General features: G+C 43.3%; 1 protein-coding gene across 1 annotated transcript; it reads left to right on the top strand.

Annotated features, from left to right (window-relative positions):
* Positions 1 to 19556: 19556 nt before the first annotated feature.
* Positions 19557 to 63197, top strand: LOC124556453 (flocculation protein FLO11-like). The gene is made up of 2 exons (XM_047130404.1): positions 19557 to 19673; positions 61506 to 63197. Exons 1-2 carry the CDS (start codon positions 19653 to 19655, stop codon positions 62892 to 62894), a joined length of 1410 nt encoding a protein of 469 aa, XP_046986360.1. The 5' UTR covers positions 19557 to 19652; the 3' UTR covers positions 62895 to 63197.
* The last annotated feature ends 8892 nt before the right edge of the window (positions 63198 to 72089 follow it).

Raw genomic sequence — 72089 nt, 5'->3', positions numbered from 1 at the left:
CTTCCAGTACATACTGCAACCTACATCCTTCTGAATCTGTTTAGTGTATTCATCTCTTGGTCTCCCTCTACGATTTTTACCCTCCACACTGCCCTCCAGTACTAAATTGGTGAGCCCTTGATGTCTCAGAACATGTCCTACCAACCGATCCCTTCTTCTAGTCAAGTTGTGCCACAAACTACTCTTCTCCCCAATTCTATTCAATACCTCCTCATTAGTTATGTGATCTACCCATCTAATCTTCAGCATTCTTCTGTGGCACCACATTTCGAAAGCTTCTATTCTCTTCGTGTCCAAACTATTTGTCGTCCACGTTTCACTTCCATACATAGCTACACTCCATACAAATACTTTCAGAAACGACTTCCTGGCACTTAAATCTATACTCGATGTTAACAAATTTATCTTCTTCAGAAACGCTTTCCTTGCCATTGCCAGTCTACATTTTATATCCTCATCAGTTATTTTGCTCCCCGAATAGCAAAACTCATTTACTATTTTAGGTGTCTCATTTCCTAATCTAATTCCCTCAGCATCACCCGACTTAATTCGACTACATTCCATTATCCTCGTTTTGCTTTTGTTGATGTTCATCTTGTATCCTCCTCTCAAGACACTGTCCATTCCATTGTTTCGACTCCACTATTAGTGGACATTAATATAGGATGTGTCCACGTTTCGCCTTTATGACTATTTCAGCTCTTCTGGGGAGACATCCAATGAGATGTCTGAAGGTCCGTGGAAGAAAGGCAGCCCATTCTTCCTGAAGAGCCGAAATCAGAAAAGGTAGTGATGTTCGAAGCTGCACAGACCATTGTGCCATAGACGCTGCTTTCTGACAGGGTGCATTGTCATGCCGGCACAAACAATCAGCGTCTCCGAACTGTTCCTCTACTGTACATAGTACACAATCCTGTACAGTGTGTTCATATCCTTCAACATTGAGCTTTTTATGAAGCAAAATATAGGGACCTCACCTTAACCACGAAGAACATCCCCATACTGTGACACAACCTTCTACGTACCTCGCTGTATGCACTGCACATGATGGTACCGTTCTCCAAGACACTCGCCAAAGTCAAACCCTTCAATCAGACTGACACAGCGTATGGCGTGATTCATCACACCAAACCATTCGTTTCCAGTCGTCCTGTGTCTAGTGGCGTCGCTCTTACACCACCTCAAGCGTCGCTTAGCATTGGCTATAGAAATGTCTGGCTTATGCGAAGTTGCTCAACCATTGTACCCCATATTTTCAGCTCCCTACGCACAGTCATTGTGATAGCTGGGCGAGTGGTAACACCTTGGAGCTTGTGAGTGGTTTCATGTGTTTTTTTAAAACCACCCTCCGCAGCTCGTCGGTCCCTGAACGTCAGTACATGAGGTTTGCTTGGTCTGGGTTTAGATATGACTACTCCTCTGCGTTTCCACTTCACGATCACATTACCAACAGTCGACTATGGCAGGTTTAGAAGTGTTTAAATGTCCCTAATTGATTTCTTACACAGGTGACATCCAATGGCTAATTTATGTTTGAAATTGCTGAGCTTTCCTTACAGACCCAGTCTGCCGTTACTGTTTCTCTGCTGACAACCTAATACCCCCTGCCTTCTTTTAAATACTGGCAGGTTCGTCTCTCGTGGCATCTAATGGCCAACTCTGCATTTTATACGGATGTCCAGATACTTTTGACCAGATGATGTATGATGAACAATATGACTATAACTTGTTACTGAGATGGACTGTTTTAACTTCCCGAAAATAGTTATTGCAATACAGATCAGTCAGCGTCGTCGGTGATGGTAAGAAGGAGTCGATTTGCGAAACAACAACGGAAGAAAATTGTTGCACAGGTTGAGGCGAAATGGTGAACGCTTCATGGACGGAGATTTATTACTGCCTGGGAACATTACAAGCAGTAGATTTGTTACAGAGATCCTTGGATTATTACTCCAGGGTTTTATAACCAAAGCTTGCAGATACCTCGTAAAAATATTAAGCATTTGAACTACTTCTCGCCGTTTACCGGTCAGAAAATACATGTTGAAAAACGAGATGACCAAATGAAATTATTGGCCAGGAGACCTCATCTGGGGCACTTTGGCCACTTGGTGCCAGTTTTTCTACTTGACGCCACTACGGGTACTGGCGGATCGACGAAGATGAAATGATGAAGACAGCACCAACACCAATACTCGGTCCTCGAGCGAAGAAAATCACATATCAGAGTTGGAATCGAACCCGTTACGCCGGGATCTAGAGACAGCAGCGCTAGCCACTAACCTTTCTCGCCATTAGTTGCCTTCTCGGCCTGGCCTCTGTGCCTTTCGTCTTGCTTGTTAAAACATAATAATTCTCCTAGATAATGGACGAAATTAACTAACGTAACTATTTCGTCTAATGTGCAACTGCTTCTATTCTTTTATTATTTAATTTAAATTTCTTATTAATTGTGAATGACATGGTAAGCAAAAATTTTCATTTCCTGGAAATGAAAAAGGAAAGTAATAATACAGTAATGTTGTATATTCTTGCATCCTTAAAATGTAAAATAATTTTCTCTTCTAAGTCTCTCTTTCTTCCAAATTTAAATGTACGCTTCTTTATAAATTCTTAACATTTTGATATTTTGTCTAAATCGAGTCGCCTGTCATCTATAGAAACTGAGTTCCTTGCCCCTCTTTGAGGAAAGTTAGAGAAATAAAAAAAATAAACTTCTTCGCTGCTCCATATTTTCTTGCTAGACCACGAGCCGCGGACGAAACACATGTTCATTCTGATAGAATGGTGTAAAGTAGTGTCCACTGTGGCTACAATTTTTACCCACTTTTCGGGTAACAAATGGATTACGCGATAAAAAAATTATGTTCTTGTGTCGTGATCCATTCATGAATCCACTTTTCGAGATCGTTAAAACATGTGACGTGTTGTTCAGAAAGGCCACAGTGCATGGACCGAAACAATTGGGAATCGGAAGGGGTGATGACCTGTGAATATGGCGGGTGGAGTAAGACATCTCATCGAAGTCCTTACAGGGTCTCCTTCACTCGATTTGCAACATATGGTTTCGCACTGACATGAAACAGAATGAGTTTGTCGTGCCTCTGCACATTTGGGGCGTTTATCTTTAAGTGCGCGACTCAAATTGAGTAATTGTGGTTCGTAGCGTTCAGCATTCACCGTCTGACCCGGTTGCAGCAGCTCATGGTACGCCACACCGACCAGGACGCATTTCACTCACTTCAATCTCATTGTCTTTGAATCATCGAAACCACTCTCGGCGCGTTGTTTCCGACGGAGGATGTTCTCCATACGTTTCCACAAGCAAACGATGAATTCCCGCAGCAGATTCCTTGAGATGAAAGCATACGAGTAACCTTTCCCGAAAATTCTGTTTTGTAGATATAAAATCCGACACGTTCAAGGCACTAAATAGGTATTTTCTTTTCACTCCACTAGAAAGTGACACGCAGATTTGAAAGCCTAATGTTTCTACTGTTAAGCAATCTCGTGTCGGTGTCCGATATTGTGCACTAGTACAACTAGTGCCCCACTTCGTCAACAGCGAAAATTAATTCAAGCTGCCAATAGTACGGCGGCTTAGAGATATTCTCAAGATTTATACCCTATTTTCGGCTTAATTTTAGATCTGAATCCACAAGGAGAATGAGATCCGTATCGTTATTATTATTATTATTATTTCTTTCTTGTCTCAGACGTTATGTCTGGTTAAAAATGGAAGGTGACGCGGACCTTGATCAAGCGTGACTTCCTTTTAACTGTACGATATATGTTACATTGCATTTAGGAACTTTCGGGTAATTGAACAAGTGTCAATAATTACAGATTTCTGTAGTTGTATATATAAGTTTGGATGTAGTTGCATTGCATTGATGTACTGGTGGATATTGTGTGGTATGACTCCTGTAGTTGATATTATAATTGGTATAATGTCAACTTTATCCTGATGCCACATGTCCTTGACTTCCTCAGCCAGTTGGATGTATTTTTCAATTTTTTCTCCTGTTTTCTTTTGTATATTTGTTGTATTGGGTATGGATATTTCGATTAGTTGTGTTAATTTCTTCTGTTTATTAGTGAGTATGATGTCAGGTTTGTTATGTGGTGTTGTTTTATCTGTTATAATGGTTTTGTTCCAGTATAATTTGTATTCATCGTTATCCAGTACATTTTGTGGTGCATACTTGTATGTGGGAACATGTTGTTTTATAAGTTTATGTTGTAAGGCAAGCTGTTGATGTATTATTTTTGCTACATTGTCATGTCTTCTGGGGTATTCTGTATTTGCTAGTATTGTACATCCGCTTGTGATCTGATCTACTGTTTCTATTTGTTGTTTGCAAAGTCTGCATTTATCTGTTGTGGTATTAGGATCTTTAATAATATGCTTGCTGTAATATCTGGTGTTTATTGTTTGATCCTGTATTGCAATCATGAATCCTTCCGTCTCACTGTATATATTTCCTTTTCTTAGCCATGTGTTGGATGCGTCTTGATCGATGTGTGGCTGTGTTAGATGATACGGGTGCTTGCCATGTAGTGTTTTCTTTTTCCAATTTACTTTCTTCGTATCTGTTGATGTTATGTGATCTAAAGGGTTGCAGAAGTGGTTATGAAATTGCAGTGGTGTAGCCGATGTATTTATATGAGTGATTGCTTTGTGTATTTTGCTAGTTTCTGCTCGTTCTATGAAGAATTTTCTTAAATTGTCTACCTGTCCATAATGTAGGTTTTTTATGTCGATAAATCCCCTTCCTCCTCCCTTTCTGCTTAATGTGAATCTTTCAGTTGCTGAATGTGTGTGATGTATTCTATATTTGTGGTATTGTGATCGTGTAAGTGTATTGAGTGCTTCTAGGTCTGTGTTACTCCATTTCACTACTCCAAATGAGTAGGCCAGTATTGGTATAGCATAAGTATTTATAGCTTTTGTCTTGTTTCTTGCTGTCAATTCTGTTTTCAGTATTTTTGTTAGTCTTTGTCTATATTTTTCTTTTAGTTCTTCTTTAATATTTGTATTATCTATTCCTATTTTTTGTCTGTATCCTAGATATTTATAGGCATATGTTTTTTCCATCGCTTCTATGTAGTCGCTGTGGTTATCCAATATGTAATCTTCTTGTTTAGTGTGTTTTCCCTTGACTATGCTATTTTTCTTACAGTTGGCTGTTCCAAAAGCCATATTTATATCATTGCTAAATACATCTGTTATCTTTAGTAATTGGTTGAGTTGTTTATTTGCTGCTGCCAGTAGTTTTAGATCATCCATGTATAGCAGATGTGTGATTTTATGTTGGTATGTTCCAGTAATATTGTATCCATAATTTGTATTATTTAGCATGTTGGATAGTGGGTTCAGAGCAAGGCAGAACCAGAAAGGACTTAATGAGTCTCCTTGGTATATTCCACGCTTAATCTGTATTGGCTGTTATGTGATATTATTTGAATTTGTTTGGATATTAAGTGTGGTTTTCCAATTTTTCATTACTATGTTTAGGAACTGTATCAATTTAGGATCTACTTTGTATATTTCCAATATTTGTAGTAACCATGAGTGGGGTACACTATCAAAAGCTTTTTGGTAATCAATGTATGCATAGTGTAGAGACCTTTGTTTAGTTTTAGCTTGATATGTCACCTCTGCATCTATTATCAGTTGCTCTTTACATCCTTATGCTCCTTTGCAACAGCCTTTTTGTTCTTCATTTATAATTTTGTTCTGTGTTGTATGTGTCATTAATTTCTGTGTAATGACTGAAGTTAATATTTTGTATATTGTTGGTAGGCATGTTGTGGGGCGATATTTAGCTGGGTTTGCTGTGTCTGCTTGATCTTTAGGTTTCAGGTAAGTTATTCCATGGGTAAGTGTATCAGGGAATGTGTATGGGTCTGCAATGTAACTGTTAAATAATTTAGTTAGATGTGAATGTGTTGAGGTGAATTTCTTTAGCCAGAAATTTGCTATTTTATCTTTTCCAGGGGCTTTCCAATTGTGAGTAGAATTAATTGCTTGGGTGACTTTATGTTGCAAAATTATCACTTCAGGTATTTGTGGTATCGTCTTGTATGTATCAGTTTCTTCTTGTATCCACCGTGCATGCCTGTTATGTTGTACCGGGTTTGACCATATGTTGCTCCAGCAGTGTTCCATATCTGTTATGTTTGGTGGATTGTCTATTTTAATGTGTGTGTTATCTATTGTCTGGTAAAATTTCTTTTGGTTTGTGTTAAATGTTTGGTTTTGTTTCCTTCTATTTTCACTTTTTTTGTATCTTCTAAGTCGTTTGGCCAATGCTTGTAATTCCTGCTTCTTTTCATCTAATTGCTCTATCACTTCATGTTGTGAGATTTTACCTAACCTTTTTCGTTTTTTTTCTGACATTTCATTTCTTATAAATTGTGTTAGCTGTCCGATGTCTTTTCTCAGTTTTTCTATTCTGATCTGTAGCCTGTGTTGCCATGCTGGTTTTGTGGGTTTCTTCTGTGTGTTGGTTGGTTCTGATCTCTGCCTACTGTATATATTTAGTGTAGTGAGTGCTCCTATATAAACCAGTAGTTGTAACTCTTCCATAGTTGTGTTTTCATTTTTTTTTTGTGTATGATTGTGTTGATAGTTTTTATTGTTGTTTCGACTTGTGGGTTATTTGGCGGTCTATGCAAGAATGGTCTAATGTGTGTATTTGTGTCTTTGTATTCTATATACGTCAGTTGAAATTTTTCTTCTATATCTAACATGTGTGTCACTTCGTGTTCTATTTGCGCTTTTTCTGGTGGCTGTCTTAAGATTTCGTTTTCCTCTGATTGTTTAATTGATGCGTGTTGTTCTTTGTTTGTTTGCTCCTAGATGTTTGAGTCCATTACTGTATTTTCTTCTTCTTCTGATTGCACATTATTTTGTTCCAGTATTTGTTGTACTTGTTGTTTGATGTTTTCTAATTCTGACTGGGGTATCCTGTTATTTTTGATTATTACACGGATCTGATCAGCTAGTCGTTGTTCTGTTAAAAATTTTAATTCTGTGTATCTGGTAATAAATGTTGTGTATACTTGTGATCTGTATCCAGTTGTATTGGTTCCTAGGTTTGTTGCTTGGTAATAACAGAACATCAGGTGTCGATTAACTTCATCTGACCATCTCATCCTCTGTCTTTGTTTTCCTTCTAGGGTGGTTGCAGGAAGCATATCCTGCAAAACACCTCTATTTGGATTTGAATCATTTTCCAGTTGGCTAGCAGTGTCGTTACCATTGTGGGCGGGCATAAGGTTCAAGCGTCGTCCCCGACCATGAAGGCGCTTGTCCGAGGCTTCTTTAGTTCTGTCCTGAACCAACTAATCACACTAAAAGGGGGGTTAGCCCTATTAGTGGTTTGTTCTTTTCGTCGCCTTTTACGACTGGCAGAACATACCGGAGGCCTATTCTTTTCCCGGGCCTCCACGGGAATAATAATAATAATTATTATTATTACTATTATTATTGTATCTTATTACAGGAAACAGTCGTAAGACATCTCTCCGAAGATTGTGGAAACGTGGAAACGATAGTAGGGCGTTCCTCTGACACCTGTGGAATACCAGCTAATTTCGTTTATAAGAGTGCTGCTACACAGTAACGGAGGATACAGCACGAAATCCATGACATAAGGTCACTAAAAAGACAAAAAACTTTTCTTCTTTTATTGCCTGTGAACAGTAAGGGAGCTTTGTACCTCCTCTAAGCGTCCGAAAGTGCGATAGAGTTTACAAAAATAACAGTTCCACCCTTAGCTTAGTTATTAATAGTAATAAAGTGCGTGACATAATGGTCTCTGAATACATGACACATGGGCATCACGAGTACTGCCATCTGTTTATAAACAATTGTGGTTGTAGCTGTCACCGCCGCTTTTACGGTAATTCAGTTAATTCATACCTTTCCATAGTACAAATTGCTTACAGTATCAGAATCAGAGTTATTTTGTGTAGGCGGTGCTGGACAGCTTTCGCAAATGTTAGGAACTGCATAGTAAATACACAGCTGTACTTATCATTTTATTTAGACAATCAATTTTGCTCAAACTCAGACCATCTTCGTGTCATAAGTCCTGTTCACCTGTGTATACCACAACTGCAATGGCTAATACTTCTGGAATATTCTGTTACGTATAAGATGTGTTATAAGGAGCGTGTCCTCTGTCTTGCAATGTGAACATTAATATACCAGTTACTGTGCACATTAATATACCATCTAACGTACACATTAACATTTATACTACAAGATAGAGAACGTGTTTTTTATATAACACATGTTATATTTAAATACAACATTTCAGAATTATTAGTCATTGCAATTATAGTATAAGTAGCTGAATCGGTTTTATGACCCGAAGACGACCTAAATCTCACAGAAATCGACAATCTAGACAAAATAATAGGGACAGCTATGAATTATACGATGTAATTCCTAACATAGAATCACAGCTATATTTTATGATTCTCGTTCAAACCCTCCCATAGCGTTCCTCTTCTCTCCTTACAGTCTATTACACACTTGTAATATCATTGCTATACACTGACCATTTAAAAGTAAAATGCAACTGCAAAAACGTAAAAAATAATAATGTAATCTAGCTCACACGTTTTACTAGTTCCTGAATAACTTTTACAGACACACATACTGATGGCAACAAGAAATTTAGATAAATTTCAGAGGAAAGTACATATTACGATGTGACATCCGAAGGATCGCCTTGAAGCTCCTTGATTATCAATAGAATTGCAGTGGCTGTTTGCTGTTAATAAGTGTGTGGATCAACTCGATTGAAAGCTGTGTCTGTTAATTTCGGCAAATAGTTTGTCACCTTTTCAGGGTTTGTGGTGCGGGAGGGGTTTGGGTATAAGCTATATGTACATCAATAGACAGGTTTCCGCGACTTCTCTACAGTATTAATGACTGAATAGTTTTGTTGGTCATCCACTCTTTATATGTTTTCCTGTGTTTCATTAAAAAATCTCTATGTGGACTGACGTTACCTTCTTATACAAGGAACCGTCAAATGAAAATGAGACAGATAGAAAAAAGTAAGTAAACTGTTCAGTGCAAAGGTGAGACAAGACGGTCGGTGCCTTCATGGCAAAATATATTTCGGTTGCCTATAAAACCATGATTATATCCAAACGTGCACCTCTTCGTCCGAAGTAAATCGACGGCCATGGATATCTTTCTTCAGGGCTCCAAAGCTATGCAAATCGCATGTGGAAGGATCGGGGCTATATGGAGGATCGTAAGAGATTCCCAGCGTAATCGAAACCATCTTGGCAACATGTGAGCCCGCCATGAAGGCCCTGATCGTCTTTTCTCACGGTGGAATAAATGTATCAACAGTTATGGTGATTACTTATGAAACAATAAAGAATTTACTTACTTTTCTTCCATCTGTCTCGTTTTTATTTGACTGTCCCTTAAAGAATGACTCCCCATCTCCTTTGTTGCGTGAATCGTTTAATATTCCGATCCAAGATGTCGTCCTATATTTCTGAAGAGTTACGCTCCCATGTCGGAGCAACATTGGTTCGCATGTCCTTCAAGAAAGAGTCACACAACGTAATTCAGGGATCTCAGTCTAGATAGAATATGATTTTATCACGAAATACGGCAAATGGTCGCTGATGCTGGATTCAACTAACAGGTTCTCCAGGTCATAGAGAGAGACGCTTCCTGTTGTTTATTAATGCTTCGCAAATACTTTCTCTGTTCTATTCCTACACTAGATCGTTGAAGAAACTTAGCGATAGTAAATTATTTATTGCTACTTGAATGAAATCCCGTATTTCTTAATTATGAACGTTAAAATAATCTTAAGGAACAGGTATGAAGTTGTACTCTAAAAAAAAACGTTATAAAATAAAAATAATTACAGGCAACCACCTAATTAAAAAAGAGACACGTATCTATTTACATACTACGTATTTATTATCTCACTGAAGTTGTACGTTTCACGATTGTCTCGGAAAGGCATGAAGCCCTTGTCGCTTGTCCCAGGCTACGTATTTCTACTCTGTTTAATATTATCTGATTGTTACGAGCTTTGGCACTGACCAGGCTTCCATAAGGCAGTAAGTGTTACTGCTCCTCTAACGCTGTGCTAATGGTTTGCTAAATACCGACCACAAATGGTTAACAAACATATACATAGATGCAGTCACACGCGGAGTTTAAAATGTGTATCGAGGAGGTGCCAGGGGGCTATATATTGTGTCTAGACAAGACAGCCTAGACACAATGTGAGGAATCCGAAAGGCACGCGCTTAAACTCACGCAGGCTGGCGTGAGGTCTGAAACAGGATAGGTAATGAATGCTATAAAGAAAAGTACGTAGCTTCTTGAATACTTAACTTTAATCCATAATTGTAGAACATCGCTCTTGATGATACATGCTTCATATAATAAATATCAATTGAATACGGCGCCTTGCTAGGTCGTAGCAATTGACTTAGCTGAAGGCTATGCTAACTATCTTCTCGGCAAATGAGAGAGTCTTCGTCAGTGTAGCATCGCTAGCAAAGTCGGCTGTACAACTGGGGCGAGTGCTAGTACGCCTCTCTAGACCTGCCGTGTGGTGGCGCTCGGTCTGCGATCACTGACAGTGGCGACACGCGGGTCCGACTTATACTACCGGACCGCGGACGATTTAAAAGCTACCACCTAGCAAGTGTGGTGTCTGGCGGTGACACCACACTATAATTTACAGTTTTTTATTGTGTCCACTTGGTAGGTCTCCGGCAAATCCCAATCGGGGATTACGTAAGAAATGCCTGTTCGTCACACTAGCCGCTCTACTGTCATCCATACTTTCAGTTTCACTTCTTGCATACAGCATTAGTAAAACTTCATGTGTGAAATTCAAGAAACTACGCTTTCTAAACTTTATCTGCAACTGTATCCACCGTGTGCCTTATTTCTGGCTCTCTCAGAAAGTCGTTCAAACTATTTGACGGAAGAACTTGGTTCTTAGTATCCGCCATCAACCCTTGGAATTATACAGTACATATTCGTGAGCCCCACTTCAAATAAGTTACTCACTTCAAAGTGACATTCATTACATATCACCATCATTAAAACAGCACTGTGTTATCGAGCGCCTGTCGGTCGTTCGTTTCATTTATTCCGGCGGACCACTACAGCCTCCATTTTCAAGGAATCTTCACTATCGTATCATAAATGCAATAGCTGCCGACAGAGATATTGTCCCTCACTTACGCTTTCCATGATTAGTTCGTTAAAACTCATCAGAGAATTGCAGTACGATTTTTTCTAATATTGAGCTTGTGATACGAATTTGTGCTGGGTGCATTGCCGTAGATATTACGACCGTGACACATATGGTATGGCATTGAGAGGTATTATGTAATTGCCACAAAACCCTTGATATCAGAGGACGAGCAGATAGGGCTCTTGATAAATTTCTATTAAAATATGCGAAGAGACTCAGAAAGAGCAAGACGCCACGAATATACGAACCTGTTACTTTCACTAAAATAATCAGCTAAGTTACCGTAAATACTGCTCATTATATTCCAGATATAGATCACAGAGACACTTCTCAAAGAATTTTAGTAAAAAAAATAATAACTATAGAATGATTTTGATTGAGAGCCATGACGTGACCACATACATAGAATATTTTCAATCGAAAAATCATCAGTTTTTCATTTTTACGCAGGCTGACAAAAAAGTAAAGCACACAAAATGGAAGAAGGAAACGAAACGAAACAATATAGGTAGCGTGGTATGTTATGTTGTTTCAGTGACTGCAATACCGAGTCAAATTTACAAACAACTTGGCAGTATGAGCACACAGCAGTATCACATTGCATCCTTTATTCTCCTCCCCTCCACCCCCCCCCCCCCCCCCACCCCACTTTCCCTCACACATTTCCTGGCCAGAATGCATGAACTGATTCTGTTGGGAAGCGCGTCATAAAGCCGTTGTTTCCCCTGCTGAGGCAAACTGGCCCATAAGAGTTGTAACTTGTCCTTGATATCTCGGACACAGGCACTCGGACCGAACTGACGTCCGAGCTGGTCCAACACGTGTTCTCTCGGGGACCGTTGTGCCATCAGAGTTTCCTCAGTCATCACCAACAATGGCCTGAAGTTACACTCGATGGCTCGCAACACCATGACGTCAGAAACAACACCTCTGTATCTGTTCAGAAAATTGGATGAAAGAACCCAGGTCGTCGCCATACTCACCTACGGTGTTCATCTTGGCTAGTGCAGAATCGCGATTCATTGGTGAAGACAATGCGTCGTCACTCCTTCTACAGGCCATACGTCCCGGCCACGGGCACCACTCCAAACGCAGCTACGTATGGGAAGATAACTATCTAGTCCGACTACAGCCAGTCTCCGACCAATGATGCGAGATTACACAGAACGTTGCAGGGAGTCCATTTCTTGTTCTCGTATGGCAGGCGCAGTTGTGAAGGGGTTACGATGTGTTTGATACGCTATACGACATTCCTCCCGTGTGACTGTCAGATGTTATCGGTCGCAATCTGCCTTCTCGTTTCCTAAGCTGGGACAATGTCACATCCGAATTCCCCACTAATCTGCATATTACACGACGCTGCTAGCCGGTCAGATGGTAGGAAGGATGAAAGGAACTTCCCTACAGATTAACATTATTTGAAATCATACCCATTCGACATCAAGGTCATTAGCGATAGAGCACAAACTTGGTATGTTGTAATGAAATGAAATGTCGTGTGGCTAGGGCCTCCCGTCGGGTATACCGTTCGCCTGGTGCAGGTCTTTCGATTTGACGCCACGTCGGCGACCTGCGCGTCGATGGGGATGAAATGATGACTAGGACAACACAACACCCAGTCCCTGAGCGGAGAAAATCTCCGACCCAGCCGGGAATCGAACCCGGGCCCTTTGGATTGACAGTCTGTCACGCTGACCACTCAGCTACCGGGGGCGGACTGGCATGTTGTAAAATATACGGAACGAAATCGCCCGTGCCCTTTCAAAAGAACCATCCCGGCATTTGCGTGGAGCGATTTAGAGAAATCATGGAAAATGCAAACCTCGATGGCAGGACGCAGATTTGAACCGTCGTCCCGAATGCGAGTCCATTGTACTAACCAAAGCACCGCCTCGCTCCCTCGGCCAAATGGAGCCCTACAATGAGGCCCCATTCAAACTCGGATAACGCTATCTCACACGAGTATGCGGCTTCACCTTGTTCTTCACAATGATCTCTCAACATCTACTTTTCCTACCAGGCCTGATAACAATAATACACGCGAACAGTCCACTCTGGTGGCCATTCTATGATAGAGAATTGTAGCGCTAGTCACATACACTCCCGCCGATGGCGTATACATGTACGAACTTACATTGACATACCGACCATATCTTCTGAGTGCTTCACTTTTTTGTCAGGTGGGGTATATACAGGGCACATCAAAAAGAATCACCCGTTTTGGCACGTCTATATTTCTGAAACTAATAAACATATACAATGAATTTTGTTTTTTGATGAACGGGAAACTCAAAAAGTTTTTTTTCATATCTTTTCACTCTGCAGCTAGCATGTCTTGAGTTACAGCTTCCACAGTTGCCGTTATGCGATGTCTCAGTTCATTCATTGTTGTTGGTAACGGAGGCACATAAATAGAAAAAATCGCTCTGAGCACTATCGGACTTAACTTCTAAGGTCCCCTAGAACTTAGAACTACTTAAACCTAACTAACTTGAGGACATCACACACATCCATGCCCGAGGCAGGACTCGAACCTGCGACCGTAGCAGTCACGCGGTTCCAGACTGTAGCGCCTAGAACCGCCCGGCCACCCCGGCCGGCGCACATAAACAGAGTCTTTTATAAAAACCACACAAGAAAAAATCACATACAGCTAGGTCCGGTGACCTTGGAGGCCAGTAATGTAAGGCTGAATCATTTGGTCCAGTGCTATCTATCCGTCGTTCAGTAATCCTTTGATTTAAAAAGTCCCGCACTTCCAGATGCCGGTGTGGCAGCGCCCCACCCCGTTGGTAAATGAAGCCGTTCGAATCAGTCTCCAACTGTGGGAAAAGAAAATTTTCAAGCATGTCGAGAGATTTGCTTCCTGTAACAGTGTTCCCGGCAAAGAAAAATGTACCATACACCTTTTCCTGTGAAACTGCACAAAATACATTAAATTTTGGAGCGTCCCTCTCATGTTGTACAATTTCATGTGGTTGTTCCGTACCTCATATTCTCACATTATGATGGTTCACCTTTCCATTTAAATGGAATGTTGACTCGTTCCTAAACACTAAGTGTGGAAGAAAACTGCATCCTCCATCTTGCCAAGGACGAAATTACAGAACTCCACACGTTGTTGTTTGTCACCTTCACGAAGAGCTTGCAGTAGCTGAATTTTTTGTAAACGTCGACGCAACACACGCCAGACGGACATCGGGGGCATACTGAGCTGTCGAGCTGCACGGCGAACTGATTTCTGCGGACTGCTTGTGACACTATGGCGGATGCGTTCGACGTCTGTGTCAGGCACTCGGGGACGGCTCGGCGATTTGCTTTCTCGGAATTGTTCATGCCATCGTCGAATGGTCTGTGCTGTAAGAGGATGCACACCATGCCTAGAAAGAATGTCACAGTGAACAGCTATTACTGTCCCGCACTGCGCAAAACGTCGAACACAAAACGCTTTCTGTTGTCCCGACACTATTTTTACAGGAACTGATGTGGGCACACACTGCTGCTACCTAGCGGTAACAATGTAAAACTCGAGAGTTTGCTCTTTCCAACAATATGTTGTTCACGCATATATTTCAGATAACATAATAGTTACGATTTTTTTAAATTGGATGATTCATTTTGATACACCCTGTATTTTACTACTAGTACAGGACTACTCCCAGAACATGTCACTGAGGTTTGTCATCCAAAAAGTTGCTGCAACAAATTATCCGTTTGAATTCACATTTCACGTGTCTGTTGTAACATTTCAATGGATTTTTTCAGAAGAATTCGACAGTATCTTATAATAACTGATGGCCCCTGCAACAATACAGTGTTCCTAGAGTCCTTTCGCCACGACGCTTACGAAAATTATCGAATGCGTAACGTTATTATTTTTTTCCAGAAAATCCAGTCAACTTTGTTGCTCACTTACACGACATAGAGTCAGCCATCGCAGCATTTCAGGCATTAAGACTCTATATTGGGGTGACTAATCATGATTTTCTGTGAACTCCCAGAATGACATCAGGTGACTGGCAAAAGAGACTCTTCAATAAAAACAGGGCCAGTTCCTTCCCAACATCCTTGTCCCACTGAACTAATGCTCTGTCTTTAATGACCTCGATGTCGACGGGACGTTTAACTGCCCTCCGCCTTCACGTCCGCAGCGTCATTTACATCAACAGATCGCACTGTCACGTAACTGCTCCAACCCTACAGCGATGGTGATTTCTGTTGCACAAATTAGTTCCTTCGACATTTTGTTCTTTAGTCTATATCTTCTGTATTAGTTAGTGCCAGAAGCTCGATGGCAAGCCTCTCTGAAGTACGCGGAAATGTAGCTACGATGTCGGAATCTGCAGTATTTTGTCTATAGACCACATATTTTTGCATTAGAGTTGATTACTCCGTCGGTATGAAAGTTACTGAAGACAGTCGTGAATTGAATGTGCGTAATGCTGTTTAGAAAAAGATGTATCTTCGGTCTGACGTAAATCTACGATTTCTGGTGTACCGGCCAGCGTGAAGTGGGTGTTTTGGGCAAGTTTCTAGAGTCTTCGTTACTAATGCTGGGCGTCCCCTAAAATTTCGGAACTGTAGGGATTTGTTTGGTTGCATTTCGTAACCAAATTCATGAAATATTTACTAGCTGCCCTAGTTATAAACGCTACAGGTTACAAAGCTTACCATGGAAAGACGTAAAAATCTATGTACATCGCATAATAATTATACGATACAGTGCTTCACTACTGTCTTCAAAGAAAACTTAGTGTGTAAAAAGCATGCTGTTTAAAGAAGTGAAGAAAAATTGTGTAATGAAGTTCCATTGATGCCGAGCTAATTACAGACGGCCTGCTATTTCATATATACAGTGTGGTCTATTCCGGCAACTTTTGAGTCCTTTCAACCTTATTTGACTACCATGCATACTTCAACACCTACGCGATGTGTCCGCCCGCTTTCATTTTGAGTCCTCCATAACTAGTCTCTCATTGTAAATAAAGAATTAGTTCTTTAACAACAACTACAAAAATAATACTACCGTTCTGTGAGAAAGAATCATTACATGCTGGTCTAGCTTAAAGTTACGCATTTACCATTAGGTTTGCGTGAACTGAATATCAAATGCTAAACTATTTTCAGTAAACATCGCAAATTACATAACATTAGTAATCTCACGAGCTGACTATAGTACAGCTGACATTAATGTGCTACAGTGTACTATAGATCGAGCGAGGTGGTCAAGGTAACAAACTTCCAATCAGGACGGCCTAGGTTTAAACTTTATGACTTACAGTACATACAGCAGTTGATTATTGTAAAGCGTTATTGGACGAACGCTTCCTAAAGTATCGCAGTAGTTCTTGTCAAATTTCATCTTGCTTCTCGGACTGGCAATTTAGTGTCAAAGAAAATGTCAGTTTGTGTACCTTACCAAAAGAAAAAATGTAGCAACCTGTGGCTGCAGAGGTAGTCATAATTCGAATCAGCATATGAGCATAGAATTAATAACGTGTGGGAATATGAAATGAATCAACCGCACGCACGCTCACAGTTCTCGATAAAGGAGATAACAGTAAGCTGGTCGTGTAACGAATTAGGTCCCATTCTCAGACACCTCCCCCCCCCCCCCCTCTCTGACCGCCGTTATAACCGCAAAAGTACCTCCGACCCTATACTTGGCGATTGCTCACTATTTTTTCTCTTTTTCTTATTCTCTCCATCTTACACATTATCTCTACAGCAATGCTGTAAAAACCTGAGTAGCTGCTGATCAAACCACAGGGTCCCTAAATAAATAAGTATCGCACGTAATCTGAATCAGTGATTTTGGTGGCTGATGGCGGAATTCATACATACATTCAAGGGTGTTTATTATCATTACTTTTAACATGCTTTACCTGGTGCATCAGTTAGACAAATCTGTTTGAAGCGGCGTCGTGAACGCTAAGCTTCTGCAGCATTACATAGGAAGTTTGTAGGAATCTTTGAGCCAAATTTCAAACTTATATGTCGCAATGGAAGTCAATTAGGGAATCGAAAAAACTATCCTTAAATCTGTTGCACAGTGTATATTCAGGAAAAACTGACTAACTCATAAATTTATATTACATGTTAAAATATTTTCTTATTCAGAAATTGCTATTGCCAATCAGCGTTTTATTTCCTAACTAGTTTGGCCACACTGTTATTTTCGTGCGCAAATAGCAGACCTTATCTACTACTTCTACTGCCTCATTTCTTACCTTAATTAATTTGACTACGTTCCATTATTCTCGTTTTACTTTCGTTGATGTTGTCTTACAACTTCTTTTCAAGACATTATCCATTCTATTCATCTGCTCATGGAAATCCTTTGTCTTCTCGGAAGCAAATACAGTTTCATCGGCAAACCTCTAAGTTTTTGTTTCTTCTTCCTAAACTTAATTCCTTTCAAAAATTTCTCCTTGGTTTAATTTATCGCTTGCTTTAGCGACTGAATAACAGCGGGGATAGGCTGCAACCCTCTCTCACGCCCATCTCGACCACTGCTTTCCTTTCACGTCCTGCGACTCCTACAACTACCGATTCAGATTTTCAATGAGTGTATTCGAGGCAATATTGTCAAAAGCTTTCCACAAATTTACAAATTCTACAAATGTATGTTTGCTTTCCTTTCACTCATCTTCTAAGGTAAGTCGTAGGGTCAGTATCGCCTCGCGTGTTTTTTGATTTCTCGGGAACCCAAGCTGATCTTCCTCGAGGTTGGCTTCCACGAGCATTTCCATTCCTCGTGTCAGTATTTTTCATACATGACTGATGGTTCGGCAATATTTACATTTTCAATTGAGAAGGCACTTTTATTCATAAAATACGGACATAGATGTAGAATCATCGATGCTAGAGGACTTTTAAATTCCGAACAAAGAATTATTTGACGGATGTACACATAGTAACCAATTTTTGCATGTAATTTGGCTTTAAACAAGAAAATGACAGTCAGTCGTAGGATGTAGACAACGAAGCGGCTATTCAACTCGATTTGACGTTTGAATCGACTCAGGTAATTTGGGAATTGGTAGCGAAAAAAATATAAATAAAACAATTTACTGCGTCACTCACTTGTTTATTTTCTCACTATGTGTTTCGATGGTTCGCACAATCATCTTCAGGTGGAGAATTCTATTGCTACATTCCTGTTATGTGGAGCACTGGCGTCTTTTGCCAGTAGCAGACTAGTTGCAAAGCTGGTTATGTTTCGTCTTTTGTTGGTGATAAAATTGTTTTTTCAGAAATGGCACCGTTAAAGTTAAAAGAAGGTGGATTTACACTATCACTCCACACAAAGATGTTACACATGTCAGAGATACGCTATGTTTACATAGAGCGCAAAGATTACTGAAAGGAACGATATCTGATATGTGTAACACCTTTGTGTGAAGTGACAGTGTAAACATAGTTTACAGTGAAGGGCGCATTCAACAGGTAGCAAAAAATGGTTCAAATGGCTCTGAGCACTATGGGACTTAACATCTGAGGTGATCAGTCCCCTAGAACTTAGAACTACTTAAACCTAACTAACCTAAGGACACCACACACATCCTTGCCCGAGGCAGGGTTCGAACCTGCGACCGTAGCGGTCGCACGGTTCCAGACTGAAGCGCCTAGAACCGCACGGCCACACTGGCCGGCAACAAATAGCAGTATGCAGCATCTTTTCAATCTATTTTCCTTAAAGAATATTTTACTCTTACAAATTCATGTTTTTTATTTAACTTTAACAGCCTATTTTTTGAAAGACCGATTTTGTCACCAGCAAAACATGAAACCTAACCTGTTCTGCTGCTGGGAAAAGGCGCCTGCGGCCTACACTAACACAAGGAATGTAACAAAACAGTCATCAACAGTCATCCACCTGGAGATGAGGGTGAGAAACGTCGATACGCATTGTGAAAAAATAAACAACTGAGTGATGCCGGTAATTGTTTTACTTAAACTCATCAACAGTCGCAGCCGTCATAATACCATCCTTTGTGGACGAAATATCCAGCTGAAAAATCCACCAGCAAAAGTACTGTAGCTGGAAGGCGACGGGATCACGAATGGAAGAAGCAGTAGTCGACTAGTTAGGTAGGGGAGGGTCTTCTATTGGATGCGAAGCGTGGGAGGAAGACGCACTCTGTGCTGGGAGGGCAGACCAGCTGGTGGTGCGATTCTGCGGAGCCATCAGCCTCGCCTCGCCGAGACCTAGCCCGCCCGCGCAGACAGAGCTGAAAAAACGGCTAGCTGCAATACGTTATCAGGCTGAGCTTGGGCTCCAGGTGCAAACGCCGCAATCCGGGTCAGGCTGTCCAGGCGGGCCGCGCCTATATATACATTGGCTCCAGCGGCGGCGCTCACAGTGTGCAGACAGCTACCATGGCCGCCCTCGCGCTCCCTGTAAGTACCCGTCACCGCCACCATTCTGGCTTCTGCAACAGTGATGTGCGTCGTTTCTGCAAGAAGACGTTACTTAGCCGCGTCATTTGTGAAATATTTTGTTCTGATAGATTATTACTTTTCACTAGTGGTCAGTCGAGGTTCACCGGTATCTATGGATGGAGACTTCACCTTTGCGTACCAACAGTGCTTGACACTAATTAGTGACTTAGAGTAATGTTATAATATTGCTTGCACTTTCACAGTTTTCATATATATACAACTGAGCAATATTTCTATCCCAAGAAAGTGGCATATATATATATAAGGGTGAGACCTATGCTCGAGAAGCTAAGAGTAGTTTTGGTGAATTCAGTCGTATTCACACATATATATATATATATATATATATATATATATATATATATATATATATATATATATATATATGTGTGTGTGTGTGTGTGTGTGTGTGTGACACGTTCTTGGGATAGAAATATTGCTCAGTTGTAAATTTAAGAACAATCAATTACTTTGAGACAACTGTCGTTGTTTTAGAGTGAGATCATACGAAACTTTCGTGAAACGTTCTCGGTATGTAGTAATATAAATATTAAATGACCCTCCCGTTAAAAGATTATATATAATTATGCTCATCTGAAAGTGTTTTCTTTGCTTGTATAAGTACGTATTCGTAAATAATGGGCATATTTCATCGAGAGAATTCTATAAAGAAAAATCTGCAGATTATTTTGGTGCAAGGACTGCAGAGAATAATAATAATTAAGGGTGAGGCCTATGCTCGAGAAGCTAAGAGTAGTTTTGGTGAATTCCGTCGTATTCACATAAAGTGAACAGTTTATATGTACTCTGTCTACTAACGTTACATACAATAATGAAGACTGCAGGATTTTTCTGACTTACTCATGCACTCTTAGTAATACATATTAAGTCTTGGCAGTTCACACGAGGAAGCTTCGAATAGGCGATTAGGAAATTCAACCCACTGCTGCATTCCATAACGCACCACATACCACTTTACGAGAACCATCAGTGTCTTCTGTTTTTAACGATACTGCATAGTTAAACATTAATGGTAAAGACAACCTTCCAAAGTGTAAGACAATTTATCTATAAGGCGTCCAGCGTGTTACATTTCTCTATGTGTTCTTACAGTCACATTTTGAGCATCGGGGGGTACCATTTCCTAATAAACAAGCGCTCCAATCATCACGGTAGTCCGAGAAGTACTCTGTCTTACGGGATGTAGTAACTTACTTCGATAAAGACCGGTTTTTGCTTCATACGTAAGACTACATGACAACATTAAAACTACGGAGAACCGAACTTTAGTTTACAGCGTCAGAGCTCCAGCGCATTCCTTTGAAAGCTTCTCTCCGCATGGAATCGCACGCTGAATTGAAACTTTGTACAGACTACTGTTTTCATTCAGTCCGACAAGAGCTGGGAAATTTGGGTCAGAAGTAGGGTTTCATTACTTCGGAGTATGTTTGCGACTTTTGAAATTGAGTCATTTAACACTGAAACACTTGTGTAATGTCCTCCTGCATTGCACTGCTATACTTTGCGTAATGATTGCAACACACGCTCCAGATAATTGGAGGTCTAGCGGTAGACCCCTCACCTGATTCGGAAAGATAGTGTATGTTGCACTGTTCTATGGACGAGTACTACTCACGATTTATTTCTCAGTGACTAGTGACTGTTCCGTTAACCACGAAAAGACATAAAGAGACAATTTTCAGTCGATCCAAACTATAACGTTAACAAGAATTCATTTTTAAGAGTTTTGTCAAAGACTTCATATCATGTGACCGAAGTCAGAATTTCATCAACTCATTAGAATTAGTAGTGATTCGTAACTGCAGTTAAGAAACGTTTTTTCAGTTTAGTGTGACGAATGATCGCTCGGGGATGCGTCTTATACGAATATACATATTTTGAGAAGAGCTGTCCATCGTTGCATTTATCTTCAAAAAAGGTAACTGCGAGATATATATAAGCCAAAGATTGCCGTGATATTGTTTTTTCAAAATGATCACAGAATAAAATGAGTTGCAAATATACTTGAATGAGGAATGGAACAGCTGTACATTTGTGTTGGTTACGTGGTTATTCTGAATCAGTTTTCAATTCTGCAACTGCATTATTATCGTTCAAGCCGCTATGAGACCCGTTAGAGTAGCTTCATGGTTACTCAGTTCTTCGCTTTCCATGTTTTACCTTACAAGAATCGAGTGTAAGAAAAATAAATGTATTCGTTCGTACCACTGTTCTCTTTCTTATCTGCGTGACATTTGTGTTATGAATTCTTTATAAGTAGTACTGATTCTCTGAATCTGTTCTAGGGACAGTCCGTCGGAGTTTTGGGAAAACTTTTCCGTGTTGGACGGCATTTTCCTTGTATCTGTATATCACTTGTATTATCCTCGCAAATCCTTTCGAGAAACGCCTGTGCTGCTTGAATTAGCTTTTAAACCTTGGTGCCACCTGCGTTTGTCTGCCGTCTTCCTCGGCTTCGAATGCTTCTTGGAGAGGACAGATACGTAATCTCTACGTGCTCGTATTTGAATCGCTTTCGCTACTTTTCCATAGAATTTTCGAAGGCTGCTATATTTTTTCTGAACTCCTTTCATAATCATTTATCGTTGAAGTTAATTCGTTTTCCTTTTTCTCATATGAATTGGATTACGAAACGAATGGAGGACTGTGAAGAATTTTCCAGCGTGAGCCTGATAAACAGCTGTTCTTCTGCTATAGTGCTGCCCCATACAGATCCCAAGATCCCCTGCAGTTAACCTGAAAGTATGGTAAACTTCATCGCTCTGAACTGAAAAAAAAATTTCATCGCATATATTTTCGTCACATGTATTATTGATTTTCATCGCATGTGTTATTATTGATGAATTAGTGTTCCGAAAAATTTTGTGCAGAACCGTCTGATTCACCGCTTGAGCAATCGTTTGGAAGAATAAAGGAAAATTGCAGGTTTCTGTTGCGTTAACAACGAGCTCGTTAGAAACGACGCACTAGCTCAGTTGGTAAAGGATGTAAAATACACTGGCCGTGGTGTTACTAATGAAGCAATTCTGGCATCGCCTGAAATAATTTAGCGAACCCAGAGAAACCTAATTCAGGGAGGTCGAGCATGGATTTGAAACTGGCACTTCCGAATGTGACTCCAGCATGTAAACCATCGTTCCATGGAGATTCATTTAGCACTATTCACGGAAAAAAGCAATTACTGTTATCAGCAGTTGATACAAACCACAGCGAATAGCGTTGATTGATGCGGAGCGGACGAGAAGTTAATCGAAAGTACGTATCTATTATCTGCTTCTGCTTTCGATATTTGTCAACAATGAAGGCCCTGTTTTGTTCATTCATTGAAGCAGCTGCTCCATACTGTCGACAACGCACCTAGTGTAAGAACGAACGTTAATTATACGGTTTCGAGGTTAAGGTGTCAGAACTAACATTTGAACTGATCCAGCTGAACCACTCATTGGTATCCGGAATTGGCAAATTCTTTACATGTCATTCTCCAGCACTAAAAAATTTTATACGTGATAAATGACAACATAAACCGTAGGTTTTCAGTCGGTGTTGAACTGTGAGTTCTCTCATGATTTACTGGGTGAGATATAAAACTAGTCGAATTATTGATAGTATTATTGTTATTGTGTTTAGCTCATTTCCTATGACGCAGCAGTCTTCAGCTGTAAAGAGAAACTCTAAATGTAAGAGAAGGTTCAAATGGTTCAAATGGCTCTGAGCACTATATGACTTAACATCTGAGGCCATCAGTCCCCTAGAACTTAGAACTACTGAAGCCTAACCAACCTAACGACATTACACAGATCCATGCCCGAGGCAGGATTCGAACCTGCGACCGTAGCGGTTGCGCGGTTCCAGACTGAAGCGCCTAGAACCGCTCGGCCATACAGGCCGGCTGTAAGAGAAGGGTTTGGTTGTTTGGGGGGAAGAGACCAAATAGCGAAGTCATCGGTCTCATCGGATTAGGGAAGGATGGGAAAGGAAGTCGGCCGTGCCCTTTCAAAGGAACCATCCCGGCATTTGCCTGGAGCGATTTGGGGAAATCACGGAAAACCTAAATCAGGATGGCCGGACGCGGGATTGAACCGTCGTCCTCCCGAATGCGAGTCCAGTGTGCTAACTGTAAGAGAAGGCCTGAGGGCTCTATTTGAGGACTGAAAATTAGAAGACTGTGTAATTTGCAACGGAATCCTGACTCCTAAAAGACATGACGTACGATTCATTCACCGAGCTCATAGCACACCTTTGCGAATAGTGTTTGGGAAACTTAACTAATATTTGGTAGGTGCGAGGTTCAAATTCCCGTCCGCCCATCTTGACTTAGGATTCCCATAGTTGACTCGAGAAGGAGCAGGAGAGGAGATTAGCGTTTAACATCCTGTCGACAACGAGGTCATTAGAGACTGAGCACAAGCTCGTATAAAGGAAGAATGGAGAAGGGAAGCGGCCGTGCTCTTCCGAAGGAACCATCCCGACATTTGCCTTAAGGGGCTCCGTAACGCCCTATACTTGCAATGTTAAAATAACGCTTATAAATTACATCTTTCCTCACAAAGTATTTGAGGTAGGAAGTTGAACTTTTTACAGATTATTTATTGGAATATGGGCTACAACTTAACACAGGCATTTTACAAAAATTTAGTTCAGTTATTAAAGATGATTTTTTTTCAATTGTAATGGAAATTCACAACATATTTTTGCAAATTTTTATTTATATATTCAAAAATATACAGTTTTTTGGAAAAAGGCTGTGTTAAATTATGCAGAAGGTACTGTGTAACATTTACTGAAAGTTTGAAACAAATATGTTTGGAAGATCCTTAGAAAACATGTAATTAGTATGAGAAAATAAAAGTTTTGGGAATCGAGCGACAAAGATTGGATTAACTTTTTAGTGCATTCCAGGTCCATAGGATGGATTATCTTCATCCATTGCAAACTCCTTCTCCAGCTTCCTCTTGTTCCTCCTCCTGTTTACTCTTGCTTGTATTTCTAGACTCTTTACAGCCCTGTCTGCCCCACTCGGTAGCTCACTGGAAGCAACCATGCGAATACCTATATAGTTTCTTCAGTGAGGCTGCGATTGATAAACTTTCTTCTTTCTTCGTATTGATGCGTGCTTTGATTTAACTCCTACCCCTCCCCTCCCCTTCCCAGCCTATCCCTCCCTCCTCCTCCCCCACCCCTCCCCCTGCTAGTTTTGCAATCGTGTCCTGTGATCCCTAAAACATATAAATGAACTTAAAACATGGATGAAATAAGTGAGAGCATCACAAAAACCGCCAAAAGAAATGTTGTTTGGAGCAACAACGTTTTAATCATGGAACAGACATAATTTTTACGAAGCAAATTAATTTCGACGAACAGAATAACTCGAGAACAAAATTAATGGCTGGTTACTTTGCATTTAGCTCCATTGTTGATCAGACAGATTAGTCTGCAGAGGCATAAAAAACGACAAAGACACTGTTGCAATGGCATTTGACATTCTGCAAGAGTTCTTTGATGCGTAACACCTCAGCGCCACCCGGTGCACTCAGCCAGACTGCATACCAAGTAATGGCAACAGAATTGCAACCGGTTGCCTTGCATTCTGCAAGGCAACCGGTCAGCGTTCATCGACGACCAGGCAAAAGGAAGAGCAGCGTCTAGACGTCGGAAGGCTTTTCGCTGCCCGCCTTGGCATATTAAGGATGACGCCGTGTGCGGATACGGACGGGCTGCGATCCAGTAACGGACAGCACAAAAAGTGGCGATGGGCAAAAATAAAAATAAAATGGAGACCTTGACGAAGCTATAACTGAGTGCGATTACAAAACGTCCGACTACCTCGCCACACACCGGTTAGTAATTTGTCTCGGGCCAAGGCTAAGTAGTCCGGTTTTTTCCATCCTTTTTTGTGTGCAATCGAGGCTAGCCACGCCTAAAGCAACTCTCGTGCGAGCCGCTTCGGCAGACGTCTGCTACTGTTAATTGCTAGTGCAGTCCCTTCAGCAACCTCTCGCAATACACATTTCTTCAACCCCTCTCCACCCTCGTCTCAGCGTGAATACATTGCCGAATACCGAAATGTTGTTGACTCACGGCACTTAATATACCGCTAAGTAGCACTAATTCTGGCGTTGCGCATTAAGAAATAAAATGTAGCAATATTTATTATTATAACTAATAATTTTTTACGTATATATTTGTTTATAAGTGAGGATATTTCACAAGTCCTGTCGTTCAAAACTTCGTCGACAAAGTCATTTTGAAAGTACCCATATAATTTCTATTTAATTAAAAGAATGTGACATTTTCGACTTAGGCTGTTATTTATTTTAACTATTTCTTTGCGTCAAAACTAGTTTCGGCTTTTTAAGCCATTATCCAGGATTTAGGTAGAAAAATGTGCCGTAGTATAACAATGGCAGAGTACTTACATTACGTGCTTCCGTTTGGTTTGGTGTACAGATTTAATCGGCAAAACATAAAGTACAGTTAACTCTGTAAATTGTACGCCTAAACGAACGGAAGCACGTAATGTGTATACGCTGCCATATTCATACGTACGACACTATTTTCTAGCTAAACACAGGATAAAGGCTTAAAAAGGCGAAACTAGATATGAAATGAAGAAAAAGTTGAAATATCTAACAGCCTCAGTGGAAAATTTCCATATTTACTTAATAAATTTATGGCTGTGATACACGCAATGAAGAATCTTTCCGTCGCAGTTGATGGCACGAAAAAGTAGTTTCGAACCCTAAGGAGAGAAATGAGAAAGGAAGCTGAAGGCTACGTTTCAGCTACACCGAAGTCATTAGTGATGGTGTACCGACGGAGCACTTTCTAAGCTTGACAAAGATAAGGAAAGGAAGTCAGTCGTGGCCTTGAATGATCCATCACAGCATTCACTTGAAGCGATGTAGGAAAATTACAGGAAACCTGAATTGGCACAGTCAGAAACTGTTTTAAACCCACAACTTTCGTACCGTGCCTTTACCATTACATCAATTCCTTAAGCCACTGCCAAAAGATCGTATTTCTTTTTTCTGTGGATATAATAACAGTTTCTAATATTAAATAATGTTAAGGGACAAAAAATAAATTAAAAAAAGAGGATGATGGAACAGACGTGTTTCCCGTATTATCGGTTGTTCTTGTTGCTTATGGGTAAATACGATGTAATGAAACTATCGTAACGTACAAGTATGAGAAAAAGAACAAACGTAAAATCAGAAGTATGTTTAAGGAGGAGACGGAGCCGGGTCGTTGCAGCTGACATGTGTCCTGAAGTTCGAAAGGATACCATCGAGTGGCGTGGTTAAATTACGAAAGACGGAATGAAGTTCTTTGTAGATCACGCTTTTTGTACTGCTGTTTTAATTTTCATTACTTAATTTCAGTATTTCATAGTTCAAGTTTTCGACATTTCTGATTTTTTTCTTCATGAAAGGTCTTCATACATTCAAGAGCAAAGAAACTTGCACACTTGCCTAATATCGTGTAGGGCCTCCGCGAGCACGCAGAAGTGCCGAAACACATAAAATATCCGACATAAACGAGAAAATGTTTATAAAAGGTGCTAGATGATGCTTAAAGTTTGTTGGAAGTCGCTAAGTGCTCTCATTATCAAACACTGGATGACTACAGTCTGGGTAACAGGCGCTCCGTGTCATGAAACCTAGTTTTTCACGCATCTCAGTGTTTATGACATCATACGTCCTTAATTAGGTGTCGTACAATGATATGATTTTGCAGGTACTTTCGGTGGTATATGAGGACACTGTCTGTAAAATTTATTCCGAATAGAGATGGTAGTAAAGAAGTACCAAATTAAAACGTCACATCTGATGTTGAAATTTTACTACATGAACAGAAAAAAAATTTAGTAAGCGATAAATTTTTTTTCGTTCCACTATTTTGTGGCGGGAGGGAGGGGGGGGGGGCGAGGGGAGTGTCAACAATAAAAAGTTTTGTAAAGGTTTGAAATTATCTGTAAAGTTTGTTGGAAGTCACCAAGTGTTCTCAGTTCAAACACTGCATGAATATAGTCTGTGTAATTTGTGCACCGTGAGTTATGCTGCTTCAAGACACGTACACAGTTTCTAACTATAACTGTCTTACTCTGTCCTTCGTTTAACGTAAGGTTATGTCGCTTAATGCCCGCAGCTCGTGGTCGTGCGGTAGCGTTTTCGCTTCCCGCGCGCGGGTTCCCGGGTTCGATTCCCGGCGGGGTCAGGGATTTTCTCTGCCTCGTGATGACTGCGTGTTGTGTGCTGTCCTTAGGTTAGTTAGGTTTAAGTAGTTCTAAGTTCTAGGGGACTGATGACCATAGCTGTTAAGTCCCATAGTGCTCAGAGCCATTTTTTGTCTCTTAATGAATGGATTATGACAGCAGTTAAATTTTTAGTGCGGTCAATAATTACATCCTGAAAGTCTACTTTTTGTTGTCATTGGAAACCGTCGGATAGGCAACCTTCAACTGGTCCCATGAATCGTGAACCGGGTTAGCCGTTTAGTGATATAGATTAAGCACAACAGTTGGTGAGGGAGCACCTGGAATGCACTCTGAATCAATGGTGTCGGGTTCTCTTCATCGATAAGTGTGATGATCATCGTAGAAGAATATGTAAACGCACAGGTACCAATGCACGTCTCAGCCATCCACTCCCATGGCTTAACTAAAAACGTAGTTCAGTCATGTTTAGGGTGTCGATTATAATTTGACGGCTGTGAAGTGTCTGGACAAGATACTCACGGAGTACCAGTGAGTGCTCTATAAAACAAAAGAGTATCAAAGGGCGCAGCAGACGCTACAAACAATGGCGTGAGACCAACAGTAGCTCACTGTCTGGTTGGAGTCCATGCAGATAGTACACATTATAGGAAAGCTCGCAGCACCTGAAGAAAACGCCTGGGTCGGTCGCCGAAATATTGTGCAAACAATGGAATCAACAAGTCGGCTGAACACCAGGAAGCTCACTATTACTCCAACCTGTTGTCCAGCCCAGCTATGAATTCGTCGTGCACGAGCATGCCGCGCCCACCTCGTGAATACTTTCCTCCAGGAGACAGGAATGAACCGAATCGAAAGGGCTGCGGCATCTAGCAACATAAAGCCTACTGAGCATTCTTGGATCAATTTAAATTGGCAGTGAATCTTCGCAGGAACCCTCCTCGCACACTGGAAAAATGGACGATGTCGAAAAGTGGGACAGAGTTGAACAGCAACGTCTCGGGCCATCTTGTCGACAACACACCAAGGAGGACCCAAACATGTTACAATGCCAGATGTAGGGTAACAAGGAGTCTTACCTAGCAGCAGAATTTGATTTCATAGATGTGAAAATATGTGCATCTTTTGGTAAATTATTTGTTTTTATTTCACAGTACAGCTGTTTTTAGTTTCATAAGACTTATTTTTTCAGTCCATGCACGCGTTGAATCTAAGCCCACAGATACAGAGACGCTGCAACGCTTAATTTGATTAGAACAAGTTTTTCAGTCTGCTGTGGACTGTGAGCTGATATGAAACTTCCTGACAGATTAAAAAAATGGTTCAAATGGCTCTGAGCGCTATGGGACTTAACATCTGTGGTCATCAGTCCCCTAGAACTTAGAACTACTTAAACCTAACTAACCTAAGGACATCACACACATCCATGCTCGAGGCAGGATTCGAACCTGCGACCGGAGCAGCCGCGCGGTTCCGGACTGAGCGTCTAGAACCGCTAGACCACCGCGGCCGGCCTGACAGATTAAAACTATGTGCCAGACCGAGGCTCGAACACGGGACCTTAGCGCATCGCGGGAAAGTGTTCCACCGACTGAGCTCCCCAAGGACGACTCACTACCCATCCTCACAGCTTTAGTTCCGCCAGTACCTCATCTCCTTCCTTCATGCTTGGGTAGATCAGTCGGTTGAGCAGTTGCCCGCGAAAGGCAAAGGTTCCGAGTTCGACTCTCGGTCCGCCCTAAAGTTTTAATCTGCCACAGAGGTTCATATCAGCGCACGCTCTGCTGCAGAGTGAAAAACTCGATCTGGAAACATTCCCCAGGCTGTGGTTAAGCCATGTCTCCGTAACATCCTTTCTTCCAGGACTGCTAGTCCTGCAAGTTTTGCAGGAAACTTCCGTGAAGTTTAGATGCTAGTAGATGAGGCACTGGCCGAAGTAAAGCTGTGACGACGAGTCGTGAGTCGTGCTTAGGTGACAGACGGTAGAGCAGTTGCCCGCGAAAGGTAAAGTTCCCGAGTGTGAGTCCAGAACATAGCTTGAATCTGCAGAAATATTTATTTGAGCAAATGATATTACTACCTGTACTCATCAGATCTACGGTATACGCTCAACTGTAGCTATAGACGTAGTGTTTTGAATTTCGTATCGTGCTCCACTGAACACAGCAATCTACATCTAAATCTATACTCCGCAAGCCACTTACGGTGGGTGGCGGAGCGTACTTTGAGTACCACTGTCTCTACCTCATTTTTCCTGTTCCAGTTGCGAATGGTTCGCGGGAAGAACGATTGCTGGTAAGCCTCCGTGTGAGCTCGCATTTCTCTTACCTAATCTTCATGCTTTTTTCCCGAGATATGCGTAGGATGAAGCAAGATATTGGTTGACTCTTCTGAGAACGTATACTTTCGGAACTTGACCGATCGCCTCTCTTGCAGCTTCTGCCACTGTAGCTGGCTTAGCATATCCGTGGCGCTTTCACACTTACTGAATGAAGCAATTTTCCACCTCTACACGGACAGTGCTGAAAATTTAACTATCACAGAAAAGAACAGGCGAGATCCCTGTCTTGCGTCGGCGCGATAACAGACATCATCGGCCTCGGCTAATGTCAACGACATACTATGTTAATAAACAATTTCACATATTATTCGTTCTGCTGTTTTAAGGTTTTCAGAAGCAATAAGAAATATTCTTATTAATATTTCCTCACGTATTTAGATATAAATTAGTGTCTAACCACATTCGTCTCAGAGTGTTTTAACAGTGTCACTAATAATCTCAAATTTGAGTGCTGAGAATCGCTAAAGACAGACGAGCACGCGCACACACACACACACACACACACACACACACACACACACACACACACACACACACACAGCAGTGCTCACGAGTTTCACAATCGTATCAGAAGGGCGAGAGGCAAACTGTCTCGACGGAAAACGGCACCTGACGCTGTCGTTGGCCTCGCCAGCTGTAGAGCCAGCCCGAGCGGCGTGTGACAACGGGCGTGGCGCCCTGGGCTTTCTCCCGCCGTTTGGGTCATGCAGTACGCCGGAAGGCTCGCAAATCTCGGGGTCGTTGCGTCTTGTCTGTCCAGGATTGGCGCTGCAACCACTTTCAAGCTCTTCACCGCAATGGGGTAGTGAAACGTGACACCGATTTCGACACACTGGAACACTGTCATTCGTACTTCTTTTCTCTCAGTTCACAGTGTCTAACTGATTTCGGGAATGGGCAGTGAATCCCTCAACTATCACGTGTCTCATAAATATAGACCAATGATCTAAAACTTTAATTACTCTTTCTGTATTCTGCTGAGGTTCATGTTGGATTGTGGGTGAGTGACGTGGAGCTATGGTTGAGACATAAGGCGGTTTTCTGTGGTTCCCCTTAATCACTTCAATAGGACCACAGGATGGTTTCAATGAATACACTACCTGATCAAAATTTTCCGGATACCCTTATGTAATGCGGAAATGACCGCCAGAGGTCACTAGAGGTGGATCCGCCTGTATAAAAGGAAGCGTGGGGTATTGTGTTCTCAGTTGAGAATCAGTAACAGCAGAACGGGGCGGTCATGAGAGCTCAGTCACTTCGAACGTGGATCTTACCTAAGTAACAAATCTGTCAGGATTATTCCAGCCCCTCTCAAGCTGCCCAAGGTGATGTGATTGTGGACTGGAAACGCGAAGGAACAACCACACCTAAACCAAGACAAGTGCTGCCGGCCAGGGGCCATCGAGCATTCCGGAGGGTGGTTGTAAGAAGTCGCATAAAGTAGATGGAAGCAACCGCTCTCGAGTTCCACAGTGTTACTAACACTCCAACTAGCACGATTGTGCTTAGCGAGTTAAAAAGAGTGGGATACAGTGGCCGAACAGCTCCTCATAAAACACACATTTCTGTAGCCAGTCCTAAGCGAAGCTTGAGATGGTGTAAATATCTATGCCACTGGACAATGGGTGGGTCGAAACGAGTGATATGGAGTGATGAATCACGCTATTCTCTGTGGTGATACGATGGAAGGGTTTGGGTTTGACAAATGCGTGGGGAACGGTTCCTGCCATCATGTATAGTACCAGCAGTGTAGTAGGAAGGAGGTGGTGTTACGGTATGAAGGTAGTTTGCGTGGCTAGGGTGTTGTCCGCGTATTGTACTTTTTAAAAAGGGTGTAAACACATTTTACAGCATTGTGTACTGCGTAAAGTAGAGGTTTAGTTCGGAGACTGTGACTGTATCAGCACAGCAATGCACTCTGTCATAAAGCAGCGTCTGTGAGACAATGGTCTGTGGTTAATAACATTCCTGAAATGAACTGGCCTGCCCAGAGTCCCGACCTAAGGCCAGTGGGATATCTTTGTAATAAATTAGAGCGTCGACTACGCTCCAGACCACAGTCTCCAAAATGACTACATTCTCTGGTTTCTCCTGTTGAGGAAGAATGGGCTGCCGCTCCTCCATACCTTGAGACACCTCATTGAAAGTATCCCCAGCAGAATTCACCCCGTCATAAAGGCGAAGAATGGACACACCCTATATTAATATCCACTAATAGGCGTTCGGATATTTTTGATCAGATAGTGTAGGTCACAGCCGATTCCTTCTCGACCATTCTCCAGTCCCAACTTGCGTCCCGAATCTAAAGATCTCTACGATGTTTTGATGTTAGATCCCTATCTCCATTCTTACCTTATAACGGCGTAGAAAGTCGTTCGTACAGCATAGCCTTGTGAGGCCATTTGAAACGACACTCTAATGCATGAGCTAAGCCAGCAATACAGACGATTAGCATTACTTTGCCTTCTGCTAAAGACTTATTTCAGAATGCAGTAATTTAGTCTTGACGTGTACAAATTTGGAAATTTGTGGTAAGGTCTTATGGGACCAAACTGCTGAGGTCATCGGTCCCTAAGCTTACACACTACTTAATCTAACTTACACTAACTTATGCTAAGGACGACACAAACACCCATGCCCGAGGGAGGACTCGAACCTCCGACGGAGGAAGCCGCGCGGACCGTGACAAGACGCCTTAAAGACGGCTTTGATATATACAGGATTATTAGATTCCGAAATCGGTAACTCGCTCAGAATAATCCAAATCATATTCGGCTAACTTCCAAATCCTGCAGACTGGACTATATGACAACCCAGATCGAAAATGTTAACACGACCGTAGGATGAAAGCACCACTTTGCCATACAAAATCAGTGGGTGTATATATACGGCACTAACTAATAGGAAATACAGATGCAAGAACCGCCTGACATGCCATATGAAACAATTGCCTAATACGCTTCAGACTTTGAATAAATGCTTTCAAAGACAGAAAATAATGACTGCTGTTGTTTCCTTTGACCAAATTTATCTATATTCGTGGTGTTCAAAAAAATCCAAACGGATAAAATTGATGTACCAAAGCTACACTGATGAGGCAAAACATTCTGGCCACCTGCTTAATAGCGTATTGGTCCATCCTGGAACGTAATACAGAAACAGTTCTGCGTGCAATGTACTCGAAAAGTCCTTGGTAGGTTTCCGGATGAATCCGACACCAGATGGCTATGCACAGGTCACACAGTTCCCTTAAATTACGGGCCGGTGGTGTGTGGGTGCGGAGCTGGTGTCCGATAGCGTGTGCTCCATCGGGTTAAGATCAGACGAATGTGACGGACAAGACATCCGCTTGAGTTCACTACCATGCTCCTCAAACCAGTATAGCACCATTTTGGCCTTGTGGCAAGGACTGTTATCCTGCTAGAAGATACCATCGCGGCCGGGGATTCCATTAAGCATGAAGCAAAGCGGGTTGTCCGCAATGATGTTCACGTAGTCCACAGCCGTCATGGAGCCTTCAATTACTACCACATGTCCCATAGAAGCCCAGCTGAATGACCCCCCTCCTCCCCCATATCATAATACTGCCCCCATCGAGGCGGGCTGCAAATTTCAAATTTCGAATAGCCGTTCGCCTGTATTATGGTGTATCTGGATGCGACCATCGACCTGGTCTAACACGAATCATGATTCATCCGACCAGGCAACTCATTTCGATTGATCCAAAGTACAATCTCGACTACCCCTAGTCAGAAAGAACAGACACCATATCCATATAAGTATATAGTTCTTGCAATACCGGCCATGACCTTCTTCTTCTGTGCGGATGCACACATATTTCTCGAACTCTAACGGGTCTTGGTAAGAATTTTTTCCACGAGTAATGAGTGTGTTTGGGTGGGACACTGCGAACGTAGTGTGTGGACATACAAGGTGAGAATGTGGGTCTCGCGGGAGGCGTGCTCGAAATAGTCCCTGCAGTCGCACTATCCTCTGTGCCGTCGGCGGCTCAGATGGATAGAGCGTCTGTCATGTAAGCAGGAGTTCCCGGGTTCGAGTCCCGGTTGGGGCACACATTTTCACCTGTCCCCATTGATTGTATCAACGACCGTCAGCAACTGAAGGTATTAATATAATTCTAATTTCGTTCTAGACAGCTCCAGGTCATCACCGGTGTCTGTTCTTTCGGACATGTCCGAAAGAACAGACACCATATCCATGTAAGTATACTATCCATAGATGTTCACGACAGCAGCACGTGAACAGCCGAGATGCTCGTCCCAGGCGACGGACCATAACAAGATGCCCTTGTCAAAGTCTTTTATGCAGTGGGTTCCCCCATTTGCGGCCCATATCGTCGCTAGAATGATTCCCCGTTCGTCTCTGCTCCACTTATATATATTTTTTTCCTAACGTGTCACGTGCACCCAACGCCACCAGGCGTCCTACAGTCTTGCAATGGGCAGTAGTTCTGCCTCTTCAGTGTTTATCCCGTACATACACGCACATTACCTTGTCTCAGACTTCTTTACGTTTGGAGCTTCAGTGCCGTCTTAATTTTGTTCTGCATTTAGTGTTCCGTCGTGAACGAAGTCTTTTCCACTGTAAGTGAGTGCGCATATGTGTAGGACAGTATTGGAAGGATGTTATTCTCCATATATGCTTGACATTGTCAAGCTCAGGGGCGATCTAAATGAATGCAGAAACTGAGGCACAATTTCATACAGACAAGATCGCTATTGTACAGCCTTTATTGTGACGACCGTCGTCAGAAAACTACGTTGCCATCATCGATCTTCATTTTATTAATGTACGAACACGAGCTTGTCTGATCAGAGCAATATGCATCTTGTTTTATGTAATAGTTATTTTATGCTTGGGTTGCCGATATACTGTTGTTCTCATGTTCATGAAATAGCGTTCTGTGATATGATACGGTATAAGACGCAATTGCTTAAGATTCAGTGAAATGGAGAGCGGAAGATATTGATCTATGCTTTACAGATCTGATGATGGCAATGTAGTTTGCTGAAACCGGTCATCATAATACTGTACAATAGCGACCTTCGCTGTTTGAAGTTGTACCTCAGTTTCTGTGTTAATTTCCAGTTTGTCCTAGCTTGTGATAGCTGAATGGCCAACTTGGCCGAAAAATCTCCAGAATTGTCAAAGCCTAGCCTTGCTGAAGGAACTGTTCCCTTACTCCTCCCTTCATACAAGCCTCGGAGACACAAGATCGGAAACGATCTTCTCACGAAGACAAGTCCAGCATTTTACAGTTGCACCATTTCGTTGAGTGATTGCATAGCTGTCGAACATTAATGCAGACAGACAGCATCTATCACCATGTCCAGGCTTATCGTCTATTGTCTCTCTAAATTTAAATTCCTTTACAGAATATACGAGGACTTGCTCAGAAGTAATGCCTCCGAATTTTTTTATGTGCAATCTCTTCAAGCTTTTGAAACAAAACAAACGTTATTAACATTCTGCATCTTAATTATTCATGTGTACATATTTGCAGCCCTCTGGCGTTAGAGAGTTCCGGATTGTAGCGTGGCAAGGCAGTGTGTAACGTAACTATAACGGTGCTTCAGGAAAAGCTTACTACACTAGCGGCCATTAAAATTGCTACACCACGAATATGACGTGCTACAGACGCGAAATTTAATCGACAGGAAGAAGATGATGTGATACGAAAATGATTAACTCTTTAGAGCATTCACACAAGGTTGGCGTCGGTGGCGACACCTACAACGTGCTGACATGAGCAAAGTTTCCGACCGATTTCTCATACACAAACAGCAGTTGACCGGCGTTGCCTGGTGAAACGTTGTTGTGATGCCTCGTGTAAGGAGGAGTAATGCGTACCATCATGTTTCCGACTTTGATCGAGGTCGGATTGTAGCCTATCGCGATTGCGGTTTATCGTATCGCGACATTGCTGCTCGCGTTGGTCGAGATCCAATGACTGTTAGCAGAATATGGAATCGGTGGGTTCAGGAGGGTAATACGGAACGCCGTGCTGGATCACAACGGCCTCGTATCACTAGCAGTCGAGATAACAGGCATCTTATCCGCATGGCTGTAACGGATCGTGCAGCCACGTCTCGATCCCTGAGTCAACAGATGGGGACGTTTGCGAGACAACAACCATCTGCACGAACAGTTCGACGACGTTTGCAGCATCATGGACTATCAGCTCGGAGACCATGGCTGCGGTTACCCTTGACGCTGCATCACAGACAGGAGCGCCTGCGATTGTGTACTCGACGACGAACCTGGGTGCACGAACGGCAAAATGTCATTTTTTCGGATGAATCCAAGTTCTGTTTACAGCATCATGATGGTCGCATCCGTGTTTGGTGACATCGCGGTGAACGCACATTGGAAGCGTGTATTCGTCATCGCCATACTGGCGTATCACACGGTGTGATGGTATGGGGTGCCATTGGTTACACGTCTCGGTCACCTCTTGTTTGCATTGACGGCACTTTGAACAGTGGACGTTACCTTTCAGATGTGTTACGAGCCGTGGCTGTACCCATCATTCGATCCCTGCGAAACCCTACAGTTCTAGTATAATATATTTGTCCAATGAATACCCGTTTATCATCTGCATTTCTTCTTGGTGTAGTAATTTTAATGGCCAGTAGTGTATAATCGAGTTTCGAATTCGTCCACACATGGAGCACCCTCTCCTTCAGCATGACAATGCCAGATCACACACGAGCGCTGCGACATCTGCAACAATCTGACGCCCCGGCTTCACTGTCAGGCATCATCCTCCATACAGCCCGAACTTGGTCCCACATGATTTTCATCTGTTTCCAAAACTTAAACGACACTTTCAAGAACTTCACTTTGATAGTGATGAAGCGGTGCAAGCAGAGCTGAAATTGTGGCTCCGTTAACAAAGTCAAGCATTCTACAGTGACGGTATCAACAAACTGGTCTCTCGATGGGAGAGATGTGTTCGTCGCCAACGTAACTATGTTGAGAAATAAATGTGTAGACATGAAAAATAAAGATGTAGAATGTTAATAACGTTTGTTATATTTAAAAATCTTTAAGAGTTTTCACATAAAAAACTCGGTGGCATTACTTTTCAGAATGCCATCGTATGTTTTTGAATGAAAGAAAAATGTGACGTGATCATTGCCTTAATATTCACCTGTATGTGTCTAAACACAGCATTCAGCTTGTTGCTGAACAAGGTACTTAGAAGTAACTAACTGCGAAACATAACAGTGTTGATAGATGTCATATATTTCGTTACGAGACATTGCATAACTGGACTGAGTATCGTGGTGCGCAGAGATCAAAACATGTCAGCGATTTATTGACACTAGAGGTTATGGCGATGCAACTGCAAAGTAAGTTGCGTATTGTGATCAGCACTGTGACTTCTGCATCTGTCATTCAAAGTAGACTGAAATTATGGTTCAGTGGAAACATAGAGTATCTTCATAAGTTCCTAAACAGCATTTAATAACAGGTTTATGGGCAACCAGCAACCTCACAGGACTATAAAATTAACTTGTGAAGTATTCTTTCTCTAATTCGCTTTCACTCTGAAGTAGCTGCGGCTTGTGGAGGAGAGTACGAGGTACGACTTTTATCGTTGGATCAGCTCGAACAGTGTATTAAAGAGGAACCGGTATAGATGATTGTTTTCTTTCGGCACTATCGGTTTGCATTGCTTGCCACAGTTCGTTTACGCAGTGGACGTTGTTGAATGAAGTAACTTAATGGATTGTGAAAGAAGCGTTGACGTCCAGCGGATCGATTCGAGAGGCTTTGGAATGCGAACTGATGTTGCCTTTGTAACGGCACACGGCGAAGAGAGACGAGAAACACAACGATCACTCTTAAACATAATCAAACATATTTAGTCAGTTATGAACAATTTTATATTCCATTAATGGCACAACTTTCCGTGTAATATGTCCAGAGAGGCGGTGTAATAGCAGCATTTCATGGAGTAGATTTCTGACTTTCTTTAAGGCTTCACATAATTTTACGAATAGGTGTGTGATGCAAGGAAAGTATTTGTCACAATGTAAAATAAATATTTGTATAGAGAGAGGATATCAGCCATACCCACGATATTTCATCTCTGCGACTGGGAAAAGCTCAAGGACAAAACTCACTTAATTTCATGGAAAGGATCCTGTTTAAAAACTAAGTTCCTATTACCGTACCGCAGACTGCATACTCACTATAGGTGGATCGTATATCTATATTTTGGTAAAACTGGTCGTTTTGGTTAGAAAATTTTCCTAAGGTCTTGCGCCTAAGATATGAACAGGAAATTTCGTGTTATACGGAAGATCATCGAGTCGGACTGAGAATCTGGGTAGGGCCAGGAAGTGTGTTTGTACCCCCTAATAGTAAGGTGACTGCTCAAGAGAAGCAGTAAATCCAGACCCGAGTCTTGCTCCTGAGACATACAAGTATCACTCCTGATGCACAAGCTAAATCACCAAATAGGCTTTATATAATTAAAACTTTCCGTATATATAGATCTGCAACTGCTGCCGAAGTTTCCTAATCGAGAGTTTAGCTACAGGTATAGCATCGTCTACTAGCGACTGTTACGTGTACAACTGTGAGGGAACTTTCCTTTGCTGTGGCCTTGGACCATCCACACTCAGGCTACAATGAACGCACGAAGACTGGCAATGGGGCACAGGCTGGCAACAGTTTGTGTCTCTGAACGAGACCTGCTTTAGATTAGACTACATTACGGACCAAATCTGCAGCGCAGTGGTGACCACCACGCTCCAATGCGCACTCTGGAGCAAGGAAGAAAGCTTACGGTTTAATGTCCGTCAACGATTACGTCGTTAGAAAAGGCGCACAAGCTCGGGTAGCATAACGATAAGGAAGGAATTGGGTAACGTCCATTTCAAGGAAACTGCTGTATTCACCAAATACACTACTGGCCATTAAAATTGCTACACCACGAAGAAGACGTGATACAAATTCGAAATTTAACCGATAGGAAGAAGATGATGTGATATGCAAATGATTAGCTTTTCAGAGCATTCACACAAGGTTGGCGCCGGTGGCGACACCTACAACGTGCTGACATGAGGAAAGTTTCCAACCGATTTCTCATACACAAACAGCAGTTGACCGGCGTTGCCTGGTGAAACGTTGTTGTGATGCCTCGTGTAAGGAGGAGAAATGCGTACCATCACGTTTTCGACTTTGATCAAGGTCGGATTGTAGCCTATCGCGATTGCGGTTTATCGTATCGCGACATTGCTGCTCGCGTTGGTCGAGATCCAATGACTGTTAACAGAATATGGAATCGGTGGGTTCAAGAGGGTAATACGGAACGCCGTGCTGGATCCCAACGGCCTCGTATCACTAGCAGTCGAGATAACAGGCATCTTATCCGCATGGCTGTAACGGATCGTGCAGCCACGTCTCGATCCCCGAGTCAACAGATGGGGACGTTCGCAAGACAACAACCATCTGCGCGAACAGTCCGACGACGTTTGCAGCATCATGAACTATCAGCTCAGAGACCATGGCTGCGGTTACCCTTGACGCTGCATCACAGACAGGAGCGCCTGCGATTGTATACTCGACGACGAACCTGGGTGCACGAACGGCAAAATGTCATTTTTTCGGATGAATCCAGGTTCTGTTTACAGCATCATGATGGTCGCATCCGTGTTTGGCGACATCGTGGTGAACGCACATTGGAAGCGTGTATTCTTCATCGCCATACTGGCGTATCACCCGGCGTGATGGTACGGGGTGCCATTGGTTACACGTCTCGGTCACCTTTTGTTCGTATTGATGGCACTTTGAGCAGTGGACGTTACATTTCGGATGTGTTACGACCCGTGGCTCTACCCTTCATTCGATCCCTGCGAAACCCTGCATTTCAGCAGGATAATGCAAGACCGCATGTTGCAGGTCTTGTACGGGCCTTTCTGGATACAGAAAATGTTCGACTGCTGCCCTGGTCAGCACATTCTCCAGATCTCTCACCAATTGAAAACGTCTGGTCAATGGTGGCCGAGCAACTGGCTCGTCACAATACACCAGTCACTACTCTTGATGAACTGTGGTATCGTGTTGAAGCTGTATCGGCAGCTGTACCTGTACACGCCATCCAAGCTCTGTTTGACTCAATGCCCAGGCGTATCAAGGCCGTTATTACGGCCAGAGGTGGTTGTTCTGGGTACTGATTTCTCAGGAGCTATGCACCCAAGTTGCGTGAAAATGTAATCACATGTCAGTTCTAGTATAATATATTTGTCCAATGAATACCCGTTTATCATCTGCATTTCTTCTTGGTGTAACAATTTTAATGGACAGTAGTGTACATTTTGCGTGAACATAAGCTCGCGGAAAAAAAATTAGTGACTCCAATGCGCACGCACACATGAATCGTTAATCTTTTATAGATGGAGCAGTGATTGAGTCACTTTCTCAACTTAGCGCGCACTGGCTCAAGGTGATTATAAGGCAGTAGCTATCAGTGAGACATTTATGTTTCAAGTGGGCATTGTACATAAACATAGGAAAGTGTAAGGACGTGAAAGAGTGGCAAAAAGGGACATTTGTGTTTGACTGTGACTATGACCATACGCTGTGTGAAGTTGCTGGATTTGTTGTTGTTTGGCGGCTGATTGTTCAACGTGTCTGCAAGCAGTGGTGTAACACACGTGGCCACGTAACACGACGTCAGAATTGTGGTCGGGTAAAGATCCTCACTGAGGGGAGGCAGACGCGTTTCACGGCTTGTGATTGAAAATCGCTTCCAGAGCCGACAGGAATTGATGCAGGCAGTGAATGAAGGTCCATCCCAACCTGTTAGCAAGATAACATTGCGACGGCAACTGCATGCAACGAGCATTTTGGATACGGTCACCTCGCAAGAGGCTACTGCTCACACAGGCACATAAAGACACCAGCAGCAAAGTTCATCGACCTGGAAGAATGTGTGGCTGGTTTTATGACCCCCCCCCCACCCCACAATCATATCTCTATTGGCCTTAAAAATCACCTGACTTGAACCCCATTGTAAATCTGTGGGACATGTTGGAGCAGGGGGTAAAACGCCGACATCAGCGTCCCCTGGATTTGATGGGATTACGCAATCAGATCATCAGCGATTGGCTTAACCCGGATGCGACGTACCTGCACAGCCTTGTTGACTCACTTCCTAACCAAATCCAGGCGTCTATCAAGTCCAGGGACTGAATTAAACGGAATTAAACGATGCTTGTAATGATTTCTCTAGGGATGATAAATTTTTTGTCCGGTGAGCTTAATGTGGTGGGGAGGGGGAAATGGAACCCCCTTCTACCGAAAGTAGTTGCCGTTATTAAATGGCTTGCGTGCACGCAGCAACTACACTGATAAGCCAAAAAATTATGACCGCCTGCTTAAAAGCTTGTTTGTCCATCTTTGGAACGAAATACACCAGCGATTCTGGGCATCAGGGATCAGACAGTTTGTTGGTAGATTTGTATATGGCGTTAGATGTCTCCCCACAGGTCATGCAGTTTGTGTAAATAACTAGCCATTGATCTGCGGACGTGATGATGGCACCCGATAGCGACCCAAATGGGTTCCATTGGATTTACATTAGGCGAATTTGGTCGCCGAGACATCAACTTGATTTCACTGCAGTGCTCCTCAAAGCACTACAGCATAGTTCTGAGTCCGAGATACGGACAGTTATACTGCTGAAAGATGACATCGCATTTTGGGAAGACATCAAGCAGAAGGAATGGAGGTAGTTCGCAGCTGTCAGCGTGTTTAGATCAGTACCATAGGTCCCAACAAGCGCAGGAGAATCTCTCCCATAGCATAATACTGCTCCCACCAGCCTGCATACGTGGCGCACTGCACGTTTCGAGCCGCCGTTCACCTCGATGACGGCGTTTGTGGAGACGGCCATCGACCTAATGTAGCAAAAATGTGGTTTACCCGAAGATCCGACATGTTTCCATTGATCGGCTGTCGAATACCGATGGCCCCGTGCCCACTACAATCGTAATTAACGATGTCGCTGGGCAAGCATGTAAACACATATGAGTGGTCTGCTGCGGAGCTCCATCTTCAATAATGTACGATGAACTGTGTGCTCCGAAACACTTATGGGTGCACCAGCATTGTGCTCTTTCGGCAGAGATGCCATAGATCACCCTCTGTTCTACTTTACAGAGCACACAACCGTCCGAACCCCCCGTTTTTGAAGAGTCGTGGACGTCCAACCATTTAGTGCTTAGTGGTAGTTTCACTGTCCATCTACGTCTTTCTGTAGATGTCCACGACAGAGGCACGTGAACATTCGACCAGATTCGCCGTTTTCGATATATCCGTTCACAGGCTATGCCCTTTGTAAAAGTCGCTTATCTCAATGTATTCCCCTATCCGCAGCCCATATCTTCGCTAGAGTGATCCCTGTCCGTGTCTGCTCCGCTTACACTCTTTGGTACCGCGTCACGTGCCGACAACGCCATCAGGCGAAATCAAACGTCGCGGTGGGCAGTGGTCATAATACTCTGGCTTCTCAGCATACACAGCCCACCTCTAGGTAACGACTGTTGTCACGGTCTAGTGCTGTCTTAAGGCAGCGTTGATGCTATCGCACTAACTGTAGATGCAGTCTGTCTGACCAGAACTGTGCGTCCGCTTATATCGTTCCACATCTACTGGAGGACACCGCAGGAACCATTCATTAAGTCTCTTTCACTGGCTTATCATAACCATGTAAAACTGAAATGTGGATGGTCTAACGCGAATTTGAATGCCGCTCCACCGGAACACACTATTTTGGGTTATCGTGCTGAACCAGTGGCAAGTGCGCTGGCGTGGAATGCCACTGCAAACAGACTGCTACGGCATTCTGGCCATATCAGAAGTAGGCACTATCTTAAATGAAAGAAATCCCAATTTTTACTGGAAAGTTTTTGTCACTACGTAGTGTAACTTTAAGACTTTATTTGCAGAGTAAAGAATCCTGTTCTTCCTCTGATCTGTCTATTCGATAGAATTTTCGTCGTCTGAACATATATGGGGATGGGTTCTCACAGAAAACCGTGCAGTAATGACCTTAAGCAGTCGTCACCAACGAAAAACTTACTTTTACTGAAGCATCATGACATAAAGTACGCCAAAACACGAGAAATATCTCTGATAGGATGTCCCAACATGGTACCTACTAATAAGAAAACACTTTACCAGTATAGAAGTTTAGCACGCCTCCTTGACGTGCCTGCAAGGGAATGATATAAATTTGATGGGTGCGAAAGGAAGAAGTTTAGTGTTTAACGGTCAGTAGAGATGGAGCACAAGCTCGGATTAAGGAAGGATGGAGAAGGAAATCGGTCGTGTCGTTTCAAATAAACCATTTGTCTTAAGCGATTTAGGGAAATTATTACTCAGTGAAGGTTTCACCATCTTGATGTATATACGTCGACATGTGCAGAGTGTTTCCGTGATGGTGTTGTAAGCCTTCAGGCATTGTGGAGAATGGCAGATGTGTCAATCTGAAACTCCAGTAACGCACTGCAGATGACGTGACATGTACACTTACGCAGTCAGTCCTCACGTGCAGGCAATTTGTTTTTACGAGTTGAAGAGCATCATTGATCATTTCTAGCGACATAGCACTGCACACGGATACAGTATTCCCAGATACGATTTTGGTACATGTGTATGGGAGCTCATAGGTTGTATCGGTTCAAGTACGCACCTAGAAAAAAAACCGACGCTCACCGTATTTGTAAGATGAATTCCAAGCTTAGGGGATACAGGGAAGCGCTACCACAATTCAAAAACTGAGAAAGACAACGATATACATTGGTCAGGCAGAACATCATAACTACCTACCTAACCACTGACATATCCACCTTTGGCACGGATAACAGCGGCGGCGCGTCGTGGCATGGAAGCATTGAGGCCTTGGTAGGTCGCTGGAGGGAGTTGCCACCACATCTACACACACCAGTCACCTAATTCCCATAAATTCCGGGAATCCCAGATGTATTCCATAGAGTTCATATCTGGAAAGTTGGGGATCAAACACATCAATTGGAACTAGCCGCTGTGTTCCTCGAACCACTCCATCACACTCATGGCCCTGCGAAACTGAGCATTATCTTGTTGAAAAATCCAGTTCCATCGGGAAACATTATTGTCATGATCGTATGTGGTCTACATGATCGTATGTGGTCTGCAACCAGTGTACGATACTCATTGGCCTTCATGATGCCTTGCACGAGCTCCACTGGAGCCATGGATGCCAACGTGATTGTTCCCCAGAGCATAATGGAGCCTCCGCCAGCTTGTCTCCATCCCGCAGTACAGGTGTCAAGGAGCAGCTCCCTTGGAAGACGACGGACGACGGATTCGTGCCCTTCCATCGGCATGATGAAGAAGGTACCGGATTCATCAGACCATGCAACGCTCTGCCATTGCACCAACTGTGGTATACACCACTTCTAACAAACACCGAACAACGCGCTCCAGTACGCGGCCGCCAAACACATCGCTGGCCGCACTTCTCTGGGCGGCCCGCTGCTTCCATCGCTGGCCGTCTTCACACGCACGCTCCCTTACGTGGCCGAGAAATACGTCGCTGGCCGCACTTCTCCGGGCGGCTCGCGGCTACCATCGCTGGCCGCCTTCGCGCGCGCGCGTTTGTCAGCACACAGCAAGTGGCTACGCCAGGAAACATTGCGATTGGTTTTCCCTGGAAAACAGCGACCCCAGCCGACGGCTCCATTAACTAACAAGCCTTATATAAACCCGGCCGCCGCCGCGAACGACAGTTCTCATCGGGAAGTGCAGTACGCCGTGTTCCAGCTGCTTGTGGATGACTCGCCGCACCACTCGAGGTTACCTGGCTGCTCGGCGGAAATCTAGCAACTTCACTTGGAGAGACTAAACTTAACTGGACTTGGGAATAATTACGGGACGTGCACCCCACCATGCACATTTGGACATTGGTATAACCAAACTTTAAATATGCATTACTTCTGAGTGTGAGCCTGGGTAGACGCTTGGCTAACATAATTGTTAAAAAGTGATTTGTGATTTAATAAACCAGACTGACGAGGTTATTGTGTTATTCCTGGTTATAACACCAACGTCCAGTGTCGATAGTCATGTGTCCATTTCAGTCGAAGTTGCCGATGTGGTGTTAACTTCGGCACATGCATGGGTCGTCGGCTGCGGAGGCCCATCTTTAGGAGTATTCAGTGCACTGTGTGTTCAGACACACTTGTACTCTGCCCAGCATTAAAGGTCCGGCATCTGTAATGAGGGATGGCCTCCCGACCCCACGATATCTGGACGTGGTTTCACCTTGATTTCGCCACATGTGTGAAACACTCACCACAGCACTCCTCGAACACCTGACAAATCGTGCAGTTTCCGAAATGCTCGTGCCAAGCGTCCGGGCCATTACAATCTGCCCTCGGTCGCCCTCCTTCCATATTCTACACACGGACAGCACGCTCACTGATACTACATGCACGGTGCGCGTATCTGACTAGCAGTCATTTCTCGCCCAGTGACGCTGCTATCGCCTGGATGGGTCTACATCCATAGTAGGTCGGTGGTCATAAAGTTCCGGCTGACAAAAAAAGTGAAGCACCCAGAACACAGGTCGGATGTAAGTCCAACTTCGTACACATAGAATACGCGGATATGTAAATCATTAGACTTGAAACCCACTGTGATAGATAGAACAGCCATCAGAGTGCATTAGTGTTGTTCGTGTTTAGTGTTTCTACCAGGCCTCGTAGAGTATATAAGGAATGTGTAAAGTGTTAAATGCTGAGTGATTACTGTATAGGACACGGAGATGCCGTGTACTCGTTTAAGACAGCATTATTTGCGCTTGACATGCTTGAAAGGAGCCCGATTGTGGGTCTCCATTTGGCTGGCTGGTCGAATCGTACAGTATCCAGTTTGTGGGACACTGGGATGTGACAGTAGCCCGATCCTGGACTGGGAAAGTGGGGGCAGGCATACTCGTCATCAGTGTTCCGCTCGACTACGTCTGACCTCCACAAGCACATCAGAACTCTTTAACATCTGTACCTGCCATCTGAGAACTAGTAATGAACTCCATGCAAGACACTGTGCCATGCCGTACCACTGGTCGAAGACTAGTAGTAGAAATTAACATCCCATGCGTAGGCTGTCACTAACACAACACAAACGACAGAGTTTGCATGATGCTGCGACCCGGAAGTATGGACTGCTGATGAATATCGTTCCAGTGTTTTGAGCGATGAATCGCGGCTCTGCACTACCCCAGACGACCATTGTCGATGAGTATGGCGTCGACATGGGGAATATTCCCATTCTTGCAATGTCCTACAGATGCACTGTGGTGTTAATGTATGCATGTATTATCGTATGCATGCCTCGGTGTGCGCCTTTATATCTCTTACAGGCTGACAATTATTGAACAATATAAAAAACTTAGTTACAACTTAGTTACAAACTACGGCGTGCACACACTTTATTCAACTTGTAACGTCACTACAGATATTCGGATTTAGGTCATGACATGTTCGATATACCTGCCATAATTGGTAATCATGTGGCGCAGACGAACAGCGAAATCCTGCATGACTCGTTGAAGTGTTGGAACATCGATGCTGTCGATGACTTGAATAGCTGTTTTCAGCTCAGCAATGGTTTTGGGGTTATTGCTGTACACCTTGTCTTTAATATAGCCCCACAAAAACGAGTCGCAATCATCTTCTAAATCCTTCGCGTTCCGTTCGGTAATCACCGTGCCATCAAGGAACATAACACCGATTATTCCGCGACTGGACATCGCACACCACACAGTCACCTGTTGAGGGTGAAGAGACTTCTCAGTCGCGTAATGTGGATTCTCAGTGCCTAAATGCGCCAACTTTGCTTATTCATGAACCCATCCAAATGAAAGTAGGCTTCGTCGCTAAACCAAACCATACAGCGCATACTAATTCCCATCATGCCCCGCGGCCAACCGTGCACTTTGAACGTCCTAATGCAAAATGTTCAGAAGTTATGACGGTTTTATTTCATATACACTCCTGGAAATTGAAATAAGAACACCGTGAATTCATTGTCCCAGGAAGGGGAAACTTTATTGACACATTCCTGGGGTCAGATACATCACATGATCACACTGACAGAACCACAGGCACATAGACACAGGCAACAGAGCATGCACAATGTCGGCACTAGTACAGTGTATATCCACCTTTCGCAGCAATGCAGGCTGCTATTCTCCCATGGAGACGATCGTAGAGATGCTGGATGTAGTCCTGTGGAACGGCTTGCCATGCCATTTCCACCTGGCGCCTCAGTTGGACCAGCGTTCGTGCTGGACGTGCAGACCGCGTGAGACGACGCTTCATCCAGTCCCAAACATGCTCAATGGGGGACAGACGCGGAGATCTTGCTGGCCAGGGTAGTTGACTTACACCTTCTAGAGCACGTTGGGTGGCACGGGATACATGCGGACGTGCATTGTCCTGTTGGAACAGCAAGTTCCCTTGCCGGTCTAGGAATGGTAGAACGATGGGTTCGATGACGGTTTGGATGTACCGTGCACTATTCAGTGTCCCCTCGACGATCACCAGTGGTGTACGGCCAGTGTAGGAGATCGCTCCACACACCATGATGCCGGGTGTTGGCCCTGTGTGCCTCGGTCGTATGCAGTCCTGATTGTGGCGCTCACCTGCACGGCGCCAAACACGCATACGACCATCATTGGCACCAAGGCAGAAGCGACTTCATCGCTGAAGACGACACGTCTCCATTCGTCCCTCCATTCACGCCTGTCGCGACACCACTGGAGGCGGGCTGCACGATATTGGGGCGAGAGCGGAAGACGGCCTAACGGTGTGCGGGACCGTAGCCCAGCTTCATGGAGACGGTTGCGAATGGTCCTCGCCGATACCCCAGGAGCAACAGTGTCCCTAATTTGCTGGGAAGTGGCGGTGCGGTCCCCTACGGCACTGCGTAGGATCCTACGGTCTTGGCGTGCATCCGTGCGTCGCTGCGGTCCGGTCCCAGGTCGACGGGCACGTGCACCTTCCGCCGACCACTGGCGACAACATCGATGTACTGTGGAGACCTCACGCCCCACGTGTTGAGCAATTCGGCGGTACGTCCACCCGGCCTCCCGCATGCCCACTATACGCCCTCGCTCAAAGTCCGTCAACTGCACATACGGTTCACGTCCACGCTGTCGCGGCATGCTACCAGTGTTAAAGACTGCGATGGAGCTCCGTATGCCACGGCAAACTGGCTGACACTGACGGCGGCGGTGCACAAATGCTGCGCAGCTAGCGCCATTCGACGGCCAACACCGCGGTTCCTGGTGCGTCCGCTGTGCCGTGCGTGTGATCATTGCTTGTACAGCCCTCTCGCAGTGTCCGGAGCAAGTATGGTGGGTCTGACACACCGGTGTCAATGTGTTCTTTTTTCCATTTCCAGGAGTGCAGTTCAATAATTGTCAACCTGTATCTTATTCTTACGATATCTACGTCAGCCGTATGTTGTAGGTATCATAGTTGCGCGTAGTACTTCCGAAATCGGCTCTTCACCCAGTGACAACATCATTGTCAGCGAATAATAATAGTGTTTATGACAGTAAGCGATAAATCGTTTATGTATGTTGAGAACATCATCGGGTACATAACGAAATGGTTCAAATGGCTCTGAGCGCTATGGGACGTAACATCTGAGGTCATCAGTCCCCTAGAACTTAGAACTACTTAAACCTAACTTATCTAAGGACATCACACACATCCATGGCCGAGGCAGGATTCGAACATGCGACCGTAGCAGTCGCGCGGTTCCCGACTGAAGCGCCTAGAACCTCTCGGCCACCGCTGCCGGCTGGCACATGACGCTTCACTCAGACACTCTGGACGTTATATTCACACATCTAAGAAAATACTCAGTACCAGTCGACAATGTGTCGAACACGTTTCGGAAATGTAGGAATACAGGATCAAATAATTGTACCTATCGTATGTGAAGAAGGCGTGTCGTGCTTCACGCGAGAGGATAGTTCCTGAAACCCGTGAAACAAATGTTTGGTCAAGTATAGCTATTATGCTGGAAAGCAGCAAGTGCCATTTCCATAACACAGTGTATCAGCGTTTTACCATGAAAGGTCTTGTGCCCGTACTTTTGGATTCATCCTTGTAATTGTCCTTTATGAATTCTTGCAAGTAGTGTCACTTGTCTTCTGTAACGCATAATGTAACATACAACCTACATAATTACACCATTCGAAAAAAAAATCGTACTGTTTTCATCGACAGTAGTGCAACCGCATCGTATTGTTTACTCGAAACCTGGAATTTCTAATTAGATATTCAGTTTCATATAATAAAAGTTACTATCCTGTGCAAAGACATTTGATCAACCTCGACCATTAGGTCTTATGAAACTGTTTCATTTCCAGCGAAAAAGTAGCAACCGTAAGAGCCCGAATATGACAGGGTTTTCAAATTCACATCTGTCCATCCCGATCTATATTTTGTGCGGTATCCTACATCACTTCGTGCAAATACACGGACGGCTGTTTCGACAAGGCCACGATGTAGTGCAATTCTCTCTTTCATCGCTAATGATCTCTTTGTTGGTGGTGCTTTACACCCAAACAAAATTAAATAAATACAGACATACTAAAAAAAAAGGTGAAGTTCTGGCAATCACGACAGTGTCACGTACCCCTTTTAAGTTTCCACATGCATTGTACATTAATTAATTTACCTGCCGAGAAGAAATTACAATTATAGGAAACATAAGCTACACATTTCTAAGAGCTTGCGACCTTCTGTCGTCGCATCTCGTGGTCGTGCGGTAGCGTTCTCGCTTCCCACGCCCGGGTTCCCGGGTTCGATTCCCGGCGGGGTCAGGGATTTTCTCTGCCTCGTGATGGCTGGGTGTTGTGTGATGTCCTTAGGTTAGTTAGGTTTAAGTAGTTCTAAGTTCTAGGGGACTGATGACCTAAGATGTTAAGTCCCATAGTGCTCAGAGCCACCTTCTGTCGTCTCTCTGTTTTCGGACAGTACAGTATTAGAGACGTTTAGCGCCGAATATGCGATAAAAAGGGAGAAATATAAATTGCATTTTCAAACGAGAGTGCTGAAGACAAATAAGAAGGTCGTAACAGATTGTTTATAACAGCAAGCGAACATATTACATTCAACTGTTGACAGTACGTGGATACCGAAACCGCTAGGACTACCGAAAGTTTCTGACTCCAGCTTTGTGTTGCGACAGGCTCTGATATTATCTCACTCCTTGGGAAGCAGCCCGATTACGCGGTTAGAGGTTGATTAACAATATGTTTCGGGATTACTGTCCTTGACGAAGAACAGTTTCGTTACACATTGCAGCATCCCTGTACAATGCAGCTTCATTTTGAGTTACCTATACAGGCTATAAATGTAAATATTTTTATTGGTGACTGCGGACAATGTACTGAACAACATTACATCAGTATTTACTTCGTTTACAGATGAATAATCATAGTTATTAGAAATAGTATATTTTTAGGTTGGTTAGTACCTCCAAGCACATGTGGCGAGAGCAAGCCATTAATATTATTTTTCCCTGGGCAGCAGGTCAGGTACTGTAGTGTGGACGCGTGGACACAAAACGGGAAATCTATACTGACAGGTGAAGTCCACTTACTGGTACAGTTACGGCCGTGCAGAAAACATCAGATAGCAAATTACGTGACGTATTTGCGGGAAGACTGTTAGACGCAGAGAAAAAACAACTAACGCAATGAGTGGGGTACAAATTAAACTACCAATTATCACAATATCTGCACTTATACTGCTAATATCCTGTATATTATGAAACCGATGGTTGCAGGTACTTCCATTGCATGGACTTAGACACAGTCACATTACATTCTGTCTAGGAAGGCTGAATTATTATCTGAGAATTTGCGAGCAGCGTGAGTCTGACATTGATTCGTCTTCGGAATCCTACCTCAACAACAAACGTACAATATGCCACACTACTTAAACGTTCAAAGAAAGATTTATTTCGTAAATATGTTGCAGTAGATAGTGCATACTGTAAATAATGTAGACAAGAGCCTAATCATTACAGTTTTAACATTAACTCATTTCATTGCTTTACATTGTTTTAATTAATTAATACGAGAATTAATTTTAACATCGTCTTAGTGGATGAGACTAGGTACAATCACAGTATGATAAAGACTCTCCCTCCTCTGTATCGTGTGAATACTGCGTATAAAAGAAAGTGGCAAGTGATCTGAATTAAGAACTGAAAAGGCTTATCATTCATACAAATTGATAGCTACTTTTTGATAATGGATGAGAATCCATTGCTTCTTGGCTTTCCTCAAAGCACTGTTCCGACATTGCGTTTAAATAGTGGAGCTAAATAGAACCTGCGTTACTATACACAAGATCAGGACCTCTGCATTCACAGACAGCAGTAGATCTTGTGGGGTTTGAAACCCATTGTCACTGACAAGGCGTAACACCATGACACTCGTCTCCGGTTACCATCGGTTACGATCTTTTACGACCGTTGTTCTTACGCCGTGTTACATACCAGTGAATGGTACACGGTTCCTTGTAGACACAATGGACAATCCGCGTTGTTCCACCAACGAATCGGGAAACTTCTTTCACGATATAGTGGTGAGCAAGTGGAAACATGTTAGCTTCTTTCTACCATTCTGCCACGTCTCAGTATCGACTTACCCTACTACACTAGTTCCATATAATCAACTGGTGCATAAACCTGACTTCACTGTCGCCTGGTAGCAGTCCTACACTCTACAGCGCTCCTAAATGTGCTCTTTTAAGAGAGTGGCAAATACACGGCCCACTCCCATTAATGTGACAACCTGTCAAAGGCTTGAATAACCACATTTTGCAGCGCGGACGTGCGTCGAGATAGTCAGTGAGATTCTGGAAGGTACCGACAGGGATATCGAGCCATGCGACTCCACTGTTTGCGAACAGACCGATCGAGGTAGTCCCACAAATTTTCGATTGGATTTATATGGGGAATTTGGTGGTCGGGATGCACGGTAAACTCATCCTGGTGCCTCCGAGCCACGCACGTACACCGCGAGCTGTGTGATACGTTGCATTGTCTTATTGGTAGATGCCATTGTGCCGAGGAAAAACAAACTGCATGTGGGGATGGACGTGCTCCCCAAGGATAGAGTAACGTTCAAACGGCTCTAAGCACTATGGGACTTAACATCTGAGGTCATCAGTCCCCTAGACTTAGAACTACTTAAACCTAACTAACCTAAGGACATCACACACATCCATGCCTGAGACAGGATTCGAACCTGCGACCGTAGCGCTCGCATGGTTCCAGACTGAAGTGCCTAGAACCGCTCGGCCCCACCGGCCGGCTTTTTAGTAGATCTGTTGCATTTTGTAATTGTTCTGTCTTTGGTTCCCCTTCCCCACAACGTCTTCCACGTATTCTTCCAATTTAAGTTGTTCGTAATTCTGATTCCTAGGTATCTGGTTCAATTTACGACCTTTAGATATAATTGATTCATCGTGTAACCGAAGTTTAACGGATTCCTTTTGGCACTCACGTGAATGACCCCACACTTTTCATTATTTAGGGTCAATTGCTGTTTTCGCACCATACACATACGTTTTCTAAAACGTTTTGCAATTTGGTCTGATTTTCTGATGAGTTTACTAGACGACAGTCGACAGCGTCATTTTCAAACGACGTAAGACGGCTGCTCAGACTGTCTTCAAAGGCGTTTATATAGATAAGGAACAGCAGAGATCCTATAAAACTACCATGGGTAACCCCAGAAATCACTTCTGTTTTACTCGATGACTTTCCGTCAGTTACGACAAATTGTGACCTCCCTGACGGGAAATCACGAATCCAGTAGTGTAACTGAGACGATACTCCATAAGCATGCAATTTGATGAAAAGCGGCTTGTGAAGTAAAGTGTCAAAAGCCTTCTGGAAATCTAGAAATACAGAATCAATTTGAAATCCCTTCTCGGTAGCACTCAACACTTCGTGTGAGTAAAGAGCTAGTTGTGTCTCACCAGCACGATGTTTTCTAAATCCGTGTTGATTGTGTGTCAATAGACCGTTCCCTTCGAGGCAATGCAAAATGTTCGAACACAACTTTCCAGTCTTTGGGCATGGATCTTTCGTCGAACGGACCTATTGCATCAGCATACGCTGAAAAGTGCCTAATTGGTGTACAGTCTGAACATGAAGACTTGGTTTCATTAAGTGCTTCACTACTCCTAGGACATCTACTTCTAAATTACACATGTTGGCAGCTGTACTTGATTCGAATTCTGGAATATTTACTTCGCCTTCTTTGGTGAAGGAGTTTCGAAAAGTTGTGTTCAGTAACTTTGCTTTAGCAGCACTGTCAACGGTAGTATTTCCATTGCTGTCGCGCAGGGAAGGCACTGATTGTGTCTTACCGCTGGCATACATTTCATACGACCAGAATGTCTTTTGATTTTTTGCCAGGCTTCGTTCGAGCCTTCATTGTGGAAACTATTAAAAGCATCTCGCATTGAAGTTAACACTAAATTTTGAGCTTCTGTAAAACTTAGCCAGTCTTGGGGATTTTGCCTTCGTTTAAAGTTGGCATGGTTGTTTCTGCAACAGTGTTCTGACCTGTTTTGTGTACTAACGGGTATCAACTCCGTCTTTTGTTAATTTATTTGCCATAAATCTCTCAATTGCTGTCGATACTATTCCTTCCAATTCAAGCTACATCTGATCTATAGTTACATTGTTAATTTGGAAGGAGCGGAGGTTGTCTCTCAGGAAAGCTTCGAGGGAACTTTCATCTGCTTTTTTGAATAGGTTTATTTTTCTTTTGTATTTGGAGGATTTGGGAGTTGCGGTATTCAGTCTCGCTATGACAACCTTGTGTTCATTAATGCCTGTATCCGTTTTGATGCTCGTTATTAGCCCAGGATTGTTTGTTGCTAAGAGGTCAAGTGTGTTTTCACAACCGTTTACTATTAGAGTGGGCTCATGAACCAATGAATCGAAATAATTTTCAGAGAACGCGTTTAGCGCAATTTCAGATGATGTTTTATGCGTAGCTCCGGATATAAACATGTATTTTCGCAGACATACCGAGGGTGAATTGAAGTCACCACCATTTATAATTGTATAAGTCGAGAACATGTTTGAAATTAGACTAAAGTTTCTTTGAACCTTTCAGCAATTGGATCATCTGACTTGGGAGGTCGCTAAAAGGATCCAATTATTATTTTCTTCCGGTTCCCAAGAACGACCTCTACCCATATTAACTCAGAGGAACTGTTTTCTGATTTTCTGCGATTGGCGGTTCTCCTGTTGATTAACAAGGTTCAATTCCGTGTCAGTGACATAAATATTTTCTGAGCCACTTTTATTTTGACCACCCCGTATTTCTCCTTTTGTGTCTTAATGGAGTTGTAAAAAGTTTCCATGAATCAAGCGGAATCACAGAACACCAATAACTAATAAAGGTATGTGCATAACACGATAAAACGTTCCCTGAATGAGATTTTCACTCTGCAGCTGAGTGTGCGCTGATATGAAACTTTCTGGCAGATTAAAACTGTGTGCCGGACCGAGAGTCGAACTCGGGACCTTTGCCTTTCGCGGGTAAGTGCTGTACCAACTGAGCCACCCAAGCACGACTCACGCCCCCTCCTCACAGCTTCACTTCTGCCAGTACCTCGTCTCCTACCTTCCAAACTTTACAGAAGATCTCCTGCGAACCTTGCAGAACTAGCGCTCCTGAAAGAAAGGATATTGCGGAGACATGTCTTAGCCACAGCCTGGGGGATGTTTCCAGAAGTGTGTACTGGCAGAAGTGAAGCTGTGAGGACGGGGCGTGAGTCGTGCTTGGGTGGCTCAGTTGGTACAGCACTTGCCCGTGAAAGGCAAAGGTCCCGAGTTCGAGTCTCGGTCCGGCACACAGTTTTAATCTGCCAGGAAGTTTCACGATAAAACGTAATGAAACTACAGTAGCACCACTAATGCACTAAAATATAGTTTCCGACGAATAATTTCAGCTAGTACACATTTGAAATGAGTTTGGTATGACACAAATAACGTCAATACTGAATGTGATAACCCCAACAAGCAAAACTACACACACACACACACATACTTACATACATAGACTGATGAGCCAAAACATTTTAACCACCTGCTTAAAATCCTGTTGGACCAAGTGTGGAATGCAATACGGCAGTGATTCTGCGTGTCATGGATTCGATAAGTGCTTGGAAGATTTCATGAAGTCAAACAATTTCCGTAATTTACGGGCCGGTGGTCTGTGTGCGCAGAGCTGGTGCCCGATAGCGTCCGAGATGTGTTTCATCGGGTTCAGATAAGCCAAATTTCATGACCGAGAGATCAACATGAGTTCACTATCATGCTCCCCAAGTCACTGCAGCCTGTGACACGGACAGTTATCCTGCTGGAAGATGCCACCGCTGTTGGAGAATACATAAAGCATAATGGGGTACAGGTGGTCCCTAATAATGTTCATGTAGTTCTTACTTGTCACGGTGCTTTCGATTACTACCACAGGACCCGTGGAAGCCCAGGTGAATGTCGTCCATAAAATAATACTACTACCACCGGCATGCGTCCGTAGTGCGGTGAATGTTCCCAGCAGCCGTTCGCCTAGATGACGGCGTATCCAAACACGACCATCGACCTGGTTTAACAAGAAACGTGATTCATTCGGCTTGGTGTAACGATTCCATTTATCCACTGTCCAATATCGATGATCCTGTGCACACTGTAATCATAATTTATGATGTTGTTGGGTCAACATTAGAACGAGCTGGGGAGTTGTGCTGCCGAACACCATGTCCGACAATGTGCGCTGAACTGTGAGCTCCAGAACTGTACTCTGTCATCAGATCTGCCACAAATCGCCGCCTACTTTGCTTTAGAGAACGGGCAAACCTCAGACACCTACGTTATGTGATGGGGTATGACGCCTTCTCGTAGTTTCATCAGCCTCAAATCACTTTCCATAGACGCTCACGACAATAGCATGCATACAGCCGACCAGCTTGGCCGTTGCCGAAATGCTCATTCCCAGGTGCCGGCCTACCCAATCTGGCCTTTGTCAAAGTCGCTTATGTAAATGGATTTCACATTTGTTCCATTTATCATCGCTAGAATGATTCCCCATCCGTCTCTGCTCCGCATATACACTTCCCTTACTGTATCACGTGCCCTCAAGACCAACAGGCAGCACTTAGTCTCACGGCAGTGGTCATAATATTTTGGCTCATCGGTGTAGGTGTGAATGAGGGTATCTACCAGCTAAATAGTAAGTGAAGGCCGTTCTCGATATAAAGCAGTTCTCTGCGCTTCAAGGGTCTGAGGAACGGGACTGGTACCAGTAACATGCCCCCTAGCGCAGGCTGTCGATCTATGTGTCCTTTCCATAGGCGCCATTGTTTACTTCTGAATGTACACCATGCGATCAAAAGTGACTTACCTGGCTGAAAGTGACTTACAAGTTCGTGGCGCTCTCCGTGGTAGTGCTGGAATTGAATATGGTGTTGGCCCACCCTTAGCACTGATGACAGCTCCCATTCTCGCAGGCATACGTTCAATCAGGTGCTGGAAGGTTTCTTGGGGAATGACAGCCCATTCTTCACGGAGTGCTGCACTGACGAGAGGTATCGATATCGGTCCGTGAGGACTGGCACAAAGTCGGCGTTCCAAAACATCGCAAAGGCGTTCTGTAGGATTCAGGTCAGGACTCCCTGCAGGCCAGTCCATTACAGGGATGTTATTGTCGTGTAACCACTACGCCACAGGTTGTGCATTATGAACAGGTGCTCGACCGTGTTGAAAGATGCAATCGGCATCCCTGAATTGCTCTTCGACAGTGGGAAGCAAGAAGGTGTTTAAAACATCAATGTAGGCCCGTGCTGTGATAGTGCCACGTAAAACAACAGGGGGTCAAGCTCCCTCCATGAAAAACACGACCACACCATAACATCACCGCCTCCGAATTTTACTGTTGGCACTATACACGCTGACCGATTACGTTTACCGGGCATTCGCCATACCCACACCCTGCCATCGGATCGCCACATTGTGTACTGTGATTCGTCACTCGACACAACGTTTTTCCACTGTTCAATCGTCCAATGTTTACGCTCAGTACACCAAGCGAGACATCGTTTGGCATTTACCGGCGTGATGTGTGGCTCGTGAGCAGCCGCTCGACCATGAAATCCAAGTTTTCTCACCTCCCGCCTAACTGCCATAGTACTTGCAGTGGCTCCTGATGCAGTTTGGAATTCCTGCGTGATGGTCTGGATAGATGTCTGCCTATTACACATTATGACCCTCTTCCGTATGCTTTTGTGCTGCATGTGTCCCTTCACGTTTCCACTTCACTATCACATCGGAAACAGTGGACCTAGGGATGTTTAGGAGTGTGGAAATCTCGCATTAAGGCATATGACGCAAGTGACACCCAATCACCTGACAACGTTCGAAACCCGTGAGTTCCGCGGAGCACCCCACTCTGCTCTCTCACTATGTCTAATGACTACTGAGGTCACTGATATGAAGCATCTGGCAGTAGGTGGCAGCACAATGCACCTAATATGAAAAAGTATGTTTTGGGGATGTCCGGGTACTTTTGATCACATATCTAAAACCCTGTTTGGTCGAGAGTCGTCTTGTACAATGAAATCCTCACATTTTGCACCGCCCGCATCTCGTGGTCGTGCGGTAGCGATCTTGCTTCCCACGCCCGGGTTCCCGGGTTCGACTCCCGGCGGGGTCAGGGATTTTCTCTGCCTCGTGATGGCTGGGTGTTGTGTGCTGTCCTTAGGTTAGTTAGGTTTAAGTAGTTCTAAGTTCTAGGGGACTGATGACCATAGATGTTAAGTCCCATAGTGCTGAGAGCCATTTGAACCATTTTTTTTTTGAACATTTTGCACCCACATGAGGACGTTCACAATGTCATTTCTGTAGACCCGTTTAGAGTTCCATGTAAAGTTCATTCTGGAGACTTGAGGTCTATACGTCCATCCTAAGATATACCACGTCACATGCAGTCACTGCCTCGACCCTTTCGAGGATATTCAATAGACGATTCTGGTATCCATCTCCATGGCAAATCATAACATATATGCTTTCATACTTCTAGCTAAATCGGAACACGTATGTGAAGAATATTATCCTCCACCACACTCCAATTCATTGTTCATATTTGCGTGGCTACTAGAAACGCTCTCTCCTGTAAGGAGTTGTAGTTTAGGCACACATTATTTTACTGACATAAATATCATTTTAATTAAATCTTCTGCGCACAGTAATCAATTACGAAGGTTGGAACTTTAATAGTGGCAAACTTTTATTTACGACGTACACAAAGCAGACACATGTTTCAAAGTTTTCCTGCTCTTGAGAGTAGTCTCCAGCATTGTGTATAACCCCTTGCCAGCAATGTGGAAGTCGTAGGACACATTTAGCACCGTCAGATGTGTTGATACATCGAGTGGAGCGGTCTACTGCCTAACGAATCCCTGAAACAGTTCTGAAACGAATGCCATAAAGTGAGTCCTTCATCTCAGGAATCAAGCCTCATCGATCGACCAAATCAGTAGCAAGTTGTGCCACATGAGACCGGGCATTGTCCTACAAAAGGATGGGCGGATTCTGCAGAAAGTGTCGCCGCTTCTTTCTCTAAGCTGTTCATTTTTGGAACACAGCCTGCTATCTACCACAGTCCCAGGACTTAAGCCCTTGTGATTTCAACTTAATTCCTACGATGAAAGAAGCGCTTCTTGGCATTCGTTTCAGAACTGTTACAGAGATTCGGGAAACAGACCGCTCCTCTCGAACTATCAACACAACTGACGCTGCTAAAGCTATCCTACGAGTTCCACATCACTGACAACTTGTTATACACAATTCTGGTGACTACTCTGATGGACAATAAAACTTTGAAACATTTATCTATTTTCTATAAGTTGTAAATAAACATTTCCCACTATTAAAGTTCCAGCCCTCGTATATCGCCCCTCTGGTAGCTGCAGCAAGCTTGGATGGTACTTATGATGAGCTCGGGATCCTGTATCTTCTCGACATCTATACCAACTATCGGTAATCGAAGAGCAACTTGTCGTTTACGCTGCATACTGAACTTATTGCATTCTGAAGCAATGTTTAGAATGGTTGTCCTATAGTCTATGAATAATTGACGGAATGGCCTCTGACAACGTTTGAGCTGATTTCTGCGCCAATTATCCTGAAAAATAATAAATCCAGTTCACTGTCTCAACTACCTTTACTCAATCTAAAAGCATTAACTGATGTTCCGTTCTCAAACATGGAACTGGGCGTTGTGTACTTATGACAGTAGCGGGTTTCAAAAATACTGGTTTGGACGTAACTGTTTTGTGCAGCACTGTTGCAGTAACTACATACTCTGTCTTCAGTTAGGGTATATTTTACCTAATTTTTGCTCTTTTTGGGAATATTTCCCTAACGTTCATGAAGATTGCTACCTGGAGGCTGTATGGAAGTATACACCTTCCCATCGCATCCCATACTTGCTCCATGACTAACAAATCGGAGGACTAGGTAGGCGAATCAAGAATTTGTACATTCCTCAACGATTTTGTGATGTGAACTGCGGTGTGGGGCATTATCCTCCTGAAATATGCCATTTTGTGCCCTGATCATGAAGAGCATGACAACAGTCTTCACCATTCTTAACACATACTGGCGACCATTCAACGTCTCATCAGCAAGTACTAAATCGGTCCTGGTGCTATATCCAATAGCTCCCTACACCATGGTTCCGAGAGCTGGAAAGGTAGTGGTCTCAATAATCGCTGCTTCTTGCTGCCAGGTCGCCCACGAACTTGTCGGCATCGATCTGGCAGTCACAAAAAAGAAGCGATACTCATTGATGAACACCACAGAACGCCACATTAGTTCTACACCATGCAAGTCTCTGTTGTCTGTGATGAGGTGTCAATGGTACATGGTTCGCCCCCGTTAGCTGAGTGGTCAGCGCGGCGGCATGCCACGCCAAGGGGCCCGGGTTCGATTCCCGGCTGGGGCAGAAGATTTTCTCCGCTCAGGGACTGGGTGTTGTGTTGTCCTCATCATCATTTCATCCCCATCTCCGACGCGCAAGTCGCCCAATGCGGCGTCGAATGCAATAAGTACTTGCCCTCGGCGGCCGAACTCCCCCGAATGGGGGACTCCCGGCCCACAATGCCATACGCTCATTTCATTTCAATGGTACATGACACATTGCAACATGATATCTCAGCGAAGCTTTCAGTATTCTGTTCCCGAAGGTTCATAGTGACACACTGACTGTAATCACTGTCCGATTTTTGACTGTTGACATACGTTTATTCGTCAGAGGCAGTCGAACAATTCTACGATCCTCTCGTGGTGTAGTTATTCTTCTTGTCACACTATTGTTGTGCATCACATCGTCACCACTCGTTCTCCAGTTATTGCAACACAGATTCTGCGATCTGTACGTAAGCTGCACCAGTTCTCTGTTGCCAATAATTCGACCTTTCTCAAAGTCCGAAAGATGTCGATAAGCTGCATGTGTAATTCCTCTTGGTATGCTGTGTTACAGTCTCCATATGAAAAATTCCGGTAACTTTACGCATACCCAATAACCATCAGGTACTAACACGATTCCATAACCGTCATGTACTCACATGATTCCCTTAGTGTAGGAACGGCTTTTTGCTGCGCTGAAAATACTGAATATAAGCTCATATTAGGATGAAAGTTTAACAGACACATCCCCCAGCCATGGAAATGCTGGAGTATCATTTTGGTAGCGTCCGGCCAATGTGTTCGTGGTGTAACACCATTTCCATGAGTGTACTACGCTTTTTTTAGTCGTTTTGTTAGCGATGACATTATTGCAGACTATAATACTGAGCGAGATTGAGTAGTGGTTAAGATCGTGGACTCTTTTTCGGGAGGAGCAAGGTTCCAATCCCACCCAGCCAACCAGAATGAGACCTTCCGCAGTTCTGAAAATTCATTTAAGCCGAATTTCTTAGTGGTCTCTTTGAACAGATCCCGACCGAGTTCGCTCGCCCTCATTTTGTAATTGAACGACAGAGCTCGGTGTTGAAGTGCACGGTTGCTGTTGCAGGTGATCCTAGTGTGCTTGTCGCGCACGGCGCTGGCCGGCGTGTTCGGTCTGCCCCCCTTCGCGTACGTGGCGCCGCCGCTGCCCTACTACCAGCACTACTCCGCTCAACCGGCAGTGGCGACTCACTACTCGGCCCAGCCCGCAGTCGCCACTCACTACTCCGCGCAGCCCGCCATCTCGCAGACGCACTACTCCTACTCGCCTCCGCCGGAGAACCGCTTCCAGGGCTTCTACTACCGCACCGCTTTCCTCGACGGCTCCGCTGACAGCCAGGTGCTGTTCGTGACCGGGCCGGAGGTGCGTCAGCTGCTGAGCGAGGCGTCGCAGTTTACGCGGCTGCTGGCGTCTGGCGGGGCGGAGAACGCGACAGATGGGGGCCCCGCCTTCAGGTCGCTGGCAGAGCGAGCCAAGGCCGCCGCGGAGAGCTCCGTGGTGTTCCCGGCGGCCACTGCGCCGCTGCTGGGCGGCTCCATCCCACTGGACGCTTTCCTGCCGCCGTGGGCGCGCGGCCTACCCGACGCAGCCGCAGCCGCCGGTGCCGACGCAGCCGCTGGCGGCGAAGCTGACAATTCCACGAGTTCCAGCAGCTCGGACAGCACACAGGACAGCGCCGCACCTGCCGAAGCGGGTCCAAACTCCGAAGCGAGTAGCCGCTCCGAAGTGATCGTGCCGGCGGTAGAGACCAACAGCATCGCCGATACACCCCAGCCGGTCCCCGACGTGGCCGTCTCCTCCACTTCGGCTCCAGCTGTGGAACCGGCAGCCAGCCCATCCGCACCCGCCGCCTCCGAAGTAGCCTCTGCGGCACCGAGTACCGAACAGGCATCGCCTTCACCCACTACAGAAGTGGCACCCGCTTCCAGCAGTACAGAAGTGGCACCCGCTTCCAGCAGTACAGAAGTGGCACCCGCTTCCAGCAGTACCGAAATGGCACCTGCTTCCAGCAGTGAAGCCCCAGTATCCAGCACTGAAGCGGCACCCTCCGAATCTGGCGGAGAAACCACTTCGCCTGCTGCTGTAGACAGCGGTGCGAGTCCAGTCGCCACAGAACCCAGTCCCATTGCTTCTGTCGATACTGCTTCCTCTACAAGTGCTCCTGCTGCCGCGGAAGAAGCTTCGACCTCCACTGGATCATCGGAAGTCACTCCATCTGTTGTCGTTATCACAGAGGCTTCTTCTGGTGACTCGACTGAAAATGGTGGATCCTCACCCGCCTCTACCGAACGTGCTCCGTCCGAATCTTCTGAAACTACTAGCCCAGACAGCGCTTCCAGCACCACTGCCCCTCAAGGATCAGCTGAAACGAGTACACTCTCAGAGGCAGCTAGTGACAGCTCCGAATCTACCACTAACTCTAGCAGTGGCACGGAGCAATTAGCTACGAGTTAGGTCTAATACCTATGTGTAACGGTTTGTGATCAAAGTGACAAGGCGAGACGAGATGCAAAGCCCACTCTATCTGTCGCTAACACAGCTTTCAGTTGAAATTTAAATTGCCTTTCGATTGTCTTGTCAAAGCGTCGGTCTCATACACTGAGGTCCAAGGGATCACGGGAAAGGTTTGGGCAGTGTGCCCTTTCGGCTCTGAATCAATCTAACATCAAATAAAATTTGATATATTAAAATGCATATGTATCCTATGGTTCTCGTGATACAGACCGTCAAATATATATTTATTTGTGTCATCCAAAATTAACTAAAAGAAAATGTTTCGCCTTTGAACTATTTCCCTTTATTTTTCCTGCACGTTAGAAAGGTCCAGCAAATATTCTAAGATAAGTGCTCTTACCTTTTACAGAAAGTCGCCGCTTACTCTCAGACTTTCGAAAAATCTCTTGCATCTTTCAGAGAGTGCTATGATTTGATCAGTTAAGAGAAATGGAAAACAGGACGCCACAATTTATGGAAGCAGCAGTAACGAAGCAGTTACTGTCTTCTCACACGATCAAAATGCTGAGAAAATTTATAATAGACGACTAAAAGACAACACTTTTTTCTGATATATCTGTTATGAAATTAGATTAACGCCCCCAAAATAAGACAGATCCAATTTCAAAAATTAGTGACAACAGCTCAGTACGTTTTTAAATATAATTCAATCATAAGTGGTTCGCCCTCTGATTCTGCTGATGTTATAGCCTTCTTGCCAAGCTAGCTACGGAGAAGACTGTTTTATATCATGCTCCAGCCATATGTATATTCGTATCTTTGGTTTGCAAAATGACATTATGAACCAGAACTGTTCACAACTTGTACTGATATTCAAAATGGGGAGTGTTCTAGACAAGACTTCAATGTCTCAGGGACTTACGGCATAAACGGCATTAAGTTCATTAGTGTCCCACTCAATAAAAAATTCATTAACCACCTCAGAGTATTCCAAGCTGAAGTGATACAGTTAGTTAAGCCATGACCAGCCCTAGTTAAATTGTCAACACATCTATCATAGGCTAATTCTAGAGACAACAACTTAGTAACAGATCCCCTGCAGTAGTTGTGCACCACACGAAAGCAATACTAAATCTCACAATTACTCTGTACAACAATCCCAAGCGTATGTCAAATTCTCAGTCATCCACACCTAACGGATAAGTGACTAGTATGTAGAATAAACCACTCTATGTACTCATGTTTCCTTTTTTTTCTTTACTGAACTAGAGTGGGTTGTTTGAGTTCTTGGTCTGCTGGTTCCGTTATTTGCCTTACAACCACGAAAACCCTCCTGAGAACCTTGGCCGTAACCGGTGAATTGGAAACATTCATTCTGTCCCCGGGAAAATACATGACAGACAAAAATGTAAACGCTTTATGGGTTCGTGCGTATCTGTAAGAGTGTGTGACTGAATAAAGTCGATGACTCGACATGTAAAGCAGTAAAGGGGCCTGGGAAAAAAATTTATAGTGGTACCACCTAGAGACTGTCCGTCGAATAGGACATGGATGCATCTGGCAAAGACACGTGATGTTTTCGCCTCCGTAGCCGAGTAGGCTGATGCATGTTAATGCGGTGCTGTCGTTCAGCTCGGAGACGTTGAGGTGGAAGAAATTATCGGGATCAGAATTTTGTCGACAAGGGAAGGATAGCCGTTATCGTACACTTTCTGATCATCAGACTGTGCTGCAGTATCATGGGACATCCCAAATCTCTACGTCGTTTCTGACACTGTGATGGCTTGGCGATCCTTTCCTGGGATGGGATGTTAGGCTCTGCGGCTTCTTGGATTCTATTCGAGATACTGAAATATGTGTCATTACCGAATTTAATTCTCTCCCCTCTTCCTTCTTCATCAGTCATAGATCATCCACACCTCACAAATACACGAACATATAGTCACGCGGTGGAAATGAAAGCCGCAAATGCGTGTGAATAAAGAAAATCTCTCCCATGTAGCTGCTTAACATCTGGGGGGCCCGCCAGCCAACTATGACATGACACGTTTATTTCGTAATTTTATTTATCAACAGCCAGTGATTATTTCCTAAAAAACCACAAAATTCGTTACTGGTGATCAAAAATTTTAAATTCTGGAACTGTGCTATTTTGTGTAACTGCAGTTTCGGAAAGTCAACAACTGCATTATGGCAGTCCAGGTTTCTAGACAATACATTAGATTCAAGGAAATACATGGCCATTACCAAATGATTCGCGATAAAGCCTTTGTTTAGAACTACTGAACAGTTTAAACTTGAGGTCATTGTCAAGCGCACCTGTTCTATAAGAGATACTACTAAAATAGAACGTAAGTCAAAAACATAAAAATGTACGTGCCCACACTGGATGTAACGTTATAACAAAAACATAATGTATTACTAAAGCCTTTCATGTAAATGTTTTTGGACTGTTTAATGACCCACATTTGAAATGTATGGGTGAATTTGTTTACCTTTTATAACTAAATGTCATGTTTATTGTCTAGATGTAGGGTTCGATTCCCTTTGTACTAGCGACGGGTAGCGACATTACAGGTTCTGCTACTGTACTAACTAAAATCGATGTCCTCCTCAATGATTCTCATTGTATATGGTTAAAATTCTGGGGCTTGACTTTTGCTACTTTTTGACTCTATTCTTACGTTTGATTCTTCTACACACACACACACACACACACACACACACACACACACACACGCACGCACGCACGCACGTACGCGCACACCCACGCACAGAGAGAGAGAGAGAGAGAGAGAGAGAGAGAGACCTGTTTGTTTCGTTTTCTCATGAATAATAAAATTTATAATACACACGTCTTTCTCCTAAAGCATAGCTTTAAGAGTGCGTTGAATGAGATACTTCTGGAGTTGTTATTATGACCGTCTGCTCAGCCGCTTGTATTCATATTGCTGAGTTTCTTACATTGCGCTTTTTTATACTAGGATCCGAGAATTCCTAGCTATTTACGACAACCTGAGACTGTTCGTATTTCGAATGCTCATTGTTTTATGCTGTAATTTTTTGAATTTTTTGTGGCTGCACTGTGAAAAGGTATTTGTATGTGGTTACCTGTTATTTGTTACGAGACTTGTTTTCTCGTTATTTTTTGTTTTTATACTGCTTGCTATCTTTTTGATTATGTCTATACAGGGTTTAAATAACTACGTATTTACAAGAGATAAAAAGAAACATTTTTTAAAGTGTTAAAAAGGTCGCAGGTGCACCGTCTCCTCGCTAGGGGTTCATGAAGGTTTTGACGCTAGTGATGTTCAGAGACTGTTCAAACTGCCGTGTGATGAATATTGTTTAAGACGCTGAAAATGTCGTCAGTTTAAATTAGTGGGCAACTGGCATCTGCGCGCTGATCTGTATTAATAAGCCGCTATCCCGGAACCTGGTATCAGTTGCAGCATAGGGGCAACAAAAATCCGAATTTCAGTATTTCGTTTAATTGTTGACCGAATTTAAAATGCTGTCATGATCTACTCATTAAGAGCTATAATCTTCTGTTAAAAGCTTAACAAAATAAGACAAGTATTACAGTCAGAAAGAACTTGTCTTGAGGCAGTGTAACTGATGACACGCAAATAACAAGGTTTCATTCATTTATTAATTGAGAGTGAGAGCTCTTAGCAATTTTCCAACAAATTTTTCATATAATTTCAAACTTTTACGAAACTTTTTCTCGCTGAGAAGCCCCCCAAAATGATGAAGGGGAAACAGTTGATCACTTACTACAGTTTAACTGTTCATTCAGTCGAATCTCACCACCAGGCATGAGGTTTTAATTTATTACTTCTTTACTATTAACTCTATTAACAACACACTCTTCAGACGGTATGTACATACAGTGTGTCTCAGCTGGCCCTATCTGTGGGTTTAATGCAACCTGCAACACCACATACCACGCACAAATTTTCATATTCTTCCACTTGCTAGGCCCTAACTGTTAGTCCTACAGAAAAAAAGTGAACTAGACCTTTTTGTAGGAAATTTAATGTAGTTAAATTCTGTGCCAGGATTCGTTTTCACTACAGGCCATAGTTTTTGAATTTTTCAAGAAAAACATAGAGAAGTTACCTTCATCCATGTCTTTATTGAATGACTCGAAAACAGGGGCCTCCAGTGAAAATGTGGCACAATAGAAAATTTAACCACCATAAACTTCGTACAAACATGTTCTCTTCATATTCTCTATTGCATTAATAGTTTGCACATAGCAAGCGAGAGAATATGAAAATCTTGCGAGTGGTTTTTGAAGGCAATGCGGGTTGCATAAAGTCCATAGGTAGGGGCAGCTGATCGTCCTGTATACCACTGAATGTACCTGCAAGGTAATATCATTTTACAACACATAGTTCAAAAGATATGACGTCATAAATACTGAGATGCGTTAAAAACCTACTTTTTTTCTTAAAATAGAGCGCAAACTGTAGTGTTTATGTTCATACAGTTTTTCACAAGAAGATTACTTAGCAACTTCCAACAAACTTTAAGCAAAATTTCAAGTCTTTCCTAAGTTTTTCTCGCTCACATGCTTAAAGGCAATTATTTGCCACATCAAGTAATGTGTACAGCAATCAGACGTTTGAAGCTGTTTCATACATGGGAGTTCGATTCTTTAAAGAATCGGAGGTTTACTGGTGCTGTCTAAAACACTCAAGAAAACCAGGTGTTTCATGAATAATGGCTGCAGATTCAGCCAAATCGGCAACCAGCTGTTCCAAAGTGTCTATCGGCGTCTCTTACACCAAACACTTCATCTCTCCTCACAAACAGATATCCGCAAGAAGTCAGTAACATCTTGAAAACAATGTTCACCAGACTGCACATCACTAGCGCCAAAACCTTCTTGGACCCTTAGCGGGAAAGCGGTGCACCTGTGATGTTTTTGTCACATAAAAATGTGTTTCTTTCTGTCTCCTCTAAAAACACTCTAAAATTTTGTATACGTGGCTTTTTACACCCTACACAGGGTGATCAGAAATAGTTTGAAAGGTTTGTAAGGGGGTTGCAAGATAGATTGTGCTGAGAAGTATCTGCTGAGAAAAAAATCGATACGTTGAGCTGTTTCCGAGTTATTTAACATTGAAGTTAACCAATCAGGTGGCTGCGCACACAAATTCAAGTGGCCAGACAGATACAATTAGTGTCAGTTGTTCTCATAGTGTAGATGAAAGCGCACGAGACTGCTCAGCCTTTGGTGCGGGTTCGATCCTTACTGCTGTCTCCTATCCAATTTTCGTATCGCTCTCTTGCTCTGTTTTAGAAAACCAAATGAAGCACACTTTTGGCGACACCGTCTCTGGCGAGTCGCTTGAATTTGCGCCCGCAACGGCCTGATTGGCTAACTTCAATGCTAATTAGCTAGGAAGCGGCGCAACGCATCGAGCTTTTTTCTTAACAATTTTTTCTCAGCAGAATCTACCCTGCAACATTCTTACAAGCTTTTCAGTATGTTTCTAATTATCCTGTACATTGCCATACCCTGTTAAACGTGCAAGGTATGTGACTTTTTTCCCTATGTGTATTTACTATAAGAATATATCCATCTCTCTCGGTAAGTAATCAGACTATATTTTCGCTATAATTACATACAGTCTGGTTGTATAGATTTTTATCTTCTTAACTTGTGTCCTGTTTTAGTTATCGCTATTACGCTACAGATGCGCTTGACAGTGACCTACTATCTAAATCGGCCAGTAGTGCTGAATAAAGTATTTATTTCAACCGAACAGTCTATGTACAATTGGTTATGCCTTTCTATGGAATTATGAAGTCTGTCGTTCCTGCCAAGAAGACACCACTTGACAACACAACAGTTCTGTAGGAAATTCAATTTATTTTTATGTGGTCTTAGGAATGACGGTACTCACCCTGTCTAATAGTACACTGCAAAACAAATAGAATTATCTTTATTCAAACAGTTCTCTAGGTTGTCAGTAGAAATTTACAAACGACTTTGTAGTTTTTCGCAGTACGTTAGGCCTCTCAAAGTAAGGCAAGAAACACAGTTATCATTGAGCGTTTTAAAACTGCGTGCTATTGTGGGAGATGGGCTCGACATGGCTGAAATTAGTGAGTTCAAACGGTTCAAATGGCTCTGAGCACTATGCGACTTAACTTCTGAGGTCATCAGTCGCCTAGAACTTAGAACTAATTAAACCTAACTAACCTAAGGACATCACACACATCCATGCCCGAGGCAGGATTCGAACCTGCGACCGTAGTGGTCGCTCGGCTCCAGACTGTAGCGCCTAGAACAGCACGGCCACTCCAGCCGGAATTAGTGAGTCATATAAGAACAGATATTAGCGAATCTTAGTATGCTTTTGCAGATACTGGGTGGTTATAATTAAAATGCAGATACTCACAGAGGTCCAGTGTGGGATGTAATTATTGTATGGCAGCGAAATTTGGTAAACATTCTAATGCGTTGATTTGAAACCGGTCTATGCTCGAAAAAAAAAAATTGTTTCAATTCTGGAGACCGGGTGCAAATCTGGCGTTGTGAATGTAAGAAAGACGTATAGAAATATTTCCATATGTAATACATTACGAACGGGACTTGGGCAGAAAAGGTCAAACAAGTGAAAAAGGCTGATTTTATTCTTAACTGCTGCTTACACAGTTTGTTCAGTATGAGCACCAGAGAAGTCGAGGAGATGCTATGCAGGGCCAGACTTGCGCCTGGTGCCAAAATTGGAACTATTTTTTCAGCGTAAGGCTGTTTCGCATTAACGCATTAGTATCTCTATCAAGTTTCGTTGCCATACGAGGATCACAGCCCACACTGCACGTCCGTGAATAGCTGCACTTTAATTATATCCACCCCCGTATTTTACCTGAGTCCTAGTTCAGTCTCAAATAATATACTTTAATTTAGACGCGCAGTATAAATTTTATGGAGAAAGTGACATTTTGGCGGGAGATAGTGACGACACGTGATAGATTGTACACGTAATATTTTCTTTGACGCAACCACACAGAAAGGTTTTATGATGTTAACCGGTATCGGCCACCGTTGGCCATCATCCGAACTAGAAAAGAGAAAGAAAAGAATACATATTTTACTTAGTCAACTCTACACATATAGGTCAACTTGAAAAGTAAACGGAAAATTATATTTGATAGCAACTGAAAGCAGCGTCACATTGTCACCAAGTAATGGTTTGCCAGACCGGGTAAACTACATGGTGCGAGTGTTTTATGAGGGCTGTTACCCCTCTCCTAATGCGCAGGCGTGCGGCGTCTGGGCACGGAGGTGAAAAGTTCAGAGTAACGATTTAATTAAAAGTCCGTTTTCATTAAGAGGTATTTTTAAAAATTGGTAAGAAACTATGTCTTCACGAAAATCTTTCATAAGAAGGATAAAAACCTATGATACACATTCGAATTATAGTATCAGAAAGGTATACTGAAACATCAAAGTAAAAGTTCGTGATATAAAGTTTTACAAAACTTAAAACAAATTTAGGAAACAGGCATTTTACTCCGTAATACTAACTGCAAGTTATCAACATGAACATGGTACATGTTGTGATATCTGGGATGGAATAATATTAATTTCGTAATGAAGAGCGAGAAGGATGCGTTGACATTTGAGAACTAAGCGGCGTGCCAGGTGACAATCACCCGCTCAAAGGACGTCACTGAATGGACTGCTGACACGGTCAACAGGCGCAGAGTCTGACACTTGTGGACCAGCTCTATCTTTTTCAGTGAGAAAAATATGTATCACCGTTCAGAGCTTGTAAAAACGAAACAGGACTTTACCACAGCTGTGCCACCTCACTGCTGTGTGATAAAGCAAGTCACATGAAATGTATCAACTCTGCAGATCGTCGTACAGGGAGCGTGCGCACTGCAAGTGCTACACTCTAGCGCAGAGGTCGCCAAAATTTTATCACGGCTGGGCGGATAACTGACAAAATGATGATCATTATTCTGTACAATACTTGCAAACCACAATCTCTGATAAAAAAGGGCTACAAACTAGATTCAGAATTCCGTATTAATAATGGATGAGCGACATGCAGTGTACAAAAAACAAGGATAACCAGCGTGTCTATTTGCTAAGAAAGCTATCAAAGAATCTTAAAAACCTTAGTGAGATTAGTGAAAAACTGTTGTTTAGCTTCCAAGATATCATCAATGTTTAGTTTGGTACCGCTGCAGACAATCAAGAGAATAGCTTTCAAATTTTCATCATACAGTTTCGTTCGATGTGCTCACTTCACACACTTCATTTTTGAAACTGTCTGCTCACAGATGTAAGTTGTTCCAAACACTGATGCCATACCATACCAAATTTCTTCAGTTTCGTAAACTCAACATCAGGTAAGCAGCTGTAAAATTCTACAAGTCTTCCTTCTGTCTTCAAATGAAAAACTCTCCAAACACACTTATTCAATGCGTATAATTTGTTTCGGAAAATCATTGTTGACATCTTTGGTGATTGTAGCAGAAAACTCTTTGAAACAGCGAAAATGAAAAGAAATGTCTCGTTCCAGTAGCGTTTCAAACAATGATAGCTTTCTCCGAAATCCTTTGATGATTGTGTAGAGATCACAGATGAGGTTACACATTCCCTGAAGTTTAAAGTTCAGTTCATTCATGTGGAGTGTGATGTCGACCAACAATCAATAAACAGGTAGAGTCTGACACTTTTGGACCAGCTCTATCGTTTTTAGTGAGAAAAATATCTCTCGCCGTTCAGAGCTTGTAAAAACGAAACAGGACTTTACCACAGCTGTGCCACCTCACCGTCACAGAATTCAAATTCTTAAAAAAAATAAAAAAAAGTGGAAATGACGGTGATTCAGTGCACGTCCCCGAATGAAGTTCGCAGGAGAAACGACTGGTACGCAAGTCTTTCCCACAGAGTGCTTGTTGATATACGATATAGTAATGAACAGAGCGACCGAAATTTGCAAATCTTCCAATTGAGTCCTGATCTGTCCCATCAGACTGTTCCACTCCATCTATGCTCTTTCCTCTATCAATTGCAACACCTCGAAGCTGATTCCATTGAAGACTACAATCTTGAAAAATGTTTGCACTTCCATGAAAATGTCTTTTCCGGTTGTTATTCCATGGATGATACAAACGAATACCAACTCTTCCGCTGTCTGAATGTCTAAATTGACACCA

The sequence above is a fragment of the Schistocerca americana genome, chromosome X (genome assembly GCF_021461395.2).
Source record: "Schistocerca americana isolate TAMUIC-IGC-003095 chromosome X, iqSchAmer2.1, whole genome shotgun sequence".
NCBI classification, from domain to species: domain Eukaryota; kingdom Metazoa; phylum Arthropoda; class Insecta; order Orthoptera; family Acrididae; genus Schistocerca; species Schistocerca americana.
This window is presented reverse-complemented; position numbering and strand designations above follow the sequence as displayed.

What these genes read in the sequence shown, in the direction of transcription:
- LOC124556453 (XM_047130404.1), top strand. Translation starts at nt 19,653, where the DNA reads ATGGCCGCCCTCGCGCTCCCT. An exon ending in TGGCCGCCCTCGCGCTCCCT is followed by an intron (nt 19,674 to 61,505) that starts GTAAGTACCCGT and finishes TTGCTGTTGCAG; the next exon opens with GTGATCCTAGTGTGCTTGTC.